General features: G+C 36.4%; 3 protein-coding genes and 1 long non-coding RNA gene across 14 annotated transcripts in view; 2 read left to right on the plus strand and 2 right to left on the minus strand.

Annotated features, from left to right (window-relative positions):
* Positions 1–1795, minus strand: part of LOC125681632 (zinc finger CCHC domain-containing protein 10-like) — a 7785-nt gene extending 5990 nt beyond the window's left edge. The window contains exon 1 of the mRNA XM_056155776.1: positions 1731–1795. Coding sequence (XP_056011751.1) covers positions 1731–1774 — 44 coding nt within the window. The 5' untranslated portion in view covers positions 1775–1795. The remainder of the gene's footprint in view (positions 1–1730) is intronic.
* Positions 1796–11935: 10140 nt separating this feature from the next.
* Positions 11936–41869, plus strand: LOC125681325 (delta-like protein 1). Its single transcript, XM_048921361.2, has 9 exons — positions 11936–12554; positions 29533–29823; positions 36450–36516; positions 37169–37423; positions 38773–38833; positions 38935–39065; positions 39151–39314; positions 39444–39660; positions 39890–41869. Exons 1-9 carry the CDS (start codon positions 12507–12509, stop codon positions 40432–40434), a joined length of 1779 nt encoding a protein of 592 aa, XP_048777318.2. The 5' UTR covers positions 11936–12506; the 3' UTR covers positions 40435–41869.
* An 11139-nt stretch (positions 41870–53008) lies between these two features.
* Positions 53009–72089, minus strand: part of LOC125678271 (copper-transporting ATPase 1-like) — a 21524-nt gene continuing 2443 nt past the window's right edge. For 2 of the 4 annotated variants that reach the window (XM_056155779.1, XM_056155778.1), the window contains exons 2-23: positions 71978–72003; positions 69301–69419; positions 62349–63438; positions 61997–62221; positions 60615–60778; positions 60188–60349; positions 59931–60010; positions 59524–59764; positions 59048–59281; positions 58704–58844; positions 58416–58524; positions 58192–58316; positions 57925–58059; positions 57629–57820; positions 57331–57513; positions 56915–57122; positions 56216–56377; positions 55846–55988; positions 55211–55414; positions 54863–54980; positions 54643–54745; positions 53009–54117 (exon numbers count right to left, since the gene is read on the minus strand). In XM_056155779.1, coding sequence (XP_056011754.1) covers positions 53871–54117; positions 54643–54745; positions 54863–54980; positions 55211–55414; positions 55846–55988; positions 56216–56377; positions 56915–57122; positions 57331–57513; positions 57629–57820; positions 57925–58059; positions 58192–58316; positions 58416–58524; positions 58704–58844; positions 59048–59281; positions 59524–59764; positions 59931–60010; positions 60188–60349; positions 60615–60778; positions 61997–62221; positions 62349–63438; positions 69301–69419; positions 71978–71984 — 4392 coding nt within the window. In that variant the 5' untranslated portion in view covers positions 71985–72003 and the 3' untranslated portion in view covers positions 53009–53870. Of the gene's footprint in view, positions 54118–54642; positions 54746–54862; positions 54981–55210; positions 55415–55845; positions 55989–56215; positions 56378–56914; positions 57123–57330; positions 57514–57628; positions 57821–57924; positions 58060–58191; positions 58317–58415; positions 58525–58703; positions 58845–59047; positions 59282–59523; positions 59765–59930; positions 60011–60187; positions 60350–60614; positions 60779–61996; positions 62222–62348; positions 63439–66075; positions 66214–67782; positions 68013–69300; positions 69420–71977; positions 72004–72089 lie in introns of those variants that run through there. The other 2 variants (XM_048916588.2, XM_056155780.1) reach the window with 2 other exon arrangements.
* LOC125678272 (uncharacterized) overlaps positions 67966–72089 on the plus strand; it is a 6191-nt gene continuing 2067 nt past the window's right edge. Inside the window, exons 1-3 of one of the 8 annotated variants that reach the window (XR_008800343.1) lie at positions 67966–68182; positions 68431–68639; positions 70822–72089. The exon at positions 70822–72089 is cut by the window's right edge and continues 173 nt beyond it. This is a non-coding gene — a long non-coding RNA (uncharacterized LOC125678272). Of the gene's footprint in view, positions 68183–68427 lie in introns of all 8 variants that reach the window. The other 7 variants (XR_008800341.1, XR_007371461.2, XR_007371462.2 and 4 more) reach the window with 7 other exon arrangements.

Here is a 72089-nt window from a genome sequence, read left to right on the forward strand (position 1 = left end):
GCGATTTATTAAAAATAAATTTATCAAGTACTCAATGGTCCTGTTCAGTTTTAATAACGTGTACCAGTGTTCGAGCTGGGCTTCGCCATTTTCGCCAATGGCGATTTTTTTTCAAAAATGGCGAAAAAAAAATTAAAGTGGCGAAAATCCCTCTTTGCAATAGTTTGTATTTTAAAATCTGTCATGTGTTTTCCTTTGTCCGCGACACATTATCACCTGTTTGTTTATGCAGTCAAAATCTGTTTACTCAGTCAACGCGTGCGACCGGAAATCTCGCGTCGCTCCAGTCCACACAGAGCTGGTCATGAAGGCCAGATAATAGCCTCAGGTAATCTATGGCTGCAAAAAAGTCGGTGATTATATAATAAAGTACATCGGACAGCTGTGTACCCTGCTGTGTTCAATTGTTTAACATTTAAAATCCTATTCATTATCGTGTTATCAGCTCCACATTAATGTCAATTCTTAACCACAGAACTGACCGGTATTATTGTGTATAATGTATATACATTAATTGTTTGTTTTTGCAACCAAGGTCGTTGATTACAAGATCTTGATTTTGATGTGTTTTATTTTAGTTCGAATATTTCATTAACAATGCGGTCGGTCACCATTGATATGGATGTAGCAATTTTGATAATTTTCTTTGAAGTTTGGTGCGCAACAGCATAAAGATGCTAAGGCCAAAAATAAAAATTGATTTGTTTGATGTACTCCGACCGACCCGTGAAAATCGCCCCATCCCAATCATTTTTTCAGTACTTTTAATTTTTTTTATAATTTAGTTTCCAGGGAAATAGACATTGTTTCACTTTAAAGGTTTATATTCTCTAAGAAACTTTTTTGATGAATGTGTTATAGCAATAATTATTAAATCTGTCTTGTCCAATGTTTAATGAAAACATCAATAAATTTTTAAGTCTGCGTTTTTATGACAATAATCAATGTTTTCGATACTGCAAAAAAAAAAACCTACCTACCTACCCACCTTGAAAAATGTGGGTCGGAGTACATGAAACAAAAATATTTTTAATGATGGCCTAATCTCATAAGACTATGCACCCCGTTCTATTTTGACACTAAACTTGTAGCTTCTGACCCCAGTCAGTCTAAAATTAAAGAAAAATATATATGTTTGGCTTTACAGTCAACCCCACCGGCTCAAACATCTGATTCTGTCCAAATTGCAAAATCTACCATACCAAAACGGAAATTTAATAGGGAATGGTTGAGACGACTCTAAATTGGGCTTGATGTTTTGTGACATCTGCATTTCGGGCAATGTAGACAATGTTTTCACTGAGGGGTGTAGCATCATGAAGTTTATATTTATATGATTTATTACCTGATTTTTGATTCCCACAATAAAATTTAATTATCAAACAAATCAACTTCTTATTATTTCAAAAAGAAGTGTTTATGTATGATAGCTGGATATGATTAAGTAATGTAACTGATTCCAAATGCTAAAATCAGTGTAATGAATAAAATAATATGATGGAAATAATTGTATAGCATGAGATTATCTGCGCCGCGCCGCGCCGCGCCGCACCCCGAAAAAGTGGCGAAAGGGAATTTTGGTCCAGTGGGAGGACTGACGTGTACGCGTGTGTCAATCATTTATATAGAATGAGGATAACTCCTTCAACCTTAAAATACCCACCCATCCTCAACATCTAAAAATAAATATCAAGGGGAGAAACATTGACATATACAACGGAAAATCTTACTTTTTTCTGAATGACGGTGGCCGAACGCCATACGAGGAAGCCATTTTTGCTCGATAACTGTGGATACAACTGGATAACGCAAAATAATTCCGGAAATTCGAGGAAGACTGAACCATTTCGATATGAGAAATATGTCATATACTGATTTTGTACAATATTCACAAATATTTAAGCTGTTTAGATATTTTGTACTGTAGAGCATTGATATCTCTATCGTTATTACGAGAAATAAAATCCTTTTTTTTTTTTTATTGGTTACGACTCGGCTTTTTTTAAAGCTTTTGTTTCATTCAAGAAAATAAAGATTAATGATAAGCCCATTTCTGATACAGTAATGATTTAATACTCAAAATGATACATCAATTTTTTTTATTAGTATTCCTGCAACATAGTAATTTGTATATGAATCTGTAATTAAAATTACTAAATTACACATGCAGTTTCTTTTTTCCGCTTGTATAGTTCAGGAGATATCAACCTGATTAAAATACAGATCTCTCAAATAGAGCTGTGCGCTATTTGAGAGATCTATATTTTAATCAGATTGAGGAGATATTGAATAGGTCAGGTTTTTCTTTTCTTTTGATTTTAAAAATATGTCAAACTCAAAGGTGATCAAACAACTTTGTGTACAAAGGTCTTGCTATATATATATATATATATATATATATATAATTTATTCACCAACCAAGGACCCTTGGGGGAGCATGTACATGTTAACTGGCAATTAATTATAACAATGAAAATAAATAACAATCATTTTAGAAGTACTACCGGTAATACTGACAGAGTTCACACTTCTGCACTGCACATATCTATAATTATATATGAAATACTGATTACAGACAAGATTTAAATTAACAACATGATAAATAAAATAACCCAACTGCTTCACACATCAGTTTCTGGGATAGCAGATAATGATAGTGTTGTGTGAATACATATAAAATTGCAATATTGTAATCAAATCGGTATAATTATATTTCAGTAAGAACAGTATGCAAGTATAAAACAGTTTAACACATGTACATGTAGGATCCAGTTGTTCTGAATGTTTTATGCTAATGCAGGGAGATAATAGAATAATTATATAAATGAAAACAATTGTAGGAAGTGTTAAAGAAGGCGTGAATTGTTGACTTGATTACAGGGGACACCAAGGGACAGTGCCTATTAACAGTCTGGTAGTAAATCTATTGTACCAGACTGTTGGTCTTGTACTCCCAGTAACCAAGACAGCTTACAAGTGTAAAGCAAAGGAAATGTGTACAAAGCAAAGACATGTACTTGTAGTATCACATTCCACTGTTCAAAATCATCTTACTGAATACAGCATGCAAGTATATTACATATGTACATGCAGGATCCAGTATATATATACATGTATATGCAAAATATGAAAGCCTCACCTAGAATAGCCCCGGATATATTTAATACTCGGTAGGTATGCCAAACTCCAAGTTCATGGTCATAAGGTCAAAGGTCATGATATGAAAGAAAGGTTTTTTTTCACAAGAAATATATATACAAAAATGAAAATTCTATTTTAAATAGTTCAGGACATGTTGAATGGGTCAGATTTTTATTAAAAGCAGGTCAAACTCGGTTGTGGCCCCATCCTACGCCCGGGGACGATGAATTGCACAAACTGGGATCTACTGTATGTCAGGAAGCTGCTATATATAATTTGAGCTTTTCTGACCCAGTGGTCCTTAAGGAGGTACGCTACACCAGAGAAATTTGAGGTAGAGGAAAAGTGGAGATATGTACAACAATATTTTGAAGTTGGAATTTTTCAAATTTATTTTATTTTGTCAAAAATTACAGTTAATCTGGAAAAAAAAAAATTAAAACCTCTGCTGGACTTGAACCTGCGACCTACAGTTTAGTAGTCGGTATGCTTACTCAGCTAGATATTTTAATTGAAAAGGAAATATCAAATATTGCTGATATTGATTTTTTTTCCTCCATGTTTTTAAAGGAAGTCAGCCATTATGACGATGTAGAGTACCCCCTTAAGAAAAGATTTTCCCTATATATTCACATGTAAAACTTTGATCCCCTATTGTGGCCCCACCCTACCCTCGGACTTGAATATACACTATTTCAAAAAGCTTTTATGAAGATTTTTCCGGCTTAGTGGTTCTTGAGAAGAAGGGTTTTAAAGATTTTCTCTAAATATTGGCATGTAAAACTTTGATTCCTTATTGTGGCCACTTCCTACCCCTGGGGGCCATGAATTTAACAAACTCGAATTTGCACTGTCGGAAAGTTTTCGTGTAAATGTGAACGTTCCTGGTCCAGTGAGTTTTTGAATGACCCCACCCAATTTGGCATTTCCATGATTATTTCCTGTTTGGAGGAGGCATTCAGGCTCCCTTCATTTGAACAAATTTGAATCCCCCTCACCAATGGATGATTTGTACCAAGTTTGATTGAAATTGGCCCAGTAGTTCTGTAGAAGAGTGAACATGTGAAAAGTTTACAGAAAGGCATATGACGGACAAAACAGACGACAGACAAATGGCGATCAGAATGACTCACTTGCTCTTTCAGCTCAGAAGAAAAAAGTTTCTACACATTCTAAATATGATCTTATTGGAGTTTTACCCGAGGAGAAATACACTGATTCAAAAACATATTCTAGATATGATTATTATTCGAGGAGAAAAACATAGCAAACTTAAAACAACCATTAAGGTATTACTGACTTAAAATTGTAATCCCAGACTATACAATTTGAACTCCCAGGCTGTACAATTTGAACTCCCAGGCTGTACAATATTAACTCAGACTGTACAGTTTGAACTCCCAGTTCACCGTGTTAATGGATACTTCCTTACAATTAGTTTTATTGTGAGTTTTCACACCTTTTCTATATGGATGTGACAAATTTTCGTCTAGATACGACACCTGTTTCTTTTTTAAAAGGAGTAGTTAAAGAAACTGTGTATCAATAACCGAACCCGGAGGCCCTCTAGCCAATCACACCAAATCTCGGGGGATACAGATGTTAATTGTGAGGGGGATTCCCCGAAAACTACAGGTGCAGCTGTGTAAATGGTCACGATTAACTGTGGCCCAAGGTATTGTGTGACCGGGAGGGTGACGGTCGTGTGTCGGACACGGGCAGATGTCGAAGGGGCAATCGAGGTCACGGAATCTCGAGGACGTTATGTGCGGAGGATAAGGGGTGCGAAAACCCCTCTCTAGGAAAGTTCAAATAATAGGTAGGTACATTTCTTACTAATACTATATTTGTAGTTTTGTTTTATCATTATCATTATCATTTTGTGTATTGACCGGACGCGAAATTTACTATGTATGTAATAAGTGGTCTATCTCTTATTGTCTGTAAATAATTACCGTCCATAAAAAAAACACAACTTAGAATCCATTAGAATCTTTCCTCTTCGTCTGTGTGTCCTCCAGAAATTAATCCATGCGTCAGATCTGATTCATCAATTTTAGGTATCGATATGAAACTTGTTGCTTCCATATAACGGGATTCTCGTGAAGTGCAAAGTTAAAGGACTTTGTATTGTATGAGATTAATTTCACCTCCCAATATTACTGTTTTTAGCATCATTCTTTTTTATTTTGATGATGGAAGAGTAAATGCTGATGGTCCTTAGATATAGCATCCTGAAAGTATAATTTTTCCCGAAAAAAAAATTATGGAAAAAGTGCACTTTTTGTATCATTTTCCTTTTTACAGACCGCGTACTGGAGAGCATGATTGATATTGTTTTTAAAGTGCATACAATGTATGTATCTCTTAAAGATAGGTTTATAGTTGAAAAACTAAATCATATACTCCGATGCGCTAAATTTTTTTTTTTGAAAAAATAAAAACCAGTGAAAAAACGACGACCGACGATATAATGCTTCATTTCTGACGTCAAATCAAAAGAAATGACGCGGATCTGCTCTTTTAAACGTTATCATGATTTTGTCAGACAAGAAGTGAAGATTGAAAATGATGTTTTTTTAAATTCTCAAATTTTTCACATGAATTAGGAAGTGTTTTCCACATTTTAGGGGCCAAATTTGGCACTTATCATATGTAAATGTAGCTCTTCAACCAAATCTCAGCCCTGGGACTGAGTTATCTGCTAGGTCACGACAGACGTGGAAAGTTTCTTCCCCATAAGATTACATAAGAAGAAAAAATCCTCTGAAATGTTATCTTTAACAATATTGGTATGCAGTTTTGCTAAATGATGTGCATGAATATGACGTATAGATTCGGTTTAGTTTAGATGAGGCCGTTTCCTATGGAAATTTCTGAATTAAATTCTTATCAATCGTCAATACAACTAAACTAGACATCACAAACTGACATACTGATATAGTTACAGCTATAGGTGTTGATAGAATTATATCACGACCCCTTGGTCCAGAATAGCCCTACACTGGATAATCAGAACCCCAACCCCCCAACCCCCCAGGAATCTTGTATAATATTACAACATATACAGTTTGACAAATTGTGTATTATGGTTTTGTTTTGACACCTCTTGGCTTAGTTTTGAAAATTAATAAGTAAGTAAAGTAAGTAAATGATTTATTATAGTGACATGTGTTTTATACATTACAGAATTGAAATATACATTATATACAGAATAATCGGAATTTAAACACCCGACCTATCGGGTCTAACAGGGAAATATTACAGCTCATTAATAAGTGAGCATTATTATGCGTCCTGTTTGTTTCTTACAATATATCCGATACACTACTAGAGTACGGCTATACGTAAACTAGGACTTCTTCTGTTATGTAACATCACTTTCTTTTCTTCTTGAAACTTTTTACATGTAATATAACTCCGTTTATTGAGTAAGAATATGTGCTCATTTGCGGGTTCTTGTAAAACAAGAAAACGCGCTCACTTCATTTCCGCAGCGTTCCTTTGATATATTTATACAGTTTGCCATTACATTATTTGTAACACTACACTGTAAATTTGTGAAAACCCTGACTACTATTTTGGCATAGTATACTCAAAATGTAATATTATTACCCTAGAGCAGATCCAGAAGGGGGGGGGGGGGGGTAAAGTCTTTGAGTCCCATGCAATGATATGAAAGGTGGATACTTAACATCACTCAAACCTATCAACACCAGTATCTCATTTAATTCTAGATAAATAAGATTACTGATATATATTTACGATAAAAGTATCACTTAAAAAATCTTAGATAGTACATGTAACATAAAAGTTTTGTTTAAGAAGTAGACAATTTGAAAGTGAAAAAGAAGTGCCAGGAAATGCTCAGAATGCAGGATTTTGCACCATTTACTCTAGACTCTCGGCCTATTGGGAGTAACCGTTAAATCAACTTCTTTTCTCTCTTTTTTTTTTTCCATTACGAAATAAGGTCTGAGTATGGAAATTAGAATGACTAGAACTTTGGAAACAAGTAGTGAAAACTAACCATTTCCGTGTATAAAAAGACTGTTTCACGATCTCCTTAAGATGTTATGTACACCAGCAAAGGGTAAAATGGGGGTAGAGGTGGAGGTTGTGAAAAGTACGTAAAAGATCAAGTGCTAGACACCCCCCTTTCACAAATTCCTGGATTCGCCTATGTTACATAAAATGAAAATCAGATGAGCACCGAGGCCCAAAATCAGATGAGTACCGAGGCCCATGGACTCTTGTTTCGTTGTGCTTTGGAATATTGAAACTTCAGGCGCGTAACTGCCTATATACAAGTACATGTACACAACGTTCTGTGTACAGATCATGAGAGAGAGAGAGAGAGAGAGAGAGAGAGAGAGAGAGAGAGAGAGAGAGAGAGAGAGAGAGAGAGAGAGAGTTTTGCCGTTAAAGTATTTATGCCTAAAAATAACTGCATTATATAGTCTCGGTTTATAATTTAATCAGCATCATTGATATATTGTTTAAAAAGTCACCTTAAAAAGACCAGTACTCCGTTAATATCAGTATATAATTTGTCGAGATTTTCAGATATTTTTTATTTTCATTGTTTATCATACTGACAAAATTATGGTCTGGTTTCCAACCGCAATAAAAAAAAAAAGAAATGAAAAGAAAGAAAGAAAAACTACTGTACATATAGTTTTATCATTTTTAGAGGAAAAGTCTGCATCGTTAAAATATTTCTACATAAGTTGGGGTGAACAGAGCGAAAGGGAGTGAGATCGGGAGGTATAAGATGGGAGGGAGAGAAGAAAATGAGGGAGGAAGGAGAGAAAGGGGGAACGAGTGTGAGGGAGAAGAGAAGAAGATGACGAAGAAGCGAGAAAGGGTCCACCTATCCACTCCCATAAAGGGTTCACCTATCCACTCCCATAAAGGGTTCACCTATCCACTCCCATAAAGGGTCCACCTATCCACTCCCATAAGACGGAAGTCGCGTAAGAGTACTGAAGTACGTGGTCTAGTGTTTACATCTCTAATGTTTTTACATTCGATGTCTTTATCAATTGTAATGAGAGTCATCAATGTGCGTATATATCTGGATAAATTCAAACGGCAGGGAATTTCGACAGAAATGAAAGTAAACGGTAATTATAAGAAATAAACTTCGTTTTTGAGAATACAGTACATGAGGGTATGATCTGAGAATACAGTACATGAGGGCATGATCTGAGAATACAGTACATGGGGGCATGAACTGAGAATACAGTACATGAGGGTATGATCTGAGAATACAGTACATGAGGGTATGATCTGAGAATACAGTACATGAGGGCATGATCTGAGAATACAGTACATGAGGGTATGATCTGAGAATACAGTACATGAGGGCATGATCTGAGAATACAGTACATGAGGGTATGATCTGAGAATACAGTACATGAGGGTATGATCTGAGAATACAGTACATGAGGGTATGATCTGAGAATACAGTACATGAGGGTATGATCTGAGAATACAGTACATGAGGGTATGATCTGAGAATACAGTACATGAGGGTATGATCTGAGAATACAGTACATGAGGGTATGATCTGAGAATACAGTACATGGGGGTATGATCTGAGAATACAGTACATGAGGGTATGATCTGAGAATACAGTACATGAGGGCATGATCTGAGAATACAGTACATGGGGGTATGATCTGAGAATACAGTACATGAGGGTATGAACTGAGAATACAGTACATGAGGGTATGATCTGAGAATACAGTACATGGGGGTATGATCTGAGAATACAGTACATGGGGGTATGATCTGAGAATACAGTACATGAGGGTATGATCTGAGAATACAGTACATGAGGGCATGATCTGAGAATACAGTACATGGGGGTATGATCTGAAAATACAGTACATGAGGGTATGAACTGAGAATACAGTACATGAGGGTATGATCTGAGAATACAGTACATGGGGGTATGATCTGAGAATACAGTACATGAGGGTATGATCTGAGAATACAGTACATGAGGGTATGATCTGAGAATACAGTACATGAGGGTATGATCTGAGAATACAGTACATGAGGGTATGATCTGAGAATACAGTACATGGGGGTATGATCTGAGAATACAGTACATGAGGGTATGATCTGAGAATACAGTACATGAGGGTATGATCTGAGAATACAGTACATGAGGGTATGATCTGAGAATACAGTACATGAGGGTATGATCTGAGAATACAGTACATGAGGGTATGATCTGAGAATACAGTACATGGGGGTATGATCTGAGAATACAGTACATGAGGGTATGATCTGAGAATACAGTACATGGGGGTATGATCTAGAACGCTTCACGTCGGTATACGTTTCCTGAATCACTATATTAATGCGCTTCATTGATGAAGTACGCTACAGTTCATACCCTCATGTATTTTCAGAAATGAAGTATCATTTCAGGGTAGTTTGATACTTACTCAGCATACAGTGGCGATTTAATTAAGGGACTAGTTCACGTTCATTGAAAACTGGGTTGTTGTTTTTTTTTTTTTTTTTTTTTTTTTGTTAAACATTAAAGATATAACTCATTTAAAGTTGACAACCAAAATTTGGACCTTTTTAATGCAAGGATAAGAGCAATATTTTAGCCTTAACTCTGCACTATGTGAACAAGACTCGAATCTTGTGTATGTTTACAAACAATCTTGTGAAATATTAATTTTGTGATTTAAAGCATGCTAATTTAGCACAGACTTTTAACTTTAAAATGGCGCATTTTACCCAAAGAATAATTGATATGTTATATGTATCAAAAACTTAGATCGATAACCATATATTTTCAAAGCTTTGTAAACAATAACATAACTCAATCTTTGTTTACACAAGAAATAATGAGTTCAGATTTCTGTAATGGGCTTCTGTCATATTGTATAACTTTATATTTTTTGTGAAACGTTTTAAACACATTACACAGTAGATTTGATCATTAAAAGCGAAAACCAACATTTTGTGGGAAATCGTGCATTAGTCCCTTTAGATAAAGCTGCTCTGTTTTGAAAGCGGGGAAAGTGATGTTTTCTTGAAAACTGAGTCTTTAATGTGACTAGAATCTATATCATTGAATTGTACAGAATACCAAACAAAAATAATAATATAAATAATAAAAGCGGAACATTTTCATACTCAAGTGGTGTGCACTGTTTGAATATGACAATTGAGTGCGTTACCGTAGCTACAACACCTGACGGTCACTAACATGGCTGCCCCATTGCTCCAAACTGTTTTATAATTCGTCTGGAAGTCGAAAATCATTGTCGAATGCCACGGTTTGGTGAGCGTGTGAGCCCAACATCACGCTAATCTAAGCGACGATGGCCGATAGGAAACTTCTGATATGCGATCTTCCTCTCAACAGGTTGCATCACCACGCAATCTCACATTCATGTTCATTTGTGTTTAACTTAATTACTTTGATTGGGAGATATGAATGATACGCGGAAATAAGGGAGGGGGTGGTGCTACATGAAACAAATTTTATCCATGAATCTAAACAACAAGGGTCAACAACGATCAATGAAAACAACACACACATGATGAAATTGAAGATGGCAAAATCCTGGAAAATGTTTCTAAGTTTGATTTTGAAAGGAGATGTCCCAAAGGGGTCCAAGACAGGTCCCAGAAAAGGAGATGTCCCTAAGGGGTCCAGGACAGATCCCAGGACGCAATATACTTTTGAGTTTTGACCATTACACGGTAATATCCCTGGGGGAAGAGGTTTGAACCCCTTTGACCCCCTCGCTGGATTTGCCTATTTTTAGTTTTAACATTCCATGTACGTGGTGAGTTGAAATGTTTAATTATCACAAGATATACTCGTGTTATGGGTTACCACACCGAATATTAAAACAGGTGTTTCTGTTGGGGAGAAATACTGAACGCACGGTTACCTTCGTAAGAAGTGTTTATCCAAGAAACTAACAGATACAAACATGAAATTATGACAGATACTGAAAAGATTTCCAAACACTCTGCATTCTGACAATTGCTCATTTATCTGAAGGTCTGTAATGGGTCATAAAATTTTATCGAATTTTTGCAAAGAAAACATCGATGTAGATAATACAAAGTCTCGTTAATCTCTGTGAGCTCGTGACGAGATCCAGACGACAGTCTGTTTTCCCCCTCGATTCCCGCGCCGATTGCTCCGATGCTTCCAGACACCGCAACAAATAAACAAATTCGCTGGAATTAATCAAACCTACATTCTAAAAAAGATATAACAATATTTTTTGCTCTACACGTTTTCATTTTACAATTTAAAAAAAAATAGTTGCAAAAAAGTAAAGTATATATATGCTAGCTATACCACATTGATATCGTAAGGCAGAGTGAGTAGAATGCACTCTGCGAGTACCAGTTCTATCCCAGAGTTCTTTACACCGACATATATTATCTCAATACACCAAGAACAATATGCGTAAATTTTGTGTGAAGAAGAATGCGTTGGCATATCCTGGATGTCAGCAGAAGGTTCCCAGTGATCATTATACGAATATTTGAAATATCAGCATCGGAAGAGCTTTAGTACATGCAAAGATGAAACTTGCATAGTTTTATTTTTCTCTCTAGAACTAGAAAATCAATTGAAGGAGTGTATAATACTAATACTTTAAACACATTCTTCAGACATTAAATTGACTGGCCATCTCTTCATATCATATCAAATCTCCATTGATTCTCTCGCGATACATCGTGGTTTCTTGAAAAAATTTGATGTATGGCAGAAAAATTGAGGGGTGCACATATCAAAAATATGTAATGGTGTGTGACAATTCTGTTCTGTTTTACGGCCGCCAACATGCGGTTAGAGTACAATCTCTGATGCTGGCGAGATACAGTGGGCCACCAGAAGGAAGATAATCCTCAAACTGTACTCCATAATCTACGTAAAATACCAAAAACTTCCCTGCCACCGACTCTTGCTACGCGGGTCATCCGAAATTTAAACATCAAAAGGATTTTAGAATTCAGACTTCACACCACAACTGACAACTACCATGATGACGCCTAAAAGTTCCACGGCGGGAAGGGAGCTGTCTTGTCGCTTTTTATTTAACGGGACATTTTTCTTTTTCGAATGAATTTTATTACAAAGAGTATGCAAAGTGACGATAAGAGGCAGTCTGCATCAAAACCTGGCGAAACCGGAGATCAGAATCAGTTCAAGCGCGTCGCTTGCTTGGCAGTTGTTATTTATGCACTCGCACGCGTGCGCGCTGGTCAGCTTAAGTGTCCAGAGATGTGTTAATATGCCAACAGAGTTCATTTATAGAAATGATGAAACAATTAATTTACTTAGACTCCACTTTTTGTAGAAAATGGGAGGATTATATATTGGATTAACACTCATGCTGACTTTCAATATGGTAAGTACATTTTTATGAAATGATATGATAACATTATGCTACACATATAGCACAAAAGCTTTATCTATTTTTATTGGGAAAAGGGTCTTTTATATAGATACTTATATATACCATATACTTAAAAATAAAATTATCTATAAAATCTGTTTTCAAATAGTTATAGCCATCAACATCCATAATTGAATGCAATTTTGAGCTTGTTAAATATAGCAAATTTAATTTGTTATTATAGAGTTTTTCTTTGATATCCTTTCTCTTTTCTCGTTTTCTATCTCTCTCTCTCTCTATCTCTCTCTCTGATTAATATTTGGAATGCTTCATGAATTAAGACATAGGAAATAGCATTGCAGTCATGAAAAAAGTAATTGATATGTTCCATAAGTACAATCATACTAGAGACAATGATGCCTGGTTATGATTATGTAATAAGCAATATTGTTGAATTTCTATGTGAAATAATGTAAAAATTATACTTCTTTTTGATAGCAATGCATTCCGAGGCCCTAGATTGGTCAATAAAATATGTTGCATCTTATACCCATGTTTATTTGTGATTTGATAGACGGATTGTATGCAAAAACGTATCAGAATTATGCCCTTTTAATTTTCTTGTAGAGCTTAAAATTCTTTTTCAATATCAATATAATAATAGACGATATTAAGATTTTTTTTGGTGCAAGTACGCGCGCTTTGCTGTTCAAAATCATGAAGTTTTACAATTTCATTTTTGTGCGGTTTTAGTGCTTTGATTGAGTGCCATTTTGCGTTTGGTAATCTACCATTTCTTTCTTTTATTTTTCCCAGCATTCATTTAAATCTTAAAACTTGAAATGAAATCTTGTGTGATAGCAATGGAAAAAAAATTCAGACAATCTGCAAGTGAATTAAAATGGAACTTAAAAATAAATACACGCTCATTTTCAATTAGATTTCCTTCTCCCGTCACTATGTTTTTATGTATATAGTCTATAAAATTAAGGTTGTTTAGGCGGTTGAATATACAATGTATGAATGAACTTATCTAAACGTTCGTGTAACCATAAAACCCACACCTGACGAGGAAGTGGTGACGTAATCACTATCTGTGACGGACAATACATGCATTCTACGCCTATGTAGACACTCTTTTATCTCCTTCTTGTTTCGTCCTCCTATCTGCTTTCTAACACCATGTATAAAATCCAGCTGTTTTGCTATAATTTCAATGTTATATTTATAACGAGCTCGTCGAATGATGGAAATGATTTTTATTCTGTGTAATTAAATACGATGAGTGGAGCATTAAATCATCTTCAACCGTATCAGAATTTCCATGCGTTTTGCAGACAAAAGTAAAGTTAGGTTTTCACCCCATTATTCGAAATATTGTATTACTGTTCAGATTTTGATCAGGAATACTACATTTATGTTCAATACCAACATATGGATTAACATATCTAAACCATATGAAATTGTGACATATAGCTTATCATATATGATTTGTAGGGTATATCGCACATATCGTATAATTCATAAAGTCAAAGATTGTTCTTGAACAAATTCTAACTTAAGAAAGAGAAAAAAAATAATAATCGCAGAGCATTAAGTAACTTCTTTTAAAACATGAGTGATTGTTTAGTAGGGATAAGAATTATAGATGAGAGGAAACTTTCTATAATGTTAAACACAAATCACCGGAAACCAAAGAATTACTTAACGTGGAATGGTTTAAATAGGGTAAACCATTTTGCTGATACTGACCAAAACACAGCGAGCTGGACTGTTACAAACCTCTTAATGTACATATTTCAAAATAACGTTGGGGTTATGTGAGTGACTGGAAAAGAAATGATCCCTCGTTAAAGGTATATATGTACACACCTTTACAATGATCTTCTCGTCCAAAACGTACACACCTTTAGAATGAACTTCTCGTACAAAGCGTACACACCTTTAGAATGAACTTCTCGTACAAAGCGTACACACCTTTAGAATGATCTTCTCGTACAAAGCGTACACACCTTTAGAATGATCTTCTCGTACAAATCGTACACACCTTTAGAATGAACTTCTCGTACAAAGCGTACACACCTTTAGAATGATCTTCTCGTACAAAGCGTACACACCTTTAGAATGAACTTCTCGTACAACATGTACACACTTTTAGAGTGATCCTGTTGTAAATGGTGTATGCACCTTTATAGTGATTTTCTCATACCAAGTGTACACACCCCAAAGTGATCCTATCATACAATGTGTACACACCTCAGAGTGATCCTATCTTACATGTACAATGTGTACACAGCTCAGAGTGATCCTGTCATACAATGTGTACACACCTCAGAGTGATCCTATCTTACATGTACAATGTGTACACACCTCAGAGTGATCCTGTCATATATGTACAATGTGTACACACCTCAGAGTGATCCTATCATACAATGTGTACACACCTCAGTGGTCTAGGGAGAGACGGCAAATAATAAGACATAAAATTCTGTGATATAAGGATTCAGATCTCGATGTGATGGATAATTTCAGAAGTTAAACCAGATACAGATCTGGAATACCAGATGTGAAAACTTTGAAATGATTTTCGAGAGCATACGGGGTCATCCGGATGACATACGAGAAATGATTCTATGACATAGGCTGGTAAAGTAGGCCAAATAATCACGTGTGTTTATGTCTTTGACACAACTGGTGTATTCGCGTATAAACATTGAAGCCTTTAATAGATGAGCTCTGTTTAAAGAAAAATGAACTCTGTTTAAAGAAAACTATTCGGTATCGATGAATTTAGGTACAAAGTAATTTCCAACCATCAAATACATTTTTGATAGGAAAAACACTGCTTAGAAATTACGTTTTGATTATATATATCATATACACAAGAATTATAGGTTCAATCTTATATTTGATTGTTGATTCTTCAAATAATATATCTTAGTAACAAATTAATTATAAAATAAGTATGTTGCGATATTAAGAATTTTTTTTATCAATTAGCGCAATATACCTGTTACATTGTATCAACGTCAGAAAGTTGCAATTTTCCTTAAACAGCATTATCAAATTTTCACAAAAACTGGTTATAACGATATAATAATATTCATAACAATTTCATTAAACCGTTTCTTTAAAATATATACAAAATGTGAAAAATAAAGGAAATCTATCGCATAATGGACTAATGAAATCAGAGTTATTGCCCTTGGATTCAATATTTTGAAACATATTAATTTCTCATACCAAGTCAAATAACGTCATAAACGTTATTCACGAGACACGATCTTTATCACACGTTCAACGAAGCCGATGGCATTTTGGTGAATTTTGTAGACCGTATTCTTAGGACTGATTGTTTGATTGTGTTTTGTTTAACGTCTCTCTCGAGAATTTTTCACTCTTATGAAAATGTCACCAAGACCGGCGAAGGGCTTCAAAATTAGGCCTTTGCTCAGCACTTTCGGCTATTGAGCAGTGAGGGTCCTTTAGCGTGCCACACCTACTGTGACACAGGACATCCATTTTTAAGGTCATCTCCGAGGACCCGTGACAATCACACCTGATGCCGAGCGTTTGGCGATGGAACTGTTACTACCTGTTTTAACGACTTAGGTCTGTCGCAGTCGGGATTCGAACCCCAGCCTTCCGCATGTGGGGCAAACGCTTTAATCTCTAGGCCACCGCGGCGATTGTTTGAAAGCAAACAAGAACATTTAAAATTAAAAACCAACATACGAATCGCAATATTACAAACAAATCACGTTTATATATATAACTTAGACTTTTGAAATATTCTATACCTGCCGTGTCTGTCTGTACTAAATAAAAAACAATCACAATCACAAACGGGATGATTTCAGCTTCTCCATCGTCAACTTCCCATATTTATGTAGCAATATTCCATTATCACCTGCATATGGTGTTTATATATCTCAACTGATTCGATATGCAAGAGCTTTTTCTGCGTATAGTCAATTTTTAAATCGAGGTGAGCTACTGACAAACAAGTTGATGGTACAGGGGTTTCAACAGTTTCGATTGAAGTCAGCATTTCGTTGTTTTAACGATCTAATTCGTCAATAGAACCTATCATTGGGTCAAATGCTGTCTGACGTGTTTCATACCGATTGTTAAGCCGTTCTTGGCACACTGATTTTGACTACGGATAACTCCGTTTACCTGATCAGGATATAGGGCTCACGGCGGGTGTGACCGGTCAACAGGGGATGCTTACTCCTCCTAGGCACCTTATCCCACCTCTGGTGTGTCCAGGGGTCCGTGTTTGCCCAACTATCTATTTTGTATTGCTTGTAGGAGTTATGAGATTGATCACTGTTCGTTATCTTCACCTTTCTTTAAAGAATAACATATACAATAAATGACAGTAAAGGGAACACAAACTATTATTGAAATATAAGTAAAAGTAACCTACAAGTAAAATGTACAGAAAATGTATAATGACAAATTGCCACATCGCAAAATTTGCGCATGAGAACAAAAAATACGTCATCTGACATATTATGACTAGTGAAAAATTATGGCATATTTGGCATATAAACAATAGACCAAAACACATGTACAACTTGGAAAAAATCAAAAAAGGGGGCGTTTAAAGGCCGTTCACAAGATTTTTTACAATAACTTTTGAAAAAGACTCCAACAAAATTTATGTTCCTGTCATGCATAAATCTTATTAAGGATGTCGATCCCTAATACACACATACCGATGATTGAAACATCGGTAAACTTCGGAAGGTGACAGAGTTAGCGTTCTTATAAACCGGAAGTGATAGAGTTATTGGTCTTTACGCGCACAAATGGCGACTGCCACACAAAATCTTATGACGTCACAGGAGATTATTTCACTCATATAGAGATGCCACCATTGCCGGTGAAGGGCTGCAAAATTTCTAAGGCCTATTCTCAAGGCTTACGGCCTTTGAGCAAGGAGGGATCTTTATCGGTCACACCTGCTGTGACATGGGGCCTCTGTTTTTGCGGTTTGGTCCGAAGGACCGCCCTATTTAGTCGCCTCTTAAGAACAAGCAAGGGGTACTGAAGACCTATTCTAACCCGGATCCCCACGGGCAAACTTACGTTTTTTTAAAAAAAAGTACAGTTCGCTCCAATGATTACGCAATTGAGTCACGTGGTTTGCTCTTCATCAGCCGAAAAATGATGGGGACTACCTATAATGCCTCCGGAAAAATGTCGTCGTCACTGCGGTATACTTCATTGACAATCCCGTAATTAAAATAATTAGATTGTTTAGAATTAAAGTACCATAAACGTTTTTAAATTCCAGACAAGCTTTCTCATAGCTTCAAACGTTTTGTTTTTGCTTAGTTTGAGAGAAGAAGAAAAACATTGCAGCTAATATGACGTCACAATTTGTAACTGTTTATATCAAACGCGTTATATTTCCCGCGTTAAATGAAGAGGTGGATAAAAGTCGTGTTGCAAGATGTTAATGAACTTCGCTCGTCTCAACGGTCACACCGTACAACATATTATAAAAAGTGTGAGTTAGTGTACATTTTAAAAGAATTATGGTTAGCGTTAAAATTGGCATGTACTAATATTGTGACCATTGTCTGAATTTTCTCTGTTGCCAGTTGGCAATGCATCAAATTCACTCATGGATGCCATCGTATTTCATCCGAGATCTATGTCGAGTGCGCGAGACATTCGAGGAGTTCCGATTGCTTCACATACACGTAGTGCGAAGAGCGCACGGAACTCTGGGTAGAGAATGCGAAAGTACAGATTATGGCAGTGCGTATGTTGTAAAGCTACGATGATTCTAGAACGAGCCTACGACGATTCCTGATGTCTCACAACAGCAAATAATATGTTTACGGTGTGACCGTTGAGACGAGCGAAGACCGGGACGTCTTACAAGACGACTTGAGCCAATTCATTTAACGCGGGAAATATAACGCGGTTGCTGTAAACAGTGCATTGTGACGACATCATTAATTGCGATTGTTTTTCTTTCAAATCAAGCAATTATCCACAACAAAACGTACGCAGGTATGGGAAAGCTTGTCTAGAATTTAAAAGCATTTGTGGTGCTTTCCAAACTATTCATTTATTTTATATACGGGGTTGTCAATGAAGTATACCGCAGTGACGGCGACATTTTTCCGGAAGCATTATGGGTAGTCCCCATCATTTTTCAGCTGATGAAGAGCAAATCACGTGACTCAATTGCGTAATCATTGGAGTGAGCTCGTCGCTTTGCGACGCAAGCTTCGCTCGCTAATATGTCATACGGCGTGAAAGTGTTTGAGGGCGAAGCAAACAATATTGGCATTAGTATCTAGATCCATAACAGGACAAAAAAATTCCCAAAATATTAGAGGGCGAAGCCCTCTCACGGCCCAGAGCGGAGATCTCCCTATAGGTAACACGTATATACATGTTTAAAAGGAAAATAATGAAAAATTAAACCATACCTATGGAACTTGAAAAGTTTGGTACCAATGGCGTCGATTCGAATATTAGCGCGTGGACATGTACATTGTATTCCTCCATTTTGAATCTCGTCTACCCTAGTTCACGTCGTTCTGAGATGTTACATAAAATCCGTAAAAGCATGTAAATCTTATTTCCTTAATCATATATAATCACTCCACGATTAACGCCATTTTTTTTGTTGTGGTTCAAACGCTATGTATGTAAATTTGCTAAATAACGACGCTGAATATGACGTCACAATGTACTGTTAACATCAATTTGCGTTATATTTCCCGCGTTCAATATATATGCGGATCAAATGTCCAAAATTAGGATGCTTTGATACAGCTCCGTCCGCGTGCTAACTTCGGGTTGTTTTTGTCCTGTTTTGGATATAGATACTAATGCCAAAACTTTTTTGCTTCGCCCTCAAACACGGTCACGCCGTAAAACATATTAGCACCTAACGTGTGAGGACAGAGCTCATTTAAAGTATATAACTTTAGACATTTTTGATCCGCCTATTCTCATTGAACGCTGGAAACTATGCAACTGATGTAAACAGTGCATATATTCAGCGTCGGTGTTTAGCAAATACACAAACATTGGAGACATGGGGTTGATCAAGGAGTGATTATCTTTGATTAAGAAAATAAGATCGACATGCTTTTACGGATTTTATGTAACATCTCAGAACGACGTGAATTTGGGTACACGAGATTCAAAATGGAGAAATACATGTCCATGCGCTAGTATTCGAATCGACGTCATTGGGACCAAATTTTTCAAGTTCCATAGGTATGGTTTAATTTTTCATTATTTTTCTATATTTTCCTTTTAAACAAGTATATACGTGTTACCTATAGGGAGAGCTCCGCTCTCACGGCCCTTCGGTAAAAAATTGTTTCGTTCCTTTTTTTTTCTTTCTTTTAGTTGAAATCATATGCCGGTACATTGGTAGAAAATTCCCAATTTGTTCGATTTTGACGCTATTTTTCCCAACTGAATGGGTACCAGTCCCAGTGGGTAGAAAACCCCCCGCTACAGTACAAAATAGAGTTGGGCAAACACGGACCCCTGGATATACCAAAGGTGGGATCAGGTGCCTAGGAGGAGTAAGCATCCCCTGTCGACCGGTCACATCCGCCGTGAGTCCTATATACGGAGTTGTCCGTAGTCAAAATCAGTGTGCCAAGAACGGCCTAACAATAGGTATGAAACATGTCAGACAGCATTTGACCCAATGATAGGTTGTATTGACAAACTAGATCGTTATAACGACCATAGACTTTGCGAAATTCTGACTTTAAAAGAGACTGTTGGAACCCCTGCACCATTAACTTGTTTGTCAGTAGCCTGCTTCAATTTAAAAATATATTTTGTGAGTAACAACTATAGGAATATATAGAATACATATATAGGTCCTCAATACCCCTTGCTTGTCGTAAAAGGCTGCTAAATGGGATAGTCCTTCGGATGAGACCGCAAACATCAAAGCCACGTGTCACAAAAGGTGTACAATAAAGATCCCTCCCTGCTCAAAGGCCGTAAGCGCCGAACAGAGGCCTTTTTGCAGCCTTTCATAGACATTGGTGACGTCTCCGAGTGAAAAATCATCCGGTGAAACGTTGAACTTAACCAACCTTCCAAATAAAAAACAAATAATGTAAAGTTGTGGAAAAAATGCATGAGATAACACCATCCCTATCAGTCGGTGAGGTTGTTTAAAACTGTCAAGATATTCAAGTACACAAATATAGCCCTCCCCCCCCCCCCCCCAAAAAAAAATCCGACGTACCGACCTATTTTTTTTTTCTTCAGCAGGTTACCGTAAACACACATATTATTTCGGCCTAAACACTGGCGTATAGCTACAAACTTAATGGGGTGGGGTACAGGAGATTACCAAATTATTAGCTCACCTGAGCTGAAAGCTTTTCTGATCACCCGTTGTCCGTCGTCTGTCCGTCCGTCCGTCTGTCTTTAAACTTTTCATACTTTCGAGTTCTTCTCCAGAACAACTGGGCCAATTTCAACCAAACTTGGTACAAATCATCCTTAGGTGAAGGAGATTAGATTTTATACAAATGAAAGACCATGTCCCCTTCAAAGGGGAGATAATCACCAAAATGCAAAATAGTATGGGGTCATTTAAAAATCTTCTCAAGAGCCACTGGGCCAAAAAAGGTGAAATTTCCAAGAAAGTCTCTTGACATAGCGGATATTCAAGTTTTTAAAATCATGACCCCATGTGGTAGGATGGGGCCACAATAGGGGATCCAATTTTTTTTTTACATGCGAATACTAGTATATAGGGAAAATCTTTAAAAGGCATCTTCTTAAGAACCACTAGGCAATAGGAATGGAGATTTACATGAAAGCTTTCTGGTATAAAGTAGGTTTAAGTTTGTTCAGATCATGTTCCCCGGAGGTAGGTTGGGACTGCAATATGGGATCAAAGTTTTACATGCTGATATATAGGAAAATCATCTTCTCCAGAACTAATGGGCTAATTTCAACCAAACTCAGTACAGATCATCATTGGGTGAAGGGGAATCGAATTTGTTCAAAGGAAGGGTTATTCCCTCTTCAAAGGGGAGATAATTACAAAATGCAAAAGTAGGATGGGATCATTTAAGAAGCTTCTTCTCAAGAACCACTGGGCCAGAAAAGCTGACATTTACATGGAAGGTTCTTGACATAGTGGAGATTCAAATTTGTTAAAATACCCCCTCCCAGGGTAGGATGGGGCCACAATAGGGGATCAAATGTTTACATATGAATATATAGAGAAAATCTTTGAAAGTCTTCTTCTCAAGAACCACTAGGGAATAAGAGTGGAAGTTTACCTGAAAGCTTTCTGGTATAAAATAGATTCAAGTTTGTTGAGATCATGCCCACTGGTGGTAGGATGGGGCCATGATAGGGGTTCAAAGTTTTACATACAAATATTTAGGGGAAATCTTTTAAATTCTTCTTCCCAAGAACCACCGAGCCAGAAAAAATTACATGAAAGCTTCATGACATAGTGCAGATTCAAGTTTGTAAAATTCATGGCCCCCGGGGGAAGGTTGGGGCCCCAATAGGGATCAAAGTTTTAAATGCGAATGTGTAGGCAAAATCTTTAAATATGGGTTAAAGAGACCCAGGTGAGCGATGTGGCCCATGGGCCTCTTGTGTTTTCAAAATTCCATTCATTGATAAGGAAATGGATTTTATTTGAGTGCATCAAAATCTGAATAGTTTGCTTCAATCATGACAGTTGTTAGGAAGTTAAATTTTCGAAAACTTTCAAACCAGTAACTGGCACTGCCATGAAATCAAGACTTGACATTTACCCTACTTTTAGATGAACTTTAATTTTAAATTACTTTCGCCAGAAAGGTGAGAAAGTCACCTTTATCACATGTTACTCTCTTACCTGACACGTGCGGCAATCAACATTAAAAAATCTATGCACGTTTATTTTAGAAATATATAGTCGGCTAGTCAGTCCTCCATGCCTTCCATGTCTCTTTCCATTATAACATACTTTGTATATATTGTATATTTAAGTCTGCAGATTTTCTCTTATATAACCTCTGACAAGTGTATAGCTGTAATGATATGTATGTTCCTCATGTACCATTATTATGGTTTGAGTGAATAAACTTACAATCACCTTTGTTATGAGTAACTTTTACCTGACAGGCAAGGCATTCAACTTTATCACGGATAGTTCTGACATGACTAGAGAGACAATACACTTTGCCAGGGGTAACGTTCAATTGACTGGTTAAACATTCACCTTTGTCACAGGTAACTTCACCTGACAGGCTAGGCAATCACCTTTGTCACAGTTAACTTCACCTGACAGGCTAGGCAATTACCTTTGTCACAGGTAACTTCACCTGACAGACTAGGTAATCACATTTGTCACAGGTAACTTCACCTGACAGGCTAGGCAATCACCTTTGTCACAGGTAACTTCACCTGACAGGCTAGACAATCACATTTGTCACAGGTAACTTCACCTGACAGGCTAGACAATCACATTTGACACAAGTAATGCTTACCTGATAAGTGAGGTTCAGTTCAGTTTATTTCACTCAAACCATGGAAAGGTACATGAGGCAATCATCTTTCTCACTTACCTGAGAGGTGAAAAAATCACCTTTGTCGCAGGAAACTGTTACCTGGCAGGTGAGGTAATTACCTTTGCAAAATAATCCTTTATAAAATATAATTTCTCCAACAGAAATTTAAATTTCCTAAGGGATTATTTCTTACAAAGTTCTGCTACCTTTAACCTGTTATTTTTCCTATTTCTGTATATCCTAATACTACAAAGTTTAGAATTCCTACAGAAAGTCTCTTTGGAAAGGACTGTATATGATGTGGGGCTATTAAAATGACTTTTTTAAAGCATGTTTTACATTACGAGGGTTTTTTGTTTTTGATGAAGAGTGCAGCTTTTTATCAAACATTTGTATGTTACACATTGTTAAATCTAATTTGTAAGTAACAACTACAGGAACCATTCACTAGAGAAAAATGACAAGTGAATGAAAGTAGAAATAATGGTAGAGAAAATTCAGTATCGAAAAGTGCTAGTGATCCATGATCATGAAGTCTGTATGGCCTTATCTGTCAAGAACCACTCGACCAATTTCATCTAACCTGATCACGGGGCTCAGGTGATCCTAGTCTGTGTTATTAGAGCGCTATGTCCTGCATAAACAGGTAACGGAAAACGAGCGAATATTGGATGGAGTGTCCAAGTATCTTCAGTAAAAAATAAATCATTGACAGGGCCGTAAATTACATGGAGGCGGAGGAGGCAGCTGCCTCCTCCAACTTTTGAGCCAAAAAAAAATTAAAATTTAAAGTTCATTAGAATTTATGTTGTTTCCAATAACTAAGAACATGATACCTCCCTTAAAAAGCATTCCAAATCTTTCTTTTAGAATGAGTTATTCAAGTAACATCTTAGAAGGCCCTAGAATCAAGGATTTTGCACGAAACGTGTTCAGTGTGCACAAAATGTGCTCAGCGTCTGGGGGCCTGGGCGGCCCACAGACCCCCGCCTAATTTCCTGCCTCCTCCAAATTGAAGGTTAATTTACGGCCCTGATTGACCCTGAGCAATCTAAACGTATACGAGACCTTCTTAAGAAGATTTGCGTTTGTTCAAAATATGAACCCGGGGCCAGGGCGGGACCACAAAAAAGTATGAACCCGGGGCCAGGGCGGGATCACAAAAAAGGTTTAAAGTCAGAGAAACACGCAGAGATATTCTATTTAAACGCTTTCCGCAAAATTCAAAAGTATAGCATGTCAAACATGCAAGTCTCCTCATGTAGTGTAGATTCAGATTTGTCTACATATAACCCCCGTGACCAAGGTGAGACAGCATTGGAATATGTAGGGAAATTACTCGATAAAAAGTCCAACAAATTCGCAGGGATATAATTTGTCAAATCAAAATGTATAAATGTAGTATAGATACAATTGCTAAGCAGCTATTTGGGGGGGGGGGGTCCTTTTGAGGTGTTTTAGAATTAGTGTTGCATATCTTCTCAAGCGAGGTATCCGATTTTCTTACTCCGACAATTGCATGGCTTGAGAAGACGAGCATGATACAGAGATTTATATCCACTCTCAGTGATGGATGTAGAGGGGGTTACGGGGGTTGTAAACCCCCTTTGATTAGATATCTTTTTCAAAAAATGATTATCATTTTTTCATTTTTTGGGGGCAAAAAGATACAAAATTGGGGTGTACCCCCCTTATATTTTCTGGATCTGAAGCTGACTCTCATACGTGAAATGTAATGTTGCACATCTAGTAGTGACCTTAACTTGTTCCAACCTATACCTGTACAGCTGACATATATGTGATATAACCGCATGTTTTATGTAAACTATCATGTGAATCTTTTTTTGTACTATATGATCTATCATAATCAATAATAAGTGGATGTTCTTAATAATAAAGAACTTGAAACTGGTGGCACCATACCCTCGGAGCCAGAGCGGGATATAAGGCTGATAGACAAAATTTTCCTTTGGGAAAGATGCAATTTGTCTTAATTACTAATCGAGTCTGTCATTAATTCTCACATAATCAAAACAGTTAGGTGGTTAATTCTTGTAGTTATTGCTCATATTTTAAAAATAATCAAAGAAAGGTTAGTTTTTAATTATTTAACATTTTATGCTTCAACTAAATGTGTTGAATGAAAGAGTATTGCTATACAAACTATAAGGTCATAGAAAACACTGAATGGGGAAGAATTATATGCACAAGATTCTGATTCTCGCCGCTTTGTTTGACCATACAAAAATGAGTATTTCTGGAGGAAATAAATTATGTGCTGTTTGATAACAGAAATGTAGAAGAGAAGCCTTGGTTTTTTAAATATTGTACTCTTTGGCAAAGCAATTATTAGCTGATACCACCTGCCTCAAATTTATGACATTGTGGAATGGCAAAATAAAAAAATTAAAAAAACAACCAAAAAAAAAAAACAAAAACAAAAACAAAAACAAAAAAAACAAATAAAAACACCAAAAAAAAAAAAAAACAACAACAAAAAAACAACAACAGTGTATGTGTAGGTGTACACGTATCAACACTTCGCCGCGAGTTACGTCCCTTTGTGGGGTAAGCCAAAGGTCAATCGGTGAAAAACCAAGTTTTCCTTCTTTACCTTACCAAATATAAGATGTTATTACTTTGAATTTTAGCCAATTACCAAGTTTTCATACAAGTTAATGGGTTGCCCTAATCTGGGGCATTATTGTAGTTGACTGCAATTGATGGCAAAATAACAGATGTCAAAGCTACAGATAGGAAAATTACAAAGGCCAACGTAGGGAAATACGATTTTTATCCGGGAGATGGCGGACAAGGGACATAACTTTCGCGAAGCGTTGATACGTGTAATTAGAAAATTACAAAATTGCTGTAAGTGACGATTTTTCTCCTATTCTATATTATTTCTACAAACCCATAAGTACAAATGATGGGTCACGAAGCGCAAACGCAGTATCTGATCTACACAATTGTCAGTGCCGCTTTGAGTATTGTATCACGTGATTTTGTTGAACGTGTACATACAAGTAATATGAAATGTATTCGTATTAATAAACATATTCTACATGTAATGATTTTTGGATGTACCGGTAGATCTCAAAAGTTAAATATAATAAAGACAAGAATTAACCTCATGATGTTAGAATGAGTAAATCTATGATAAAAAATAAAACGAATCATAGAATTCATAATATATCATTGTAATGACTTAGAATTGGTAATTCAGATTTTAGAATTTAAAAAAAACTCAATTAGAATATGAAAATATGACGAAATGTTAAGTTTGGTTGATAAAAATATTAAGTATATGGTATATTATTACTGTATATAATTATGTAGATTCAAACCTGCTGAATCTGAAATCGTGTAAAACTTTCTATATCCGGCTGGCATTTTGGCAACAGTATTAGGATAAACATTGGGGATTCCTGTGAGCGCTAATGTACCTTCTTTACAGATGCATGTTCTCCTGGGATGAAAAAAGAACTCTTATATTTATATAGAGAATGACAGTACGTATTTAGCCTTCTACTTTGACCCACCCCCGCTGTAGTGTAATGGCAGAGGTTTCACTTTCTGAGCTTTTGGTTCGTGTCTGTACTTCAACAAACGCAATTCGCTAAAATGGGTATCGATAACTGCAATAATGTAGCCCTCTCCGATTTCTTTTTTTTTTTTTTTTTTTTTTTTTTTTTTTTTTTGAGAGGGCTGCAACTCCTTAGGATCTCCGTAATGGAGGAAATGCGGATATGATTCACTCCCGCAACATTTTCGATCATTCTGAACATTTGCTGACTTTCTTTACGTAAATAAAATGATATTCTATGTTTCTTAGTCACTATATAAATTTTCATGCTGTAACTTACGATTTGTGAGGCTCTGTTCTACCGTTTTCAACAATTTCGATATATTCCAATTTCTTGATTCATATTTGTGCGCCATGTTTGATGTACTGAAGTTTTAATTTCCGATTGTCAAGTTATTTGCATATGCCATATAAGGTAGTATTTACATCAATAGCTCGAGTAACTACATTTTCGCGCTGATTGTCAATGTCTAGGTAACCCTTGGGGATCCGGGTTAGAATAGGTCCTCAGTATCCCTTGCTTGTTGTAAGAGGCGACTAAATAGGGGCGGTCCTTCGGATGAGACCGCAAAAACTGAGGCCCCATGTCACAGCAGGTGTGGCACGAAAAAGATCCATCCTTGCTCAAAGCCCGTGAGCGCCGAGCATAGGCCTAAATTTTGCAGCTTTTCACCGACAATGGTGACATGTCCTTATGAGTGGAATATTCTCGAGAGGGACGTTAAGCAATATACAATCAATCAATCAATCAATGTTTAGGTTTTTCAGTAGATCCACCTACGAAATCTCGCGATAACAAGCATGGTGGAGCAGACGAAGAATTTTGTATGTTGTACATGATATTTAAGGACAAACTCCTTTATTAGACATGCCCGAGCACAAAGTTGGAATTCCTTTTGGTGTAAACAACGTTTGGGACTAATACACGGAGCTTATTATCAGTTATTCATAAAATTATTTTGCATCATTATGGAGATCCTATGGAATTGTAGCCCTATTCCGAAAACGTCAGAAAAAAAAAATCGAATAGGGCTACATTATTGCAGCTAAGGTATCGACTGCATGTTCCTGTGTAAGTCACCTATAAATGGAGCTCCGTCACTGTAGGCGTTTGCATTGGTACAACTCTATTGATGAGAGCAAAAATCCATTTGTGGCACTTGGACATGATGAAGTGTTGATATGTGTGAAATATTCTCAAAGGAACGTTAAACAACAATTGATTTGATCTCATGTGTATTTTACTTAATAATAATCTATCATGAATTTTACTTTAACCTTAAGGTGAATTTTCCATTTTTATGTGGCACGATTGAAGCATCCCAATCTGTGAACAGTATCCCGACCTGTGGACAGTATCGTAACCTATGAACAGCGACCTAATCTAAGAACAGTATCCTAACCTGTGAAGAGTGTCCTAATCTAAAAGCAGTATCCTAACCTGTGAACAATGATCTAATCTAAGAACAGTATCCTAACCTGTCAACAGTATCCCACTCTGTGGACAGTATCCCACTCTGTGAACAGTATCCCAACCTGTGGACAGTATCGTAACCTATGAACAGCGACCTAATCTAAGAACAGTATCCTAACCTGTGGACAGTATCCCAATCTAAAAACAGTACCCTAACCTGTGAACAGTACCCTAACCTGTGAACAATTACCTAATTTAAAAACAGTATCCTAACCTGTGAACAGTGCCCTAATCTAAGAACAGTATCCTAACCTGTGAACAGTATCTTAACCTGTGAATAGTACCCTAACCTGTGATCAATGACTTAATCTAAAAACAGTACCCTAACCTGTGAACAGTACCTCAACCTGTGAACAGTGTCCTAATCTAAGAACAGTATCTTAACCTGTGAACAATATCCTAACTTGTGAACGGTATCCTAACCTGTGAATAGTATCCTAACTTGTGAACAGAATTCTAATATGTGAACAGTATCTCAACCTTTGAACAATATCCTAATCCACGTACAGTATCCTAAAATCTTTTTTAGATAACAAAGTACTGATTATCTGGAGATCATGCTTCCGTACGTTAACAAATTGTATCTATGGTTGTCGCAACCCCTCTTTAACTGAAATACTTGCATTCGCTACCAGACGTTTATGTTAGAAGAATCTTTCACGAGGAAAAACAAATAAGCACATGTACTTAAAAAGAAATCAGGAAAGTGAATGGCGGATATGATATCTCATTTATCTCAGTAGTGTACAACATTTCACTTGGCAGAGCTTCACCCAAGATATACCCTACAAAATGAAAGAAGAAGAAAACCTATTTATCATAAATTACACATATTTCACTGCAGAAACTAGCCGGCAATCGCGTCTTGATATCGAGTTTATGTTAACATGCACTCTGCAGATAGGGGAGATTATATCGTGTAACCAGACCCAAATCCTGCCCTTGCCATCCATCTGCAAGTTGTATTGTGAATTCAGATCCTGAAAAATCGGTGAATTTATTGCTTGCTTGTTTTTAAAATGCCAAAGAGCAAAGTCTTCTATGATAATTAATTCGATACTCTACGTTTCTATCTGATATTTATGGTGGAGTCAGCACTTTTTTGAATATATATATATATATATATATATATATATATATATATATATATATGTCCCGATGAATGCTATGCACTTTTAATTGTTGCTTCTTACTGCACCGTCTGACATGGCATTTTTACTCCGGAAGATTAATTGTTACTGAAGTATAAATCTTTATAAATTCAATCTTCTCGGTAGCTAATTCCATAACAGTCTCCAGTCGTCCATCTATAATTATAATGTAGCCGTTGGTCTCTGGTCTTAAGCACCGATATTATACTGATGCATTATAATACATGATTCTCTTTATTTTCAGGTTGTAGGAACGGGGCGTTTGGAGGTTTCAATTTTAGCAGTCTTCAATGAGAGTGGACAGATGGCAGAGGGAAATTGTTGCTTGGAATCACGTGATGATGGTTCATGCCCCTCACTTTGTCACACTTTATTCACTATCTGTCTCCAGCACTACACCGTTAATATCCCAGAATTCCCTTCGTGCACGTACGGACGTGCCGTTATCCCTGTTATCAACAGCACTTCGGTTGGTGGCACGGCTGCGACAAAAAACACATATTTAGTCAAAATTCCATTCCAGTTTTCTTGGCCAGTAAGTATCAACATCGAACTATTTCCTATCTTTTATATCTTCCATTGTATAGTTTTATCTCCTTCATGATATTTGTTGGTAGCCATCAGAAGGTGCGTGGACTTTTCAAGATAGATGAACTATGAATGGAAACTAGTGCTCACGTAAATCAAACACACACGGGCGTTACTTGCATGACGTCATTTTTCTGGAAGAAAAGAGTGAGATACGTGACGTGATAGCGTCGCCCCCGCCTGGCAGGAACCTATTTCGACTCACTCGTCATCGGCATATAGGTACCCCTGCCATTCAGTTCGCGTTAACCTTCGATAAACACTATCGTGCTTCAATCGAAACCGCGGATCTGTCGTGGCACCCTATTCTATATTAAGTAACAGAAGAACAAATTACTTATTTAATCATGGGTTTAACTTTTATAAAGATCGAGGCCTCTGCATCTGGAAACATTCTCAAAGCAGTAACACCGGGTGTACAAACATTAAAACGTGTTATTAAAATTATTTATTAAATGCGCTATCTATCGTTTCCTAGTGTGTGTTTAAAAAAAAAAATAATCTCTAGTTTCAATCTGCGAAATTGTACAATACAATGCAATACCATGTGAAGGCTAGGTTTTAAAGAAATGTATGGAATGGGGAAGACTTATCTTGAAGGGAATGGTTGATGACATTGCCGTATTCAATGATTCATTAAAAGAATGATCCTACAACGCACACTTTCTTGAATTAATTGTGCATCATACAATGAAAATGCAAATCTATTACAGAGCGTTTACTCATGCTATGACTTCCACAGACGATAATAGATGCGTATCCGGTAGATACCAAGGGATTAAAAGATGAAATGTCAAGGTCATTTATATCACTGATATATCTAGTGTAGATTGTAGTGGTCCTGGTTTGAATTACATCACAGACCCGAACTAGTTTTTATAACCCTGATTTTAAAGGTTAACAGAAAGGTCATCTTTCTTGCGGTAAAATTGTAGACGCCCATGCCGGAACCGCGCGAGGGAGTCTGGTACCTGTATATCTCCCAAAATCCTTAGAAAAATACTTTATATTTATTTTATCTATTGAAAATATACTAGTATTTCATGGTGTTTTTTTATCTCTCTCTCTCTCTCTCTCTCTGTCATCAACTGATCTTCTTATCGACTGACCGTAACAAACGCCGACAAACCACGTGAGTGACACAGGGGGCACCTTGTGTTACACTATGACGAAGTTCCTTCGAGTGACGTTTGAGTTCAGACTTCTCTTACGTCATCTAACGTCTAAGTTTTGTCAGAAATTTAAATACAGGCCAATACCTGTCATGTCACGCAATTTCAGTTCAATTAATTTTAAAGCATATTTTTAGTGATTGCGTGAATGATGAGCAAAGGAAAGTTGTTTCGGCGCTCTGGTGATAAATTTCCAGACGTTATCGATTCTCATGGAGCGCAGGGAGAGATGAATTAATTGATGGTATTCGTTGCATCATCTTGAAAGATAAGATAATCTAATCGGATATGTTGAAAACGTACTAGTAATAAAAAATCCCTAAAGTCAAGAATTTATCGTTCAAATTTTCTTTTTAATCGCTTCTGATAATAAGGTCGAAGATGAATATTTAAGGGTTTAATATTGATTGCTGCAGAAATATACCGCCGCCGCAGACCTCTGTTTGCCCTCTCCAATATTATGCAATACGGATGGCGTTATGAAAGCATAAGGTGTAATAGGAATATATGTAGACTTGCACCTTGGTTAGTTTTTCCTGTAAATAATGTAATCTTTCATCGCTTCAAGTGTTTTTAATGAGCAGGAAACTAAAGCCTTCAACAAGCCATCACTTATCACAATAACCAGGGAAACCCCAGCAAATCTACGGTCACGGTCCCTCGTAGTGGTAAATCTGTAAATTTTCACGTTTTTCGTCCCTTTTATTGAAGACTGCAAAACGAATGAGCGAACTGTTCAATTCCCCCCTCAAATACGCTGTTATATAGTTTTTCAACAAAGATACGGTATATATAAATATGTGTGTATATAAAGCACAGAAATAGCAATGAACTCTTAAATGAACATAACTGCCCTAAGTAAAGAAATATTTAATATAAAGCACAGAAAATTTCACTTTATTTGGATAACCACTTCCGCCCCTACCCGGGGTTGAACTCACGACCTACGGAACCAAATCTCCTAGCAGCATGTAGTATATACACTGTATAGTATATATATATATATATATATATATATATATATATAAGAAACAGTGACATAGGAAGATCGGTGTTTGCAAAACGTGGACCGTAGGCATCTCTTTCTAACAGAAACTTGGTATTCTGGGTTGAAATAAAAATGTGTAGTAAAACGGATTTTTTAAAAATCTTGAAACATGCAAAATCTTTTATTTTTAGTTCACCTGAGCTGAAAGCTCAAGTGAGCTTTTCTGATCGCTTCTGTTGTCTGTCCGTCTGTAAACGTTTTACATTTTCGACTTCTTCTCCAGAACCACTTTGCCATTTTCAACCAAATTTGGCAAAAAGCATCCTTGAGTGAAGGACTTTCTGTTTTCTTGAAGAGTCATACTCCCTTAAAAGGGGAGATAATCACAAAAATACAAAATAGGGTGAGATCATTTAAAAATCTTCTCTAGAACCTCTGGGCCAGAAGAGCTGAAATTTAAGTGAAAGCTTTCGGACATAGTGCAGATTCAAGTTTGTTAAAATCATGACTCCCGGGGGTAGGATGGGGCCACAATAGGGGATCAAAGTTTTATATACAAATATATGGGGGGAAATCTTTTAAAATCTTCTCAAGAAAAACCTGGCCAGAAAAGGTTTTTTTTACATGAAAGATTCCTGACATAGTACAGATTCAAGTTTGTAAAATTCATAGCCCCTGGGGTAGATTGGGTCCCCAATAGGGATCAAAGTTTTACATGCGAATATATAAGGAAAACCTTTAAATATGGACCAAGGCGACTCAGGCGAGCGATGTGGCCCATGGGCCTCTTGTATATCTGATCTTATTGCTAGAGTTGTACTGATATAGGCCTAATGGAAATGAAATATTTGTTGCTTTGACCTTTAACTTCATAATTAAGATTCTTCCTTATATTTGATCTAGACTTTAAAGTTCAAATTTAACAGGGGCACAATCTGGTGTAGATAACGTTCGAGTTTCATACTAATCCAGTGACATAGATCTGACAACAAAATATTTAATTTCAAGGATATATAGAAGAATTGATGCTCACCAACCTTGAATGTCATTTTCGTTTCAAAAAGCTCAGTGCAACTTCACAAACGATGTATATCTTAAGATATGAACAATGATACACTACTTCCTTTGACGAGAGTTGCTGAGATGAATATATTGTCATATAAAAATGTATAAAATGAATAAATTAGACTCCATAAGATTAATTATTTTTAATTATATAATACTAGAACTATTTATCACAAATCATAAAGAACGTTTTATTTAATTCTCTGAACATTAGTTTATGAAACTTACAAACAAAGATACATTGCTGGATCCAGTAAGTGCTCTACCAACCCCCTATCTTTGCTCCTCACGAAAAATATTAACAGCTGTGAAGGAGAAACTTCAAACTGTGCGACTACATATGCCAGAAGTAGTGTTAATCAAATGTGGATTCTAAAAAATCTAAAGATCTTTTAGTAAACTTGAAGTCGCAAAACTTTTCCCAAATCAATAACATCAAAACCTACGACTTTTCAACACTTTACACGACTATTCCTCACGATAAATTAAAGAGTAGACTTTTTGACATAGATAGTTGCTTCTTCAACAAAAATGGAAAACGGAAATAATCATATCAAGGGATACGTGTTTGCCCAACTATCTATTGTGTATTGCTTATAGGAGTTATGAGATTGATCACTGTTTTTTATCTTCACCTTTCATCTAGTGATTAGTCATTCAAAAAATTACTTTGTTAAACACCACTCTGATTCCACGCACTCTGAAGTTGAAATAAAAAATATGCTAGAGTTCCTCATTGACAATATTTTCGTGGTCTTTGGTGATCAGGTCCTCCAACAGTCTGTTGAAATTCCCATGGGCACAAATTGTACTCCTTTGTTAGCTGACCTGTTTCTATATTCAGTTGAAGCAGAATTTATCCAAAAAAGACTTCTACTTGAGAAGAAATATCTCTTGATGTGGCCTTCAATTCGACATTTAGATATATCGACGACGTTTTGTCTAAACAATAATAATTTTCATTCATATGTCGATTCGACATATCCCTGTGAGCTCGATATAAAAGACACCACAGAGTCGTAAACTTCTGCTTCATACTTAGATATTTTATTGAAAATAGACATTAATGCCAAACTGACAACTCAACTGTATACAAAACAGGATGATTTCAGATTCTCCATCGTCAACTTCCCATATTTATGTAGCAATATTCCATTGTCACCTGTATATGGTATTTATATCTCTCAACTGATTCGATATGCAAGAGCTTGTTCTGCGTATGGTCAGTTTTTAAATCGAGGCAAGCTACTGACAAACAAGTTGATGGTAATGGGGTTTCATCAGTCTCGATTGAAATCTGCATTTCGCAAATTCTATGGTTGTTATAACGATCTAGTTCGTCAATACAACCTATCATTGGGTCAAATGTTGTCTGACGTGTTTCATACCGATTGTTAAGCCGTTCTTGGCACACTGATTTTGACTGCGGATAACTCCGTTTACCTGATCCGGATATAGGGCTTACGGCAGGTGTGACCGGTCGACAGGGGATGCTTACTCCTCCGAGGTACCTGATCCCCCTCCGAGGTACCTGATCCCATCTCTGGTGTGTCAAGGGGTCCATGTTTGCCCAATTATCTATTTTGTATTGCTTGTAGGAGTTATGAGATTGATCACTGTTCGTTAACCTTACATTACTGATTCCGATATAAATGTGCTAGTGCATGCGCAAGCTAACCCAACCTACCCCACCCCAACCCAATATGTACCGTCACGTGCTACCCTGTTAGGTTTCAATCTATATTTAAATTCGCGTCATCGAGCTTCGGTGCATTTGGAACTTCGCTCGGTCTTTTCCGTCAATTCGAGAAGAAAAACCTTATTTATTTCTCGACCTGACGGAAATGGCCGAGCGATTTCCCGATTGGCCTCGTTGAATTTACCATGATTGGAATATAATTAATTTTTATATTTTACGATATCAAACGAGTAACACCTTGTTTTGTATTATTGTATGCTGATATAATTCGCTTCTGATATAATGTTTAAGGTTCCTTGTCTAAATCTGTTTTCACGAAAATTATATATATACTGATCAAAAAAGGAAAAGAAACGCATAGAACAATGTTTAGTGTACCCCCTACAAGAACCAGTGTGAATTAACGCCTTCCCATGGATTGATTGATTGTATATTGTTTAACGTCCCGCTCGAGATTTTTTCACTCATTTGGAGACGTTGATTACCATTGCCGGTGAAGGGGTTCAAAATTTAGGTCTACGTTCTGCGTTTACGGTAGCGATATCCACCCGAAATCTTTGCACGGTAAAGCTGACCGCACTAACGAGGTCTGCTTCCGCGCAAAGACCGAGCGTGGGTATACATGTAGTTCCCGATTTTCAGGTAATAACCTTTCCTTTAATTCTATGTATTTTTAAAACTTGTCACAACCGAGTTGAAGCTTTTACAGTGAAAGCTTTTCTGGGGGCTTTTAAAGTGTAAGCTTTTCTGGGGGGCTTTTACAGTGTAAGCTTTTCTGGGGGCTTTTACAGTGCAAGCTTTTCTGGCTCAAATAAAGGCAGGGTACTCTTTATACACTCTGTAGGAAAACAATATCCAAACATGTAATGATATAAATCTAAGGTCCACTTGCGCGTTTTGTTTTGGACACCCCAAACCGTAAAACAATCAAAAATATGCATTCCAGACTTTATAGTTTGCGTGGTAAAATGTGGAGTTTTGATGTCGATGGAGCGTGGGACCACACAAGCGTGCACAGTGCAGCACTTGGCTGTATATTTAATGCTCTAGTAAATCGCGTTGAGTGGAAGCGGAAAAGCTTTCACTGGTTGAGTACTCAGGCTATATATGAGTTTTAGCTGCAATTGTAAAATTATAAAGCTTGGTTGAAAAACGCAGTTTTTAGAATGTTTTCTCCATCACTGCATGAAAGTGACGGTGAAAGAAAAGCTATTGTGTAATTCTTAGTTATCTACTGGCGTCTCCAACAAGAACTGATTATGTATATATACTGAAAGAAGTTACATGCTCAGACGGTGTGTTCTAGGCATGAGTCTGAATCTTGCTTCCATTGTCAATCAAAGCTACTAACAAAATCTCTTTGTAGGTGAAACTTTTGTTGAAAAAGTGTTTGGTTTTGCTAATTGGATACTTTAATCTGTTTAAATTCAAAATTTGACTTTTGCTCCTAGTTACCATTACAGTTAGGGAATTGCATAATGTCAGTGATTCACAAAGGCCGGATTTACCCCGAACACTCTCAAACGCCCAAACATTTGGCGGAGGTTTGCTCTTCCGCGCCCTGCTGCAGTAATTAACCATCTTAATTCAATTGATTCTGCTGTAAACAAACTTGGAATAAAGATTCTTGAATTTCTTTTTTTTTTCAGAGAACATTTTCTTTAGTGATAGATGCGTGGTACAACATTCATCCCAACCTCACCATGGCCACAGAAGGTAAAGCAAACCCTCCAAATATGTAATAACACTTACCATCACTCTCACACAGCTTGACTTAAGAGTCAAAGGTCTACAGAACTGCAGATGCCACAACATTACAGACACTTTGTTATTCTGTTGAAATTGCAATCTGTATTTATTTCTAACACAATTAGTAACGAAAGATTGAACGTGCCAAAGTTTATATTACCCTGTACTGCTTTAGCTGTCTTGTCATGTGTGGGTCCTCTCAGCCATTGTGCGCTGTGCCAGAGGCCCAACATATGCATGTTTTCTTTTCACGCAACACATTTCTGTAATAAAAACGTTGATAATATTCGTGCTACTGAAATAAAATGCATATGCAGTTAAGTTTAAGTGTACGTGATTAAGTGCAGGGGAATCTGCTAATTTCAAACCAAATTCAATGCTATAGATTTGCAAACTTTTAAGACTAGTACGATTTATAATGCAAGTCTATAAAATAACCGACATCAATATAGGTACTTGAAGACGATGAGATAAAAATATTCGATATAGCATATCTTGTAAATCAACAAACCGCACTGTGGTTTCACACGTAAGTTTACCTATTTTGTTATTTGAAGCAGTGAGAATCTCTTGCGTTGCTTGACATAGGAATTGCAAACTTGCTTTTTTGTTTTCACAGATCTTTCAAATAGAATTCTGCGAACGGTAGCCACAGACAAACTAACTCCTCCTTCTCAGTGGGTGAAAAAGATAGCAAAGACCTCTCAGCTCGAAATATCTTACGAATACCGCGTACTTTGTGACGAATTTTACTATAGCGACACCTGTGCACAGATTTGTAGACATAGGAATGATAACTTCGGTCACTATGTTTGCGATGAAATGGGTTCTAAAGTATGTCTTCCCGGATGGCAAGGAGAATTCTGTCAAGAAGGTATTGTTTATTATTTTCTAAAAAGATACTTAGTTTTAACAGATCGAAACATAGACATATTACTAGGAACACATAGATTACACCGTGTTGTATAAAAAATCACAATGCATTGGATAACTATGCATAGCGATAAAGTTGTTGAAATCATTTGTAAAACATTCATCATTTTATTTATTAGTGTGTCAACAGTAAGGAAAACTATTTACGACAGAAGTATATCAGTTAGCGTAATCTAATTTTCACTGTTTCAGCACTGCAGCAGGTTCATCCATATGCACGGCGCGCCCAAACGCGAGAATCGCCTTAGAACATCGCTTAATAACGATAGAATCAAGCATGGCCTTATTTTGGAACTTATGACTATGTATTGTAAAGTTATGTCCGGGTAGAAGGAAATGAATATAGGAAAACCATAAAGGCATCTCTCACATTGGCGGAATTATGAAGCCCACTAGCTGTATTGATCGGATGCTTTAGTTTTGTGGTTATATTAGGGCGCTCGCTTGCAACCGGAAGTCGCGGGTTCGATTCTCGACATGGCGCCGTGTCATAGTTTACATACATGTAGATAGTGACTGTCTCTCCGCAAAGCTCCCGTCTTGTCACATGTTTTATAAGATATGTTAAGATATATAAATATGATATAAATCAAAGAGTTCAAATTGAAACACAGATTTTAATTACCTTTTCCAAGTTTCGACGATTTTTCATCAAATGGTGTTTTAGTCTCAAAATAACAGCTTTCGCCTCAATTTAGTTTTCTAAAGTTTTGAAAGGTTGTTTAAGAATGTATGAAACTATCAACAACAAAAAATGAAAAGAAACCTTTTCTTCCAATTAACTCTAATTTTCAAGAAAAATTTCTCTATTTCTACTGAATTAAAGTGAGAGACAAGGAACTTTCGAATATGACATTAAAAACGGAGGCCCCGTGTCGCGGCAGGTGTTAACACGATAAAAAAAACTTTAACTGTTACGGTCCTGAACGACATGTATAGGTCAAAATTTGTGGTACTTCATCTACAGCTGGTGATGCCTCTACCTGAGTGAAAAATTATAACATAACGGGACGTAAAACAATATGCAATCAAACAAAATTACCTGTGAAGTATTGGAATTGCATATATGTGTATGGTTTATGTGAATTAGATATAAATTTTATTTGCATAAATATGAAGAAAATATGATTTAGGAAACTTAAGTTTTGAAATATTCTTGAAGACTAATATAGTTTGCTGTAGCAAGATTTGATATCTCAACAGAGATCAGGTTTATAATCATTATTGCAAGTAATCATGATTATGATTCACAGATCACATCATTTACATAATCTACACGTAATATTACAGCGGTTTGTACAGCACAGTGCAATACAAGTCGAGGATACTGTGAGAAACCTTTTGAGTGTAGGTACGTGGGTCCACATTATCTACATTTATTTCACTTTCTAAACTGTTGTTCAATCTCTTCCATTGAGTACATTTTTGAGTCGTTGCATGCTTACTTTGTAGGTGTTTCCTTGGTTGGACTGGGGAGTCTTGCAGTCAATGTATTCCACACCCCGGTTGTTTGAACGGTCTGTGTTACGAACCATGGCAATGTATCTGCAAAGATGGTTGGGGTGGCAGATACTGCAATATAGGTACGATTCAATACACTTCAAACAAGTTTTACGGACGGCAAAGAGTGCAAAGTGTTTATGAGAACTTCTAAATTTATACTTACAGATCAACACTACTGTATCAAGCATCGGCCGTGTAGAAATGGAGGGACTTGTAATAATGACGAAAGCAAGAATTTCACATGCGCGTGTTCGACAGGATATACTGGTCGTACGTGTGAAAACGTCATCTGCTTTGACAGTTACTGTCAAAATGGCGGACGATGTCAAGTAAGCATGATTTTAGTACATTGTATGCCTTTCTTTGATATGTATTTGTCATTAAACTTTATGGAGTTCAGCCAGTGTCGCTGAGTTTCGTAGGTTATATTATCATCCTTGTTCTATTGTTATTATCAGGGGACCTCAGAAAATGATGTCAAATGTTTATGTCCGGAGGGATTCTACGGACAGCACTGTGAACATAAGAAGTATTCTTGTAAAGATATACAGTGCGCTAATGCTGGTGTGTGCACTGATGGCAAATACGGCGCAAATTGTTCTTGTGTAGAGGGCTTTGAAGGGAAATACTGCGAAAATGAAATCGATGAGTGCCTATCAAATCCATGTGCAAATGGTAAGGCTATATTTACAAAACACGGCTCGCACGTGCTTTTATTATTTTGACTAATTTGTTCACATCAGAGACGTTTACATCATTTATGTAAACAAGTCTTGGGTGTCTTTAAAAATATGATCTCAAAGAAATTCCTATCGTTAAAATTTCATGCTTAGACTAAACAATTGCTGGTTTATGTTCAGTCGGAAGTGTAATTCACACCGGTATATTTCTTTTCATTACCCAGGTGGCACCTGTTTGGATGGATTCAATAATTTCATCTGTCGCTGTAGGGAAAACTACATGGGTAAAACATGTGCAATAATTATGGACCCCTGCCATGGCATCACGTGCTTCAATGGCGGACGATGTGTCACTACAGTCGGCTTCCAGGCGGAGTGCGCATGCCCTCATGGGTTCACCGGAAAACGATGTGGATCCAGGACTAACGTGTGCAAAAATGTTAAATGTCATAATGGTGGAACTTGTGTGAACAGCAGAGTAGGAGACCACAGTTGTGCTTGTTTAAATGGTTTCCATGGAGACCTTTGTGAACTGTCAACACCACAGTGTACCCAAATTTCTTGTCAAAATGGTGGCATTTGCAAACAGTACATAAACCACACTGTTTGCATTTGTCCGTCTGAGTTCGCTGGCGAAAAATGTGAAAGTTCTCTTATGGAGTTTGACGAAAGATTTTTAGACTCGTTTTCTCAAAACTCATGTGCAAAGTATTATTTTTCATATTGGCCTATTCTTTTGATATTATTCCAGCTAATGGTTCCTCCGTAATTTTAATTCCTATAAGATATCAACGGCCGGTGACTTCAGTATTCTTTATCAAGTTTTCATAATGTTCTTTGAATAGTTGATTACATACAGATTTCATTCCTTTACATTTGTATTTATTTTGATATAATGAATGTATATAGAGCAATTCTGTACCCATACTAACTTTAGTGTCTATAGTGCCACGATCAGGATACAGCCTATAGTGCCACGATCAGGATACAGCCTATAGTGCCACGATCAGGATATAGTCTATAGTGCCACGATCAGGATACAGCCTATAGTGTCATGATCAGGATACAGCCTAATAGTGCCACGATCAGGATACAGCCTATAGTGTCACGATCAGGATACAGCCTACAGTGTCATGATCAGGATACAGTCTATAGTGTCATGACCAGGATACAACCTATAGTGCCACGATCAGGATACAGCCTATAGTGCCACGATCAGGATACAGCCTATAGTGCCACGATCAGGATACAGCCTATAGTGCTATGATCAGGATACAGTCTATAGTGCCATGATCAGGATACAGTCTATAGTGCCACGATCAGGATATAGTCTATAGTGTCATGATCAGGATACAGTCTATAGTGTCATGATCAGGATATAGTCTATAGTGCCACGATCAGGATACAGTCTATAGTGTCATGATCAGGATACAGCCTATAATGCCACGATCAGGATACAGCCTATAGTGTCACGATCAGGATACAGCCTATAGTGCCATGATCAGGATACAGTCTATAGTGCCACGATCAGGATATAGTCTATAGTGTCATGATCAGGATACAGTCTATAGTGTCATGATCAGGATATAGTCTATAGTGCCACGATCAGGATATAGTCTATAGTGTCATGATCAGGATACAGTCTATAGTGTCATGATCAGGATATAGTCTATAGTGCCACGATCAGGATACAGCCTATAGTGTCATGATCAGGATACAGCCTATAGTGTCATGATCAGGATACAGCCTATAGTGTCATGATCAGGATACAGTCTATAGTGTCATGATCAGGATACAGCCATGAAGGTGTTCTAGGATACACTGTAAATATGTGCATCCATATCTTAGATAAGTTTTTTATCCCTGTGAACTTAGATATATGTATGTTGTTCGGACTATCTTTAAATGGTTGTGTATGATAATTGCCATTATATTGATTTAATTTTGGAAGTGTTCTATTTGTATAAATGTGACCTTTCACAATCCAATGAATATCAATATTTCTAAAGTATGGCTGTCTTCAGTAGTTTGTGAAACTACTATTGTATATTTGTATAATTATTGAGAGAGAAAGCCATTGTTAACTTATCTGTCTCTAGGATGTATAATATTCATTCACATTGTTCTATTATATGAAATCACAAACATCAGCATCTCTATCAATATTATCATATAATGAAATGAATATAAACCTGAATTATTTTTATGCTCATAAGATTGTTGGTCTGTTTGTAGATGGAACTTTTAACATGGTCCTTACTTTTGAATTATACAAGATTAAAAACTTGATATTTAGAGAACTGAAAAAGGACCGGAGGTGTACAGTGTATATCAGAATTTGGTCATATGTCAGAGTAAAACGTCAGTTCTACCACGGTTATTGCAAAGATCAAAGGAATGCCGCGGTCATTATTCTACGGTATACCTTCTTACGTACATGTATTAACTTATTATGAGAAAATTGATACACATTTCCTTTGCACTTTGTGTTTTGATAATACAACAATAAAGTCAATAACTGATAATTCAATTTTATAATCATAAAAATTAATACATTTGTATATGTTGTAAAACAAAGTTACATGTATAAATGACTGAAAAACATTTGCCATTCAGTATAAATCAATCGTCTGTATTTCGAGATCGATACACATATATTCCCTATGTAGAACTATGGAACTTTAAAGTGAATGTCACACACGAAATATGGTATGAATCACAGGCACTTGTTTCTGTAAATAACTTACGACCTCTGTATACTAATAACACAAGGTACCTAGCTTCAAATGGCACCCCTGAGAATGTCGGCCTTTTGAGCTTCCAGGGAATATGCTATGTAAATGTACTTACTACCGTTCTCTTGTACTATCATTCAACTAAAAAACCATGTATGGCATGACTGCATTTATTGCCTATTATCTTTGAAAACTGCAACAAAACATGGGTCTATCAGCTCGATTTTCCGTTTTATACCACGAAGTGCTTTGTACTGATACCGCACAGAATGAAAATTGTATATTCGTTGTGTTGAAAAATAAAGTCTCACTGTTTTATTATCACAATAAATTGATACGATGTTTATTACCAAAAAATCTTGAAAATATTGCTTTGTAAACAAAATGAAAATTTTGAATTGAAGACGTTGTACGCTAATTTTAGCTACTGAAAAAAACCCAAAGCTGTGCGTACGTTTTGGGATTTTACATGTCGTCAGGAGATATAAGCTAAGACTTCCCGAGTGGAGGTTTAAAAATAGTTTCGTGTCTGAATAATTTCTAATGAAGATAATAATGAAATTATGACTAACTGTAAATACAACTTCGTTAACTAGTATGAAAAATATTTCTTCGGCGCCCCCTCCCACCCATCCCTAATTTTACGGATCTGTGCCGATATGGAAAATTTCACAGTCATCTGTTCAAAGTATGGACACCACACCCAACCCCCTTCTGATTTTTGGGCGGCGATTATTTCTCCGAAATGTGTGGATATATGTAGTAGTGATACTACCCCGTCTATCCCATCCTAATTTCGATTTATGTAATCGTGAACACGTTTTTTGTAAGCCTCATACTTGCCTTATACTGTTATCACTAATACTGAAGTATTTGATTATACCAGTCCAGTAGAAGGCCAATCTCTAAAGCTAATAAAAGCGTGAAACGATTACATAAATCGAAATTGGTATGAGACAGACAAGAAATCGACACAGTTTGGAAAAATTGTCACCGCAAAAAAAAATATCAGAAGGGGGGGGGGTAGTTATATCTATATATTAAGTGTCTGTGAAAAAAAAAATGGGGGGGGGGGGGGAGCCCCCTTTATTTTTTGTAGCATTTTCCCCCTAACGTTAGTAACTAAATAATATAAAATAAGACCAATTGTGGTCAATGGTCACCATTAAAACCATCCTTTTGTCTGTTATTTTTAATTCATCTCGGACTACTCATCTTTCTATAAATAACTCTAAAGAATTTTTAACGTAATTTTAGAAGAGTATGTTAGCCAGTCAAAATCGCGCACTTATTCTGCGCGGTATCAGTACAAAGCACTTCGTGGTATAAAACGGAAAATCGAGCTGTAGACCCATGTTCTGTTGCAGTTTTCGGAGATAATAGGCAATATATGCAGTCATGCCATACATGGTTTTTTAGTTGAATGATAGTACAAGAGAACGGTAGTAAATACATTTACATAGCATATTCCCTGGAAGCTCAAAAGGCCGACATTCTCAGGGGGTGCCATTTGAAGCTAGGTACCTTGTATTATTATTAGTATACAGAGGTCATAAGTCATTTACAGAAACAAGTGCCTGTGGTATGAATCAACATCTATTGAATATGAACTTCAATAAAAGTACATCTCTTTGTCACTTCAGATAATTATTCACTTGCAGGTTCAGCAGAGCTACAATCTCGATAGATACTTTTGAAGTGCAGAAATGTGACAGAACACAGAATTATAGCTTCAAACTGGACATATTTGGATTATTTGGACATCTATGAATTATGAACACCTATGAATTCTGGAACTAGGTCAATCTAGTTGTTGCAAAATAAATCGAGAATGTGTTTATCATGCAGCTATGGACTGCAAGCCATCGGATTCAACAATTATGTTTCAGAAAAAAGGTGAATCGATGTTTCTCCACCACACTGATGAAAATTTTAACAAAAGGGTAAGGTTGATACATTGTGGGCCTACCATCATATAGCCCCCACCCAGCCCCCGCGCTTTTGGATAAAGAAAGATAAATCCGAAAAAAGAGATTTTCATTTAATTTTTAAAAAAAATCAAAATAACACTGTATCAATACAAACTCACAAAAGTACCGTGAAAGAATAATATCCACGAGTTCAGAACTTTACAACGTAGACCTATTTCTGAAGCAAAATCGACAAATGATACAGAATTAAAGCAAGCTTCAGCTGGAAACATAAACATGACTAAGATGCGCAACAAAAGATGATGGTAGTAAATGGTTCAACCATAAACTTATGAAATAGAACTTTAGGAACCAGCAAGTACTCTTTAGTACTTGTGTCAAAAATTGCACACTCTTAATTGTGTGCAGTATGCTCTACAGTCAAAATGTTGTTTGTTTGTTGTTTTGTTTTACCGTCCTTCCGCTACAAGGATCTAGTTATTTTTGTGAGACTGGATATCTCAAATATCACGTTCTGACAAGAGAGTGTCATTTACTGTATAATATTCCGTTTTCTAGCAAAAGAAAATAATCCAATTACTCTGATGATAATGATATTTAACAATACATTTCTCAACAATCTAGAGAAAAGCCAACATGTGAAAATGTGCACGGGAGGTAAATATGTGTTAATATAATTCTGTAATATTGACATGTACATGTTTGCGGTTTTCATATAGGCCTTCAAAGAGCACGTCCAATGTGCTTCGTTTTAAAAGTTGTTATAATACACAAAGATTTTGTGTGTAGGATATCTGCCTTGATTAACATTTAGTTTTCTTACATTATTGGACTTTCAAGCAACTTTCTGTATGAATATCATAATAAGGACATCTCTGAACAAAATGTTATTAAAAACCAAGAGACCCACAGGCATCATCAGTTACCTGAGCATGAGTTAAAAGTGTCCCAAGGTCTATGAAATCTATAACAATTTTCCAGTTCTGCCTATATGAGCTAAATTCTAATATTCTGCACCTCTGTTCTTCAAACATTAATGCCCCCGAATTGGGTCCATTCCGATGAAAAATTGTTATATTAACAGTTACATGACTATTTTGAACCCGCTCTCGAGTCAGAACCCCAGGCCTGGGTTGCGAAATTCACAAGTTTGGTACATCATTTCCCCCTTTCCTAAATATGCATTTAGTTTTCATACTGTATCAGCAAAATTGAAGAAGTCCTTCAAATGATAAAAATATTAATCACTATAACTTTGGACCCATCATGGAACCAAAAACCCTTACCCCTGGGTTCATGAAATTTACAATTTTGGTCAAGTATTACATCCTCCTTTTAAATATCTATTCAGTTTCGATTTATTATCAATAGCATTAAAGAAGACTTCATTTAAATGTAGCGAACATTCTTATAATGAATTCATGCTTAACAATGTGCCAAAAAAGTGGAGTCAAATTCGTCCAAGGATAAGAGCTATGCGTGAGGGAGATAATCCTTAATTTTGAGATGAATTTCTAAATTTTGAAACAGCAATTAAATATACATCCGTATTTTCAAGCTAGTAACGAAGTACTTAGCTACTGGGCTGTAGAGACCCTCGGGTACTAACAGTCCACCAGCAGAGGCCTCGACCCAGGGGTCGATATAGACCCGTAGTTATCAAGATATACTGAATTACGTTTATAATGAATCAAAATTCTTGAACCCCAGTACTCCGCTTTAAGAGTGTTTTATTGTTCTCAGTTTGGCGCCACCCTGGAGTCAAAACCTCTACACCAGTGATCATGAAATTTACAATTGTGTTAAAGGTCTTCCTGCTCTACAGGACTATTATAGTATGGATTTAGTTTTCTGATAGATTTGTGGTTGTAGAGAATTTTTTTAAATGGTAAATTTTAGCCCCACACCAGTGGGTGCTGGAGTACTGAAATCTATAATTTATGCCCCCTTTGTCCCAAAGATGCTTCATACTAAATGTGAAAAGAATTGGAGTCATAGTTATCAAGAAAAAGTTTAAAGTGTTCCATTATTTAAGGTACTCAGCTGTGATTTTCTAATACATTACAAATGTCTTTATGACCATTAAGGAGAAAATCATATTAGAAACATCATGACTTGACTTGACGTGGTCTACGTTTGAGATCTGTGGTATGTTCGTGGTTTCTTGTAGAGAAAGTAGTCTTAGTCAGTGACTACCATGCGTGACTTACAAGACTGACTACTCTTGACATTTTGGGTTGTACAGGCTGGACAGGTTCTTCCAGTGATGGTCTAGTCAATTTTGTTACAACTTCTTCGGGGAGGTTGTTTCATGGTTTTTACCACTCTGTGAGCAAAAACGTTTCCCTCTGAGGTCGAGTCTGTATCTGCCCTTCTGCAGTTTGAGAGAGTGTGCCCGGAGTGCCCTTCCATTTGCCAGTGTCATCTTTGGTCTGCATATAATCCGTTCAAATACTTATAGACCTCGATCATGCCCCCTCCCCCTGAGTCGATGGTGCTCCAATGTTGAAAGTCTTAGGGTTTTTAGTCTAGTTTTTCAGTGATCCTAATGGTTTTGTGGCCCGCCGCTGCAAATCTTCAACATTACGACAGAGAGTGGTGATGTTTCTGCCGTTTAGTTTCTTGCATCGTCGGAAACCCACGGTTGATTACGCTCCGTGTATCTCTCCATCAACCATGGGTCCATTCATTCCTACTTGCTCGTTCTCATGAATAATTAATGAGGCAATTTGATTGGACGCTCATGGTAAACCCTAAGTGAATTTGTCCAATCAACAATTCGCTTTCAGTCCAATTTGGGTATACAATTGTTGTGATAGCAAAGTTAAGTTAGCGTTACCTTTAAAACAGAAGAGTCCCGTTATTATAACGATTACTTTGTTAGATTGGACGATATTTTTAAATATTTATTCATGAGAACGAGCGAGTAGAGGAGTGACTGGACCTACGAGTGATGGAGAGAGGAACGAAGCATAATCAGCCGTGGGACTCCAACGATGAGTTTCTTGGTGCTTCCGTTCTCTGATCACATTGTCATATGGTATGTTGCATCTGATTTTTTTTTATCCCAAGCTTCAATACAGCACACTTCTGCAGGTGGAATTTAAGGAACCATTGGTCTGACCACATCTGGAGTTGGTCCAGGACATCTTGCATGTTCTGGATGCCTTGATTGATATCACTTCTCCCATACAATTTTGTATCATTTGCAAACATCTTCACTGTTGACTTCACAGCTTATGGCAGGTCATTGATGGAAATCACAAACAGGAGTGGGCCTAATACACTACCCTGGGGGATACCGCTAGATACTTCCGCAACTTTTTGTTTTCTGTCTCTCAGAAAGTCTTGTATCCACCCCAGCACTCTTCCTCTAACCCCATTTGCTGTAAGCTTTTCAATTAATATTCAGTATGGAACCGAATGCCTTCTGATAGTCCATGTAGACAACATCAACACTACCTCCTTCGTCGATGATGCCTGTACAGGTGTCAAAAAGTTGAGTGGTATTTGATCTTCTAGGGAAAAACCCTTGCTGCTCCTCACTTATAAGCTTGTTTTTTCTGTAGGTGACACATGGCTTTCCTTCTCACCATCTTCTCCATCACCTTGTATGCTATGCAGGTTAAACTCACTGGCGTCACTTGATGGCGTCATTTTGCTCTCTTCTAAAAAAAAAAAAAAAAAGTGGAGTTACAAATGAAGTATTCCAGTCCTCTGGGATTTTACCGCCGTGGTAGTCTAGAGGTAGAGCGTTCACCCAGCATGCGAAACGTCGGGGGTTAAAACAGGTAGTGACAGTTCCATCGCCAAACGCTCGGCATCCGATGTGAATGTCACGGGTCCTCGGAGATGACCTTAAAATCGGATGCCCCATGTTACTGTAGGTGTGGCACGCTTAAGAACCCTCACTGCTTAAAGGCCGTAATCGCCAAACATAGGCCTAAATATGAAGCCCTTCAACGGTATTGGTGACGTCTCCATATGAGAGAAAAATTCTCGAGAGGGACGTTAAACAATATTCAACAAACACTCTCCAAGCTCTCTCTGAAGAGGAAGGTGAAGGGTTTTGCCAGTTCGTCTGCAGCTTTGGTGAGAATGCTGGGCGGTATTCCATCTGCTCCTGGTGCTTTTCCTGTGTGGAAATCTGCTAATAATTTCTTCACTTCCTCTTCTGTGACCTCGAAGTCAGCAAAATCTTCATCATACTCATATATAGGCGGCTCTAGAAGTGGTCCCGCATCTTCTGAGATGTAAACACTATGGGAAAAACTGGTTGAGCATGTCGACTTTCTCGTTATCTGTTGCTGTTTTCATCCCATCGGGATTCTTCAGCCACGCCTGTCCTCGATTTTGTCTTAAATTTGACTTAGTTCCAGAATGCTTTGGGATTTGCCTTTGCTTCTCTTGCTATCTTTACCTCTTGTGTTCTCTGAGTTTTCCTTCATGATGCTTTTGCCTGGGTTCAAGCTTTTATGTATGCTTTGTAGTTTTCCTCGTTCCCGTTTGTCTGTCACTTCCTAAACAACCTGTGGTTCCCTCAAACTGTTTGCAGAGTATCTTTGTCCATTCATCTTTTTTCTTTCTTTTCAGATGTTCGGGACATGGGTGTTGACTGGTCAACCGCATTGCTGATGTGGTGCTTCATTTTTCCACCAAATTTCATTGACTGATAGACCTTCAGTTCCTCCTCCTATTTAACCTGCCCCAGTACTTCTTTGAGTGTTTCTCCGTCTGTCTTCTGGTAATTGTATCACTTTGTGTTGGATTGTTCTGTATATGTACAGTTGAGGTTGATCACTAACGCAAAGTGGTTGATCTTTCCGATGCCCGCAACGGTGCTGGTTTCCTCATGCACCATGTCGTCCTTGTTCGTGAAAATCAAGTGCACAACATTTGACTTCTCTCCCTTTCTGAACCTTGTTGGTTCAATTTGATGTTGGATCAGATACGTATCTTTTGTCGCCTACAAAAAAATTGTCCAGTTTTCGTTCATGGTATTGTAAAATTCAAATCCTTCCAGATTCAGCTCGCTGTCTTGAATGTTGTATCTCGCGTTTTTCGGTTTTACCTCCGTAATACAAATGATGTCTGGATGATATATGTCTGTCAAAGCCTTCATTTCATTCCCTTTGTCCGTGTATTGATCAGCATCCCTATATACACACATGTAAATTTTGCTAACTTTTATACAGAAAAATCCCGGTTGGATAAAGAAAAATTTCTTTGATTAAAACTATTTACATTTTGGGAGTTCTTTCGACTCACTTGAGTTTTTCTTGTTGACTCACTAGGTAATTGCCGATGTTCATTAATTGGTCTCTTTCAATGACCCAGTGGGCGTACCCGTCCCCCGCCTTCTCCAACTCCTCTCTCTTGCTTAACAGTTCCTGGTACAGTTACCCCCCCCCCCCCCTTTCAAGTTGAGTCGGGTCTTTTCTTTTGAGCACATGCCGTCTTCTTCTTCCGCTGTCTGCTTTCTTGTCTTGAGGAATGCAGTCAGGACTTCATCTCTGGCAGCTTCCGTTTGAAACGTCATTCTAAGTGATTTTAGGTTTTTTTGGGTTATCCTTGGTTCTTCGTGATGTTTCCTAGTCTCCTGATGTCGGTTTGTTTGTGTTCCGTTTTGATCTCATTCAAAATTTACTGTACTAATATGTCTTCTTTCTGTCTTTCCTGAGTCTTTTTTATGGTGTCCCCAGGTACGTTGAACATAACAAGATTTACTGTCCTCCTCTGTCTGTCCTCTCTTTCTTTTCTTTGATCTTTGTTTCTGGTGTCTATCAAAGTGATAACCTCTTCTGTGCAGCTAGTCTCCTTTATTTTTCTTGGTTTTGCTCCAATATAATCTGTAATAAATTTCCTTCTTGGATGTTTGCTACATTGGTGTCCACCTCCATTACATTTGCTTGGAGATTTTCCACCTCTTGTTCAATCTTCCACAAGCTTCCCAAGAATTTGACAGCCGCTTTGTTGCAGGGTTTTGAACAATAGTAGTGGGTGACTCCACGCTTGACTTCATCTTTCTTGAGAATCTGGTTTGTAGTCTCGTCTAATTTTCATGAGAGATAATGTTTTCGTTTACAGTACATGCATGTAGTCGACTAATGATTTCGCAACGGGGTTAAGGTGTCCCGAGTAACATAACAAGTAATAACAGCATGTTCAAATTAAAGTAAAATTATTCCAACTGTCGCATAATTTTACTAAAAATCGCTTGTCAATACATAAACAAATATCATATCACGTGGGGAAAATCCCTCGCTGAACTATTCCGTCATCATACAAGGGATGTTGGGCTATTTTTATCCGCTAGACATTCAGTTGTTTATCACTTTGGCACAGGTGAAAGATGCACTAAAATCATTTGGGGTTTGGGCTTACTATATCGACATTGATATGATAAATTTAAAGTGATCCAAACCGGTACAATATACACTCATATTTTATAGCAATTTCCATAATCTCGATTCAAATGTTGGACATTCCCCATATTCACTGCCAAATCTTATTTAAACGAGGCAAAACACCTACCTTCCGTATCAAAATCCCAAATCTGCAACTAGTTACCTTTTGGAATATGCCTTGATCGAAATAAAATATCGTCATCTTTCACCTTGCCAACTCGATATGTACACACGATTGGCTTCCTTTATTCTAAATTACTGTGCACATCGAGCCATTTCAAGGTCACTATGTTATTTAGCGAGCAAAGCTCGCGTCGCGAAGAGATTGGTTGGTTTTATATTGTTTAACGTCCAACTCGAGAATTTTTCACCGATATTGCCGGTGAAGGGCTGCAAAATATAGGCGCTTACATGTACGGCCTTCGAGCAGGGAGGGATCTTTATCGTACCTGCTGTAACTTTTTGCGGTCTCATCCGAAGGACCACCCCATTTAGTACTCTCTTACGACAAACAAGGAGAACTGAGAACCTAATTTAACCCGGACCCCAAGAGGACGTCGCGAGGCGAAGCTCTATAGTCTAGTCTAGTCTGGCACATGTCTGACCCAATTTCCGCTACGCTACATTACGTAGCGTAGCGGAAATTGGGTCAGGCATGCGCCAGACTGGTAAATAGCGAGAAAATATTATGACATTTCCCCCGCAATACAACTAGAGACCTGTACGTCGTGACGTACTTTAACCCCATTGTGTTATGTTAAACATTAAATTTAATGCCCCTTCCACTGCTCAAAGTAGTTCTCTCTATCGCTGATCCCCCCAACAGCCTGCAGGCCATTCAGGCTTTAAAGCAATACAAGCTGTAACTGTATGGAGCGCCAAATTATTTAAAGATATCATCAATTCCTTTGATGCGCGCAATAATTTGATTAAAGATCTCTTCAAATAATTAATATCTTCAATTCTGAATTATTGCGCGCATTAATTGAATTGATGATAGCATTAATTCTTCAGCTGAATTGATGCTCTCTTTAATTGAATTAATGATCTCTTCAAATAAATTAATGATATCAACAATTGAATTGATGCGCGCTACAATTCAATTGAAGAGAGCATTAATTGATATAATGCGCGCATTAAATCAATTGATGAGAGCAATAATTGAATTGATGCGCGCATTAATTCAATTATAGCTCTCTTCAGGGATTTGCCCAACATATGCCACCATTTCTCTTTAATTGAATTGTTGCTCTCTTTAAGCCATTTTTAAATTATGAACTTCGATCCCGACTTTAATTCATTTGAAGAGAGCAATAATTCTTTTAGAGAGAGCAACTATATAATTAAAGATATCTTCAATTCAACATATCCACAATTGAATTAATGATCTCTTTAATTGAATTGTTGCTCTCTTTTAGCCATTTTTAAATTATGAACTTTGTTCCCGACTATTAAAAGGGCTATTTTTAAACCCGACATTATATTGTATCGTATCATCAAAACACCATATCGTATATCGCTGGACAGACGTATACTGGTACATTTCGATATATTGATTCACCCCTACTGTCATGCATAAATCTTATTAAATCATTAACTTTGCGAAATCGTTTGGTTATTTTTTAATCAAATTTAGTTAAAATTGCATATATAGCTTGATATAAAACGCACGGTTTCTATTACTACGGTAATATCCAAAGAATACGGCATATATAGCAACGAACCATGCAGGATACAGAACAATTGCATTAGCCTGAATAGGTCACCTGAGTGGCTCATCTGAAAAAATTGTGGCTTCTGGTTGAGGAAAATGGTGGCTGTAGGAGGAAATTAAGAAAGCAAATTTGCCATGTATCTCGTGACCACCGAATACGTATCATGCATATGTTGGGCAAATCCCTGCATTATATAGAGCAATAATAATTCTTTACTGTCTCATCAGTATGCAAGTTAACTTGCATAAACACTGCAGAGACTCTACATTGGTCATGTTTTCACAAGAATAAGAATTCGGTGCAATTCATAACAAACAAGATGGTCAGGATGACAAGTTGAAATGGAGTTCAATATTGCTACAGCCAAATTTTGAGACAGCCATTAACAATAGCCTTTTCCCCCTGCCTTTCCCTAGAAGTCTTTTTCTGGAAGCAATAGCCCTGGCTCCATAATATTGAAAATAACTCTCTCAGTGTATTATATGACTTTCCAGGGGACAACCCCGACAACCCTATTACACCTTGAAATCCAACCTTTAGTTGAGAATCCTAACATGTGATACCAACATCTTTATTCATATACAGAAGCAGTACTAAAACAAAACTTTCACTACATAAAATACATTCAAATTAAATAATATGAAAAAAATAGATCTTCTACTTTATACCTGCATGAATATCATTTAAGTACATTTCTAACAAAACAACCTATAAAATTGATTTCTAAAAACAATAATTTATTACCTATCATACAATAAAATAATACCAGTAACAAATTTAAAAACCTCCTCATTTGACATCAGACAACTTATTTATTCTCCAATACATTAGACAGTGTATCTGTGTGACTGAGAACTTTTCCAAAATACATGGGACTAAGTACTGTATATCCTGGCTATAAAAAGAAAACATCCTCTGAAAAGAAATTCTGTGAACTCAGTTTCTAAATCATAGTTAAGTGATAGTTGTATACATTATGAGGTACATGAATTAAACATTTTTATTTAAAAACAAATATACAATGTGTAGCAACTGTAACAAGTCCTTCATGATATTTTGAAGGATGAAATGCAGAATGAAAATCAAACTTTAAATGTGTGTATGACAAAGCAAAACACTTTTCATAATTACAATGCTGGAACTATTCAATTGTTTCACAGACAAGAAAACATTTCCTTTACATGAACGTATAAATGCAAGTCATTAGTTATTAAAGGAATCATATTCAGGGTTTTCATATAAAGCACCACATATTGCATGTTTTCTGTAGAGTGTCCATTGAAGGAACCACATTTGGATTGGTTACTGTAAAAGAGTGTCCAAGGAAGGGGCCACATTTGGTATAATTACTGTAGAAGAAGGTTTACTGATGGGGCCATATTTGATATAGTTAACGTAGTGCTCTCTTTCGAGACACCTACATGTGTTCACTGGAGTCCGAGTCCGAATTTTCACCCATTTCCAGCAGGCTTACATGGTCGGGCATGTTCGGCTTCTTCCTTCCACTGAGGCGTGAAATTATACTACCCTGTTTACTTCCTTCACGACTTGAGGGTAGGCTCTCTACGCCTCGGTGAACAGAGATGTTGTCTAGCTCCTGGTCTGCGGCAAACTTAGCATAGTATTTCTGGGTCAGCATTTTGTCTTTGTTGGGTTTCTTGAAACTGAAAATAATAATCAGCATAAAAATTCTATTTCCCTAAAACCTGCAACCATTAAAGCTTTAAACAAAACAACATCAACAAAAAACCTGCCTATAGGCAAACTACAAAGTTTGAATAAAATATGTTAGTGCTCCAAAGTGTGGACACTTTCAACAGTGGTAGAGTTGACCATGACCTTGATGAATGGCCTTCATCAGTCAAAAAGCTTTGACCTTTCATTTCTACAAGTATGAAATCTCTACTTCATGATTATAGTTAATGTTGCTGACAGAAAAAGAGGCAAATAGACAGAAACGTAGACCAAAAACAATATGCACTCCGACATCGAGGGCACAACACTATGATATCAATGCTGTAATCTTTTGCACTCTGACATCGAGGGCACAACACTATGATATCAATGCTGTAATCTTTTGCACTCTGACATCGAGGGCATAACACTATGATATCAATGCTGTAATCTTTTGCACTCTGACATCGAGGGCACAACACTATGATATCAATGCTGTAATCTTTTTCACTTACGTCTTCAAAAGCAAGGAGGACAGGACAACAGAAACAGAGGACATTGCCATAGCTGCTGAGGCCATCCAAGGCTTGAGGGACAAACCAAATGGCACGAAGATTCCTTTAAAAAGAAAGGTACGTACAAGTAGCAAAATTTTCACTCCAATTCCAAGTTAATGCTTTATATCCTGCCAAAAAACAAAAAGTCAGAAGGATACTATTATTTAATGACACTCACCAGCAGCAATAGGGATGCCAATCAAGTTGTAAATGGAAGCAGCAAAGAAGTTGATCCGAATTCTGCGAACTGTCTTCTTCGAAAGTTGAATGGCTGCTGCCACATCCAGTAGATCGTTCTGTAAATGGAATATATACTGTGAATTGGCACACATACTGAATTTCCATCTGTAGTTTACAAAATTACATCTTTTCACTGATAATCAATTACTACTGGTCCAAGGAACACCTGTCACTTGCAGAGAAGATATAAAGTGTGCCAGACAGACAGAGAGACAGACATTGACCCTTGCATGCTACTTTGCTTGACAAGCAACACAAAAAAGAGAAGTTAATAAGCAATGCCTACTTTGATCAGAACAACATCAGCAGCCTCCACAGCTACATCTGTCCCTGTTCCTATGGCAATACCAACATCTGCTTGTGCCAGAGCTGGGGAGTCATTCACACCATCTCCCACCATGGCAACCTTAATACCCTGCTTCTGCAGCTGTTTGATCTTCTTCACCTTGTGAGATGGCAATACTTCAGCAAACACCTTCTGTATTCCAATCTACAGAAATAAAACAAAAACACATTATAAGCACCTCTTGCTGTAAAGGTTTCCACTGCTCTAGCATTTGAAGAAACACTGAATGAAATAAATTGGCAGTAGCACATGACACAGCAGTGAGAGAATAGCACTGTTCTATAAATAGTTACTGTGACCATGTCAGTTGAAGTCTCAATTCTGCATCTAAGCATACAAATACAATTTCGTATAAATCAGTAGCAAGTGAATTGCTATGAAATCCAATGATGATTGTACAGGTACATGAATAATCAGATAGAACTACATCATCATTCATACTTGTAAATTTGATAAAGGTGAGTATTCATAATACAGAAAATAAGAGAGATATCAAGATGTTTTCTCTATAAACTTGGATTATTCTGAGTTTTATATATCAAGTAGGATTCTGAAACAAGAAGGCTTTTAATAACCTGTTTGGCGATGGCCCTGGCGGTCTTCTGATTGTCCCCAGTCAGTAAAACAACCTGTAAACCCATGTCCTTCAGAGTGCTGATGGCCAGATGGGCCTCGGACTTCACAGTGTCGGCCACAGCCAACATAGACACAATCACATCTGAAACAATAATCACAACAAATGGATCTTCTTACCTATGAGTAATACATATAACATCTACCCAACATGACCGAACAGGGAGGGAATGCATGCACCTTAGATTAAACCTCATACTCTCAGGGGGTGTAATTATTCTTCTATTTAAACAGGTTACCAAGGTAATTACAAAGAAGCAGGTATGGTAGCTTCAGTATCCTTTGTAAATGTTCAGAATTTGTTGAACTTACCATCTATGGCACACAAGATTGCTGTTTGACCCTGGTGTTCATGTTCTGTCATTGTCTCGTCCATTTTGTCTGTCACAATCAATCCATTCCTCGTCATCCATTCACGATTTCCTATCAGAACCTTGTAAGGCCTGGAGGCCACAGCACCTAATGAACTGCTCTCTGAAAATATGGTTATAATTGATGTCAGTTTGGCAAATTGACATTACTTTTTAATCTGATCTGAGGGACTGTCATTCAGAGATGAACAGATTAGTTTCTTAATTGATTTCTGGATTATCACCGTGTACTTACGAGATGACAAAACCTTTGAGATGTAAAAGTTAGCAATCAATAATTATATTCATTCAATATACTTTAATAATGAATTTTATGAAACCAGCAGTATAAAACTTTTAATTACGAAGAAAAATCTGAAATGCAAAGAACAAGGTATGGTTTTGGCCAAATCTGCCCTGTCAAGAAAATTCACCAAAACACTAAATTTGATATTTGAGAATGTGCCAGATTTAAAATAAAAAATGGCCATTATTATTTTCTATTCTGTGGTGTTTAGGTGTAACATAACAATAAATCATACAAATAAAATCCTTCTAACTGCAGTTTTAAGATTTCGAAAATTATTTCCAAACCGTACCTTGTTTTTTTTTTTTTTTGTGATAGTGTTTCATTTATAAAATTATTAAGTCCATATCCTACCTTCAATAGTTGCACTGATTTCCTCACCATCAAAGAGAACATTATCAGTTTTTACACGGGTGCTACCCATCAGGTTTTTTCTGTTGTTAATCCCCTCCAGATCTATATCATTCAACAGACCATCAATCTGGGACACTGTACACTTCAGACCACATCCAGGCACTGCTTGGTAGTCCTGAGTCTTACCCAAGGCCTCAGTCTTCAAAGTCTGAAAAATGTATAGTTCTTAGTTTAGGTTTCAACAAAAAGACTTGGATATTGTAAGTTCACTAGGTTATTGTAAAGGTACATTGGAATTGCCAAGGACAGAGTTCTGCAGAACAAGTTTACCAAAACAAACATTTAAATTCCTTTCTTGCAAAGCATCAACATTTTAGCAGTTTTCTTTTTAGAATATCAATATCAGCTTCTCGTACCTGCTTGGCATACTTGACAACAGCTGAGGCCAAAGGATGCTCACTGCTTGTCTCAGCAGTTCCTGCTATGGCAATCAACTTGACAAAGGAACAAACTGAATTTTCTACAAACATTGCTACCCTAGCGACTCGAGGAACTCCATGAGTGACTGTTCCAGTCTTGTCAAACACAATACACTTCAGCTGTATAAAGAAAGAACATCCATACAAAACAGTTATTCTATCAAAAAAATATAGTCTACTTCACAAAAAGTAAACTCCATCTCAAAATTTCTTGACAAGATCTGCTCTTAATCACCTTGTGAGAGCACTCTAGAGGTTCTCCACCCTTGATCAGTATCCCGTTTGAAGCACCAACACCTGTCCCCACCATAACAGCTGTGGGTGTGGCTAAACCTAAGGCACAGGGGCAGGCAATACTCAGTACTGTGATAGCATACTGAAATGCCTTCTGAAATATCACCTCTTCCTTCGAAACTATGCCATCATCCTGTAAGAAAATACAAGCTCACATAAGACTGCACACACTTTTAACTGGAAATGTAGATTTGGAATGTAAGTTGCAGAAGTATGAGATTTAGGAAAGATACAAACCACAAAATCATCATCCACTTTAGAGACATCCACATATCCCACAATGGTCCAAGCAATGACCGTTAGAGAGGACAAAATGACCACGCCAGGTACAAAATATCCAGCAATCTTGTCAGCCAGCTGCTGTATAGGGGCCTAGAGAGTAAAAACATTTTTAAATATATATATATATATATATATATGAATGCATGTCTTCATAAAATAAACAGAGTCAAAGGGAAAGGCAACTCTAGACATTACTGAAAGTGTGATGTTAAAGTTGTCTACCTTAGAAGTCTGTGCTTCCTCTACCAGTTTAACAATTTGTGACAATGTAGTGTCAGCTCCAACATGGGTGGCTTCTATCAGGATCATTCCATTCTGGTTGATGGAGCCACCAATTACAGTAGCACCTGTACATAAAACATTGAAATGACAATCAAAAAGCAAATGTGTTTAAATCAGGAGTATTTCGGGATTGTATGATAGGACAATTTTCCACAGGTACTGACCTGGCTTTTTAGAGACCGGCATGGATTCTCCGGTGATTAGTGACTCATCGCAGGTTGAGTTTCCTTCAATTATTTTGGCATCCACTGGGATCTTTTCCCCCGGAACCACCTGTATCAAATACAAGTATTAATAATACAGTCAAACATATGACCACAAATCAAATATTCACAATGGCTTGGCTAGCTAGAGATTTTACTTCTAACATAGCCATTTTTAAACAAGAGATATTCATCCATTATATTCTGCATGTTCATTTATATCCATCTGTTGAGAAATGTAGATTTTACCTTAAGTATGTCCCCTCTCTGCACTAAATCCGTACTTATTGTTTCTTCTTTCAGAATATTGAATTCCTTATCAATTTCCACCAACACCGCCTCTGAGGCCTGCAGAGACATTAGTTTGGCCAAAGCTTCAGAAGTTTTACCCTACAAAAATACAACACAACTCAATAAAAAATATCACATAAATTTTAAAGATCATGACTGAAAATTGTATATTCTATATTCTAATATGGCTTTACTAAACCAAGAAGAGCTGAGAGACTATTAAGAAGTTTGGACTACTTTCTAAAGTAATAAAAATTTAATGGAATACAACAATACTGCTGTTTAAATTGACATCAGCTCACCTTAGCTACATGTTCCAGCCATCTTCCAAGGGAGATGAACACCATTAACATGGGGGTTGTCTCAAAAAATGTTACAGGGCTTATTTTCTCCTGCATCACCATGGCGACAATGACCACAATACAGGAATAAACATAAGATATTGTAGTTGCCAAGACAACTAACACATCCATGTTTGCTGCTCCATGTCGAACTGCTTTAAAAGCTTGTATGTAGAAATACCTTCCTCCAATAAACTAAAAACAAACCATAATTTCGCTCATTTTATTCATTTGCATGATGAAACATTATAATGCATGTATTCTGTTTTATAGAAAATCTTGTAGGTATGACGGTCATTTACAATAAAATCATACGCATCTTGTGAGATGAAATGATTTTTCAACAGAAATTGCCTTTATTGTACACTGAACCTATGAGCCGCAAGGCTCCTTTGGTCAATAAACAATAAATAGAAATTACAGAGAGAAACACTCACCTGGACTGGTGTGGCCAGAATAAACATGATCAAATTCTCCAGAGAGAGACCTGGATAAACCATAATCTGGTAGTGATCACTTGAGGACACATGAGGTTTGTAAGTAGTTGTGACATTCTCTGAGCTAGAATTGGTGAAAGACGAGTGTTCGTCTGCAGGTGGTTTTGCAAACATGAAGTACATCATGACTGCCACAGAGGGGAGTCCAAAGATGAGGGACCACAAAAATGAGGTTCTCCATCTGTAAGCAATATTGTAATGTAACACAAAGTCTGGCTGTAGTCAACATGTCAAATCAATTTTTAGGTTGTGTGGGTCACAAGCACACTGTTTACATGAAAGGACAAATCACATTTCACCATTTTTTTTCATTATTCACAATACAAATCAAGAAACATAGCCATTACCGTTTGATGTCATCTCTGTGGTCATATCGTGCAGCGTCTTTATCACTGTCTGCATATAATTCTGCTTCATATCCCAGGGACTGAAAAGTAAAGTAAATTAAAATCGTATTCCTTCTACGGCATTCTTACTCTTCAGTGTAAAAATAAAACCCACCAAATTCAAATATCAAATAAATTATCAATGTCCATACTACTCAATATAAACTAATGATAACATATAAGTCTTTTGATTATAATATCAGTTTCTAATGCCTCACCTTAATGGCCTCGATAATTGCCCTTGGACCAGTGACCTCTGGGTTATAGGTAAACTTGCCCTTACAGGTGGACAGAGCCACTGAAGCTGATAGCACACCAGGCTTCTTCAGAATCGACGACTCAATCATGTGAACACAAGACGAGCATGTCATTCCTGTTATCTATTAATGATTATAAACACAATTAATCAATATATGTACACACACAAAAATCACTCTGAATTTCAATAGCATGTACAGTAAAACATGCTTAAAGTGAAGTGCTTGGGACTGACAATAAATATCATACATTATATCCAACAAGCTCATAATATGTTCTATAACTACAGGGAATGAAAATCACTTTGCTGTAAGTGTGAATTCATTAAAAGCTTGTTTATTGTAACCATGTTTTACTGTAGTTACTAGAAAAACACTGTTCACCTACCAGAAGTTCTACAACTCCTTGACCAAACCCTTCATTCTCTAGGACAGTGGCCTCAAACCCAAGATTGGATATTTTTGTTGCAATTTGGGAGGGCAACAGGTAGGCAGGGTCATATTTTACCTCCGCCTTTTGGGCCATCAGTGCCACCAAACAACTGTGTATACCTAAGAAACACACAAAATATATATCATATAGTGCCAGATAAAAGAGGAAACTTCACTTGGGTTATGAATATAAAGATGTTATGCAGAGACACAGACTATAAAAAAATGTGATATACAGGAGTAAATGTTATATGTACATTCCCTCCTTCCATAGGTGTAATAAAACTACATCTAGAGTGTCATACGCAACGTCCCCTCAGAGGACCCCCATTAAAAGGTCACACATGGGAGAGAATCTGAAACACAGTCCCTTGTAAAATTGATTCGTTGTATTCCCACTTCTATAATATATGTGCAACACTTTCTTATACCATTATAGATTTCATTATCATAAACTAGTTATTTTATCTATTGTTTTGATCATTCATCATCATGGTAAATGCATAGAGCTGACACAAGAGATTTTAAATCTGATTGCCATGATTGAGGAGGGGGGGTCCATTATGCTGAACCTATCAGTACCTTAAATTATGTGTATCTAAATGTCATAAAACATTCACACCTTGCAGACACTAAGCTATTCACTATATGTAAACCAAATCTGATAAGCACAGCAACATCACCTAATGCAGTACATGAAGAAAAAATTGCAATAATTGTAATATATATCTTTCCTCCATGTAAATGAGTCAAAGCTAACTACATGAAACTTTCTTGGGGACCATTTGAAAGTTTATAAAAACATTCAAATTTCAAGACATCTAAGCAAGCAATCACTTAACATAGTCACATGACATGGAAATATCATTGAGACAAGTACTCATTGAATTCAAGGAACTGTTAAAACAGTCTAGACATTACTGTAGATTCCTTACTTTAATTAACATGATAAAATAACTAGCTGATGTCAAATCACCATAACATGATAAAATGACCAGCGGATGTCAAATCACCATAACATGATAAAATGACCAGCGGATATCAAATCACCATAACATGATAAAATGACCAGCGGATATCAAATCGCCATAACATGATAAAATGACCAACATAACATGAAGAGAAGACTGTTTTTACATGTATTTCTGCAATCTAAAAATAAAAGTGAATAATCTTTTTCAAATGGTTCTTTTCACTAAATTGTGCAATGATAAATTTCTCATGTATATTTAGAAATCTACAGTGGTGTAATTTTTTGAACCAATTTTTTTTTTAATTGAATGAAGAACTTTTGCCAAATCTCTGATAATTTGTAATTGAAGTGCACTGCATGCTCACCCTCTACTTTCAAGAGGTTCTTCTCAATGGTAGCCACACAAGAAGCACATGTCATGCCTGTGACTCGCAGGAAGCACTTCTCCAGATCATCATCCACATCATTGCCTACTTTCCTGAACGAGACCGAGCCTTTATCCATGTCGACCTTCACATTCTCCTGATGAGGGGTCTTCTGCTTGGTGGGGCCATTCTTAGTAGGTTGGACAACTTTCACATCTATTTGATCTGAAATAATGAAAACTCCCACCATGAACTTCAAGTGCATTACCATTTTACAATAAACATATAAGAAAATTGAAATTGCAAGCTGATGAACTATTTTGCACAAAATCAAACTGGGAAGTCTGGATACCTGTTGGTAAAGATGCAGGAAAACCCATATCATCAATAGCATCTTTCAGAGTAGTTGGAGTAGCTCTATTTGGGTAATACTCAATAGAAGCATTTTGGTCTCCCAAAGACACTTTGATTGACCTCACTGCAGGATTCTTAGAGATGTGGTCTTCGATGGTCTTCACACAAGAGTGGCAGGTCATGCCCTGAACTCCTATCACCATGGTAACAAAGTCAGGCTCTGTATCGGAGTCTTTAACAGTGGCTTCAAATCCCATATCATCAATCATGCCAGCTATAGCGTTAGGATCAATTATCATGGGGTTATATGTAACAGTGGCCATTTCTTCCTCCAGGGACACAGATATAGACTTTATTCCAGTTTTGGGTGAGATGTTGGTCTCAATATTTTTTACACATGAATGACAGGTCATTCCAATGACAGAAATCTGGCAAACTTTTTCACCACAGATTGATCGTGTGGAGGACTGTCGTGAAGCAAGACGATCAAACTCGCTTTCAACTGAAGACTCCTTTGCCAGGCTGGCCTCAAATCCCATATCCTCTATCTGCTCCCTCAGTGTACCTGGATTTGTGAGGGTGGGATCATACACTACATGTGCCTCTTTATCATTAAGTGAGACCTTTATTTCTCTCACTCCTGGCTTGGTAATCATGGCCGACTCTATTGTGTGCACACAAGACTGGCATGTCATCCCCTCCACTCCAATCCTTGTTGTGAGACCTTTGTCCCTGGTGATGGAGTGAACTGAGGCCTCAAACCCCATATCATCAATGGATTCCGCTATTTTCATAGCTGATATTTTACCCGGGTTGAACTGGACATAGGCCTGATTTTTCTCCAGTGATACAGTTATCCCCAATACGCCATTGATCTCTGAAATTTTGGATTCTATGGATTTGACACATGACTGACAGGTCATGCCACCTACATCGATGATAGCATCCTGGCAGTTGTCCCCCCTGACTGGGTGCACTAACTTGACCTTGGAAGGATAGCCCAGATCCGAGATTTTTTCAGCTAGTATGGGAGGGGAGGTCTCTGTGGGACTATATGTAATTTTTGCTTCTTTCTCCTCAAGAAATATCTACAAATATAAGTAAAATGTGTCTGAACATAATTCATCTAACAATTCAATCTCACAGCAGTGTCCACTGTAGATTCCTTATTTTACGTGCTCAATATGGCATGACTCGTATATACATCAAATTGCTTGAACAAGAATCTGCATGTCATCTGTTAATCAAGAGTTCTTTCATGTATTTTAGCCACAGAAAATTAAAATTGAGTAATTTTATGTAACAAAATTATCTTCCAAAATTATGTGATAATAAATTCCTAGCGTATACATAGGAATCTACAGTTTATCTTTATACAGACATATTTTGAAACACATTTTGAGGGACAGTTTATGATTATTGAATTTTTTGTTAATATCGAAGACATCTAGCTATCTCATTTTCAAAATGAATGAACTACAGCAGTTCGCATGGTATTGAATTGTTTCACACAGAATTTGTTGAGAACTAAAAGTATTTAGCTATCTGGTTTTCTGTGTAAAACAGAGCTGTTACTGCATCTTAAATGATCAGTTTAAACAAATGAAATCTTGTTCAACTGTAATCAAGAAAAGGTTCTCTTTACTTTTAAACCTGTCTATCTATCTAAGATGACTGCACTTTCCCATCTAACTGTATATTTGACTGAACACTTCATGACAACTTTACGGCAAATCATAAAGCATTGAATTTTTGTTAACACTATTGTTTCAATTATGAAATGGAATTAAATGATTAGAAGTTACTTTTAATATGATCATCCTATCAATGCACAAGAATTGAATTTCCATCCAAATTTTCATTTGATTAAGTACTCCGAAAAATATTAAAATCATTTCTTAAATCAAAACATTATATAATATAGTCTAAGAATTTAAGAAAGAGAAAATTGTTAGTGAATTCATTACCATATTAGATATTGATTTATACAAAGATAATTTATGTCATTAGCATTTTAATCTCATCTGACTTTGTAATTAGGCCTACACTCTTGTTGTTTTGTGAGATTTCAAATGATGTGCCCATTACTACCTTGGCATAAATTTGCCGTACATGGAATTCAGCACGTAACACCTCTCTGTCTAAATTAGATGCAATTCAGCACAGATGAGATTTGTTTTAACATTTCTTTCAACTACATGTACTTCTTTCTTGTACGTAGTTATCTGCTGGTGGATTTTATTTCATAGTATGTAAAATCTCATAGTACTGTAAAAGTGTTTATTTACACTGGGGGTTAAGTACGCGTTTTACCACTTCCAACATTTACACTGGGGGTTAAGTACGCGTTTTTACCACTTCCAACATTTACACTGGGGGTTAAGTACGCATTTTACCACTTCCAACATTTACACTGGGGGTTAAGTATATGCATTTTACCACTTCCAACATTACATGTGGAGAAAGAATACACTACAGTAACTGAATATAACATATACTATATAAAATATTTATAACTATACAAGTGGTGGAAATTTATGTGCTTATCATGTGAACGCATAATTAGTGTATATTTCCCCCACGCATAAATAACCTCTATTACAGTATGTAAAATCTAACAAATCTCTCAATTGATGTAAGGGTTTTCTTTCAGTACCCCCTGCTGCATTAGTTGGTTGGACATCCATGAATCCACTTATTCTTGATTTAAATTATATCTTTGAGCATGCCAAGTGTTAGTCAAGGTCTCAACATAATTAATCAGCCCAAGGCCTGGCAAAACACCACAAATTCATTAATGAACAGGACATAACTAACTTGATAAATAATTATTAAACTGTTGTTAAACAATATTGTTGGTTTTAGTAACAGTTCATTAAGACAAACAAATACCAGTATGTTGATATTGTAAAGTTTTTGTCATGTAACTTCTATGTACTCATAATGCTGACACACAATCAAGTCAATGACAAATAAATTGATGTAATATATCATGATCATCTATAAAAATTACATTAAGAGGGATATTTGTGAACATGTATATTTCTATATTTTGCACCTGTCCCCTATGGGAGGATGTTCACTTTCTGTTATTGAATTTTTGTCATCACCGGCTGCCCACAGATACATTCACTGACATTCACTCTCATTCACACACCACTAAAGCTGTCCTATAAAACATTCATAGAAACACCGGATCCTGCATGAATATGTTTAAGTCATTCACCACCATGTTGCATTAAACCTACAATTTAGTATATAGAATTCTTATTAGTCTATTTCATACAGACTTTCATCACTAGTTGTAAAAATCAAAATATAACATTCAGTATTAAAGTTATACAGAATGGATGTTGATAGTAGTTCCTGTTTTTATGGAGTCTGAGAATCTTGAATTTTGCAAACATTATAATGTACCTAATAAATGAAAGGCCACACTGATTAAGGACAACACTTGTCAAAATTTTTCAAACGGAAGTATGCTAATGATGCAAAAATAAAATCAGAAACACATTCTATTTCCTTATAAAGACATAACACTGGGATCTGTCGATGTGTTGGAGTCCACAGGGCTATCAATATTTTTCTCATGATTTTACACTCAAACTGCAAATTTTTCTAAATGTTGAAGCAAAATTCTTAGTTTAAAATTTCGAACACTAGAAATTTATTGCACATATCCTATATTTTGCATTCATGATAATCTTAATCAATGTGGTATATACCTCCTTAAATGACCCACACCAGATGTCAGTGACACAGCATCAATGGGTTAGAAAGAAACCAAACAGTAGTACAAGTGTAGTACAATGTCAGGTCTATTCTCAAGTTAACAAGCCAAGTCAGTTTCCAGTCTTGTGACCATTCATCTGAGGAAGTTCATCATCATTACTCACAGGATTAACAAGTTCTTATCTGTGTTCAGTATATACTAGACAGTTATGTTCATTTTACTGAAATAAATGCACTTTTGTGAGATCATTCAATGTATTTGCTCATGAACAGAGAAAGTAAATGAAAGTGAAGAATTTAAAATTCAAAACTATTTCTAATTCCCCTTTGCATTGCCGATATAATATATTAAGCAATATTGTGACATGCCAAAAAGAACCTCGATTATAACCTGAATATTTTTTTTGGCAGTGTTTCAGAGAATCATGTGATCAGACAAAGTTGATAATAAGCTTTTAAATTATCACTGGTAAATAAAAAGTGGTAGCATTAAACTACATCAATGTAAAATCTTTTGAAAGAATCTTCATACTGAAAATTATTACAGAAACTGAGCAGAAATAAAATCATAATATAACCATTACTAAATTTAATATGCAAGGCCAGAAATATCAACTATTAATTGTGTTTATGCTTAAGTTAGAAGTTGGATTAGGTTGGAATGAGATCAATTATATTTTTGTCTCAAACTTTTATTTTAAGAGTACAGAAAGAAGCATTCAATTACAATCTTAACAAATTGAATATGAGGGGCTCATATTTCACTATTAATACAACTTTTAAATATGTTTTGATATAAATAACCTTCAAAGTAACTATATACAAATGTTAACTCCAAAAAAAAGATTCTCCTAACAATGTTTAAAACATTTCTAGGGTAAGGAGTATAATTTAGGGGCATGCAGTTAGGTTAGTGGAAACACAGCAATTTTCATTTCAGGCCTAACAAACAAAACTTTTGAAAATATGTCATTCCTGTGAGGGAGAAAAAGATAAAAGGAAAGGATGAGAGTGGAGAAGGAGGGAGAGAAGGAAGGAGGGACTATATAAGGGTGGAAGGAGGGAGAAGGGGACCATCCCATCCACCACACCCTCAATTTCTACCAACAATTATGATGGATCAATGATTTCTAACTCCACAGTCATACACAATTAGTGTGTATGTAGCCCAGAAGTTATGAGTCATACACAGTCAAAAGTAGAATCTTCTAGTACAAAATATAATACATTAAAGTTATTTATATCAACAAACTATTTCACTTCCATGTGTATACGAGTGACCTCAGATTTTGTTACATATTGTATTTCACCAGAATATTGTCTGTTACAGTGTACAAATAGACATAAAACTGTCATTGACAAAAACATTAACATATACTCCATGTTATGTTCACATTTATGTCACCCCTGTGACACCGGACATCATGGGATTTTAGGTTTCGTCACGTCACCAACTGCCTATTTCATTTTTCATTTTCAGACTGACAATAAATATGGACACAATATGGAATATTAAAACAAAATACAGTTATCAATTTAAAATCATATCAATCATATCACCAGGTGAACAAAATTCTACTATTCACAGATGATATCAATATGGTTACCAGCTATTCATAATACTTTGGTTGAATCTGTGTAAATGTCATCAACATTTAGAGAAATTGTTATTACAAAAATCAATATCAATAAATTCTTACTGGCAATTTCATGTATTTTCCTTGGTTAGCCATGTTGAACTATTAGTCTGTCTCGGCTGTAAGTGTTTATCTATATGACAGAGAGATCTGCTGACAAAAACACTTAACCTCAGTTTCAGCCAATGAATCACGGGGATTGTTAATAAAACTTTCCTCAAAAGTTATTGATGGATGAAACCACGTGTTCAACACACCAAACTTTGAATTTCCGATTATAAATCACATCACTTCTAACTGTCCCTCTCTAAACAATCTCCTTGTTCATTGTCCACAAGGATGTTCTATATATTGTACATGCAGTTATCAGCTAATATTCCCAGCTACAGGATCGCTGAACTGATCTTGATAATGAAAACTGCCAGAGAAATTGACATACATGCATAAAATGCCGAAGGATCAGGTAAGAATTAAGTATTCAATACACACTGCCAGGCTTCCAATTAGAAAACACATGTTCCATCAAAAGGTAACTATTTATAGCCCTGAGGGCAAAGTATCGTCTCTACAAACAAATGTTCGGACTAGAAAACATTCCGCTTTCACTACCTGTACAAACTTCTACATGGATTGTTTTGGAGGGACATTATCTTGTACCCTGAACTTAACATACTGATACATATAACCTCTATCTTGACTCCCTAAAAGCAGGTCAGCAAGTGAAGATAACCATAAAACACAGAAGAGTTACTGAGGAGCAGAGGATTTCTCCCCTCAGTCTCGATCTCCAGGATGTTCCACAGTGCAAGGGGAGGTAAACAGCCAGTTAGACAGCTCATGATGCAGGTCCACCTCCAAGTTGGCTAATCATTTGACAGTATTCAAAAGATCTGGGTTCATTTCAAAGAGAGTTAATCCAGGTAAAAACAGAAAAAAATTCATATATTTCTTGTTTGTTTATTTTTATATTTTCACCTGAATCCAAATCCATAAGATTTAATTTAAATTTAGCATTTCTGTACCTATAGCTCATACACATTATGAGCTCATGCTTATTGAATAACAATCTCATATTTGTTTACTTTGATATTTACTGACCTACTTTGATGAATTCAGAGAATATACATTACATTGTGCTTTAATTTTCCAAGAAAGACAGGTAAATCATTCAGTCATGTACTGAACAAATTTAAATGCTGTTTTGTCATAAGTGCCTGTTCAGTGAATTGTATATATTATTTAATATCTTCAAAATCACATTTTCAAAAACACATTTTTATCTTTCACATTTTGGCACGGCACACTAAGGTGTGCCCTATCTCAACATTTCATTATACAAGTGCACACGACACACAACTTTGATATACATCCTGTTCAAAACTTGATGTAGGCAACACCAACTCAATCATATGCGTCATTCATTTCTATTCAATCCTACGCCACAGATTATGCAATACATGTGGTTCAAGGAGAGACATTGTGTATCTCACATGACAGAGTAAACCTCATCATATTTTGCATGTATTAAGAAATCTACATTTAAATATGTGAAGTGTGGTTTTGTTCTCGATGGAAATATACCTGAACATCAAGGATTCCTGGCTCCTGGGTCATTTGATTTTGTATTTTTTTGACACACGATTTACAGGTCATGCCTTCAATATGAAGTTCTGTTACTTTCTCCATTTTGTCTTTTTCTTCTACATAAAGAAAGATAAAAACTAGTCATTTTTAATCTGCATCATAAAACAATAAAACATGTATAGTTATGCCCCACTTGTACAATTAAGTTAAGAGAATATTTTCACATAACATTAATTACATCATCCCATTTCTGTTAAATCCAAGTTCATAATACAAATATGTACATATATCTTTAACTAAAACCACAAACATAAGAAATACAGGTGACTCTCGATGACTCAAACTTCGATCTCTCGAAGTTCTTGATTACTTGAAGTGAAATCATGGTCTCGATTTTTCTCTCTATAAAACTAAGCAAATTTACTCTCGATCTCTCGAACATTCGATCTCTCAATGAAAGTTCTCGATCTTTCCAAGTGAAATTTGGGTCCCATACAACATACATGTATTTCATTGTTTTTAACTCTCCATCTCTCCAAGTGGTGGCAGCATATACACATCATCACTCAAGCATGGAATTATTTGGACTTAATAATGAGACATTACATTTGTAATTATAAGAATATAATCTAGAGACATGCCAAGGAAACATTGTTATTTATTGGTCCAGGAATGTGTGCTTTGTGTACAACGACTGGAATTTGAGATGATATTATTAAGTAGGTATTGACGGCAAAACTTTGTTATGTACGAGAAATTTGTCTTGTAAATATGTACATGTACATCTATCTTAACATTAAAAAAGAATAAATACATACCTAAACTTTAAAAAATCTATCTATGAAAGATCAAGTCCAGTGCTGTTGAAATCAGGTCAATTATTACCTACTACTATAAAGGACATGTCAAAACAATGCCAGGATGTTGATGTACTCCAGTTATTATAAATTCGAGAGAGGTTTTTCTAAGTTGCTAGAACTTGTAACCAATCCCTTTGTATATTCATATACAATAAAATATGTTCAAATCAAATATAAAATCTGAACCATAATGGCCATCCTTTAATTTCCGGATTTGACTCGACCTTCGATTTCTCAATCTCGTAATTTTATCAAGGTCCCTTGAACTTCGAGATATCGAGAGTCACCTGTACTGTAACTGCATTCCCATGATTCCTTGTTCTGCATAGGGTTTATACGTATATCATGCACTTTGTAACCTATATCATGCACTCTGTATATAGTGATCAGTAAAACAGTGTTACTGTCTGATTTTTTAAATGATCATGAAGCTAGCTAGATGATGCTACAGTTTTGATAAATAATATATGTATCCCCAATATTACAATGGAAACAGAAAAGTTACATAATATACTTCTACTATCATCAGTTAAAGAGATATCTATGGATTTCAAATAAAACCTGTTCTACTGACTTGTCAATGCTTAAAAATTAATATCAAAAAACAAATAAATTCATAGACACATGTGAACATTTCATCAATATTTTTTCTACACAGGATATTATTTTCATGACCATATATGATTTTCGCTTCCTGGACAAAATTAAGTGTACGTATAATTCACTCCAATCACCAGCGTATCTTTTCCCTATTAAACTTTTTCTCTTCCCCTTTATCCCCCTCTCTGTTTTGTTTACTTTGTATGTGAAGTAATCTTCAATCTATGTTTACTCAAACTCTTTACACTATTTCTTGTTGATGTTTTTCATTCCATGACATTACGTAATTTTTCTCTCGTGATGAAGGATCACCCTCACCTTCAGGAGGTGGTTTTCATAAACTCCGCCTGCTGTCTAATCGCTATTATGACTTACACAACAAATATTGTTTAAATCAATTCTGCAGCTAAAATTAATTTCTTCTATTCACAATCACATCAATTCAATTACTATATGGGTAGTGCTTAATTTTATTCTCATTTGTAATGTTGTCCTAAAAAACAGGAAGTTCTTTTTTTAGACATAACTTGATATTACTGTCATGCATCAATTTGGAAAATGCTATCACTTTAACACTTCTCGCTAGCAACAATTCCAACTGTTAATTAACACTCAATTATCAACAGCAAAATTACTACCAATACAGAGTCCCTTCCTTTTATGATATTGTGTGAATTTAAGTACACTTAAACCTATATACATCTGTAATATGAAAATACAGCTCAGTGTGGAACTCTCCTGGGTATACGCTAAGGATGAAACTCGACACCGAGTCTTTGAACTACATTAACTATGATTATGATGATGTTAACTTGTTAGTACCAAGTTCCCCATTCACTACTTCATTCTTCAAATTTCCAGCACTCTTAACAATGGCTCTACATTTTTGTTTTCTCAATTTAAGAGAAGAAAACATGGTGAGAACAGCTAAGGAAAAAAAACACCTCCATTAACCTTTTAAAATTGCTGACATTTTATACACTTGTTGCTTACATGTACACATGTTTATATTTAGTTTCTTTTTACATTTATACAAAATCAAGTACATATATATATGACACTTTAACAATATACAAATACCATATTAAAAAAAAAAAAAAAAAAAAAAAAAAAATATGACAGCTTGACCATCAAAAGCCCATAAGCAGATGAAAGAAATCAACGACAGAAATTTCATGTGTGCCACCTCAATGTCACAAAATTACAACACTTACCCGACATTGTGATGGGATCCTGGTAACTTGTAAAGTAAGAATATCAATTTTATTAAAGATACTACATCTGTAAACCTGAACACTCCTTTTTTGTGATAAGCAGAGAAAGGTT

The sequence above is a fragment of the Ostrea edulis genome, chromosome 2 (assembly GCF_947568905.1).
Source record: "Ostrea edulis chromosome 2, xbOstEdul1.1, whole genome shotgun sequence".
NCBI lineage: Eukaryota > Metazoa > Mollusca > Bivalvia > Ostreida > Ostreidae > Ostrea > Ostrea edulis.

What these genes read in the sequence shown, in the direction of transcription:
- LOC125681325 (XM_048921361.2), top strand. Translation starts at nt 12,507, where the DNA reads ATGGGAGGATTATATATTGGATTAACACTCATGCTGACTTTCAATATG. An exon ending in TCATGCTGACTTTCAATATG is followed by an intron (nt 12,555 to 29,532) that starts GTAAGTACATTT and finishes CTTTATTTTCAG; the next exon opens with GTTGTAGGAACGGGGCGTTT. An exon ending in ATCAAATCCATGTGCAAATG is followed by an intron (nt 39,661 to 39,889) that starts GTAAGGCTATAT and finishes TTCATTACCCAG; the next exon opens with GTGGCACCTGTTTGGATGGA.